This window comes from Eleutherodactylus coqui, chromosome 1, assembly GCF_035609145.1.
Source record: "Eleutherodactylus coqui strain aEleCoq1 chromosome 1, aEleCoq1.hap1, whole genome shotgun sequence".
Taxonomy (NCBI): domain Eukaryota; kingdom Metazoa; phylum Chordata; class Amphibia; order Anura; family Eleutherodactylidae; genus Eleutherodactylus; species Eleutherodactylus coqui.
This window is the reverse complement of record NC_089837.1, coordinates 146,436,489-146,508,577: the sequence shown is the minus strand read 5'-3', so window position 1 is coordinate 146,508,577 and position 72,089 is coordinate 146,436,489. Positions and strand designations below refer to the sequence as shown.

The following is a 72,089-nucleotide window of genomic DNA, read 5'->3' as shown; positions in this document are numbered from 1 at the left end:
GATCAGGCAAATTTCACCAGAATCATGGTGAATCAAGACTGCCGATTATAACTCTCTAAATCAATGGGAGTAAAAATCAGGTTTATTAATTTGTCCTCCACAAGGTCTCCTATGCAGCCAAAGACCCCCAAATTGCATGGGAACACAGCCACACATTTTGGGAAAATTGTGCTTCTTCCACAAATTGGTAAAAATAGTATACAGTGGTGTGGGGGTTACTTGCAGCAAAGGGGTATCACTGAAAACAAAAGAAGGCCCACATAGGGTCTCTTAAATCAAACATTGTGCCAAGGAAGAGAGCAGGTGTGATGCTTGTTCTAAAAGCAATGTCATAAATATTCAAAGGACGAATTCTACCAGGTGAACAAAACACTCAAGCACGAGCCTTCTTCAAGGAACAGCTGTAGAGCTACCAAAAACCTCACAACTATTAGCAGTCAATTTGAAAGACAAGAATTATTTCTTACCAATAATTCCTTTTCCATGAGTCCATCATGACAGCACACATGGAGGTTGCTCCGCCTGTGATCCTTGGGACAGGAAGAGGAGTTCTTTAAAAGGCCACCTCCCACCGCTTGACTCCAGTGACTTCCAAATCATCACAACATATACGTGGCCCAACAGTTTTTTTATTAGCACTGAAATACATCAATTAATGTACAAGCATTATAATCGTACAAGGGTGGGAAGGTATGTGCTGTCATGATGGACTCATGGAAAAGGAATTATCGGTAAGAAATAATTCTTGTCTTTCCATCTCGTCCATCCTGACAGCACACATGGAGGTATACCAAATCATCAAGCTTTTAGGGGGGGAAACTACTGCCTAGAGGACCTTCCGCCCAAAGGCCAGCGCCCTATCAGTATAGAGATCCAAGCGATAATGCTTAGACCATGTGCGCATGTTACATCATGTTGAAGCTTTGCAAATGTTCTGCAGAGTTTCACTACGTTCAGCCCATGAGAAAGCGAGAGCCCCTGTAGTGTGAGCTCTGAACCCCTCAAGGGAAAGCAGATCTTTGGCTTTAGATGCTCCCTGAAATGATGTTTTAACCCATCCAGCGATGATATCCTCAGACGCTGTTTTTCTCTTTCCTCCTGACATTTACAGAATAAGTTCTGTGTTTTTTTTTTGTTTTTTTTTGAGAACTGTGAATAGGTCAGGACTGCACGTCTGACGTCTAAACTGCACAAGCGCCATTCTTGGTCATCTTAAAACTTGACAGAAGGGAGGCAGAATTATTCCCCGTTTCATTGCGGAACGTCCATACTGCATTAGAACAGAGAAATAAGTCTAGTCTTATGACTATCCTGTCGTCAAGCACCTTTAGGTAGGACTTTACAGGATAATTCCTATATCTCACCAATCCACCCAGGGGTGGTAATAACTACCAGCAAAGCTACTTTGATGGATAGGTGTTTCCGTGATACTGAATGTACAGGCCTCAGAGAACTGTTCATAGAGGCTGTCTGACCCTAAACTAGGGTCTCAGATCTTGGAAGTGGATTTCTTTCAACCCTTAAGAGAGTGTGTATTATCTTGGACGATAATCATTGGTGTCTCTGTCTCTGCCGCTCAGGCTATCAGCTTCGTGCAGAGGGTCTCCTGAAAGAACACTGGACCTCAAGACAAAAAACAGGTCCTGCCTGAGACCAGCGGAATCAGTCGTCGTATCGCCTAGAAAGACGATGCTGTTCAATGCATACAACCTGGTCCAGCCATTCTGGCTTTTGCGCAAAGTCCATGAATTTAAGGGAAAACGGAAAAAAATATGGCAAATTTATGACCCATGCTTGTGAAGATGCATTTGGCGCCCAGGGATTGTTTGCTGGGCTTAAGAAAAAGGAAAATTTCTGTATTTCGAATTTGTCTTTGATGCAAGAGGTCTATCTGGGGTTAGCCAGATCAACAGATTGAATATGTATAGTTTTAGGGACCATTTCCCTGGATCTAACCTTCCCCGCAAAAACTGCAATAAGGTTTTGAGAGCCTTTTAGATGAATAGCCGATAAAGACCCTCTAGTTCTCTGCCCAGGAGAATATTTTTTTGATAGACATTCGAAAAGGGTTTCTGGTGCTGAATAAGACACCATTGGCCAACAATATTTTTAAGTGTTCCAATGACTAAAAACCCTCATATTTATTTGAGGAAAGTAGTAACCCTTTGAGGAGTCAAGGAATAGTCCGAGAACTTTTTGGGTGTCTGGGTTCAGGCTGAAAATAAATTATTTAAAACCCATTTTAATAGTCATCTAATATATTTTTAGCAATGTACTGAATTAAGGGACTCTGACTTAAGTATGGTTAAGTTAGCAGCCCAAGCAAAGATGAAAAAATAACCATTACAGGAAAAAGGGTAAAAATAGAGATTCTATTTTGGATCCCAAAGATATGGTCATTAAGGGGCAAAGAGAGGCTATTACGCAAGCAATCTTTTGATAGGTTCATCTATCTGTTTTCCCCTTGCTGTTTTTCCACAAAGAAAAAAGTTCCTTGAAAAGTATGGCTCTGCTGCGGCACCTGCCAGCTTCAGATAGTCTCCTAGCTATGAGGGCCACAGGCACACTAGGCGTGCCACCAGGTGGCTACTATAATGGTTTCCAGAAGCCTACATGCAGTCTTCATCCGATTTTTATGGAAGCTTGCCAGCCTTTTACAAAGCTGCTCCTTTCCACTTTAGCTGTTTCTTTGTATAATATTTTCCCTTTAGTGTAGAAAGTAAGGAACTGCCGCCCTCAGGGTGCTTATAAATACGGGCTCTTATTTGCTGGTCTAGAAGGACCCGGCTGGGGTTAGAGACTAGTTCTCTGACCATCTGGCGGAGATTACTTTAGCTCCGCCCTGATTAGCCTTCCCGCAGCCTTGAGTATGGATTTCCATCCTACAAAAAAACAAAAAAGGCGATTGCCATTATATCAATCATATACCATGAGTTTCTATTCCAGAGACCTATTCACCATGGCTTTGCTATGAAGTTTCATCCTGCAACAGCAGGCGATTGCCATTATATCAATCATATACCATGAGTTTCTATTCCGGAGAACTATTCACCATGGCTTTGCTATGGAGTTTCATCCTGCAACAAACAGGTGATTGTCATTATATCATATACCATGTGTTTCTGTTCCAGAGAACTACTTACCATGGTTTTGCTATGAAGTTTCATCCTTTAACAAACAGGTGATTGCCATTATATCAATCATATACCATGTGTTTCTGTTCCAGAGAACTACTCACCATGGCTTTGCTATGGAGTTTCATCCTGCAACAAACAGGTGATTGCCATTATATCAACCAGAGAACTATTTACCATGGCTTTACTATGGAGTTTCATCTTGCACTAGCAGGTGATTGCCATTATATCATATACCATGAGTTTCTGTTTCAGGGAACTACTCACTATGTCTTTACTATGGAGTTTCATCCTGCACTAGCAGGTGATTGCCATTATATCAATCATATACCATGTGTTTCTGTTCCAGAGAACTACTCACCATGGCTTTGCTATGGAGTTTCATCCTGCAGCAAACAGGAACATGCCATTATATGAATCATATACCATGACATTCTGTTCCAGAGAACTATTTACCATGGCTTTACTATGGAGTTTCATGTTGCAATAGCAGGTGATTGCCATTATATCATATACCATGAGTTTCTGTTTCAGGGAACTACTCACTATGGCTTTACTATGGAGTTTCATCCTGCAATAGCAGGTGATTGCCATTATATCATATACCATGAGTTTCGGTTTCAGAGAACTACTCACTATGGCTTTACTATGGAGTTTCATCCTGCAATAGCAGGTGATTGCCATTATATCATATACCATGTGTTTTCTGTTTCAGAGAACTACTCACTATGGCTTTACTATGGGGTTTCATCCTGCAATAGCAGGTGATTGCCATTATATCATATACCATGTGTTTGTAGATTTCCCCTGCTACCTCCATGCTGTCCATAGCGTTAGGAGGAGATGCAGAGCTTGAATCCCGTAGGAAACATTAAAATCCTCTACTTTGAATTTGGCGCGCTGATGCCACTAGAGTGCATCCATCATCACGCACAGTGCAGCGCTGCATCCCCTCGCAGCCAGCTGCTAGTCACCGGGACCTAGGCGCAGGATGCAGAAGCATTTGTCGCAGTTCCCATATCTTCATGGTGACGCTGCCGCAGCGTGCGTCTATTTGCATATGATGCGGCACCGTGTCATCACTGGGAGCCGGCCGCCGCTTTTCTTAGGTTTTGTTGCTTGTCTTTAACTATTTTTGTAGTGCAGTCCGAGCAAAAGGGTCTCTTAGCGTTATCGTCCACTTTTTTTGGCGCATAACGCACACCTTTTTATCCTCTTTTTTTTCCTGTTTAGTTTTAAATGCTTCCTCCTATAAGGAGAAGCCATTACAAATACCAGGTGTGAAAGCCATACTCACAAAAATGTTCCCATTTTTTTTGTCCAAGTGGACTACTTACGGTTGGCACAATCCCTTTTTCTCCCTCAGCGCTGTCCATGCAGAAAAAGGAGCCTGGGAACCATGAAGGAGGATTTTTCCGAATGGAATTTTAAATTTGGTGCCTTTATGCACCAGCGCTGACGTCTGGCGTCATCACGCAGAACGCGGCGCCGCTCCATGCCCGGAAGCCAGCCACCGCGCTGCCGCTAGACGCCGGGGAACAGGAGCGCAGAGCTTTAGCCGCACCTGCCGCTCCCTCCCCTCCGATGGTGCCGACGTCCGGATGGAGCCGTGGAACTGCCTCCCCCGGCCGGATACCCCGCGCCCCGGGGAGTAGCGCTATGCAGCCCGCAGCCTCCATCCACAGCACAGAGAATTCCCTCCTGTGTCCGTTTGGGACAGGAAGACACTGGAGTCGAGCGGTGGGAGGTGGCCTTTTAAAGAACTCCTCTTCCTGTCCCAAGGATCACAGGCGGAGCAACCTCCATGTGTGCTGTCAGGATGGACTCATGGAAAACTGTGTTTTTAAAACTGCTTGACAATGCAGTGTTAGGGCTCAGTTATAGGAGCATTTTTTTCACGTATGAATAGGTGCGTGAAAAAAAATGCAGAACGCATGTGTAAAAAACATGTGACCTAAGCTTCAGACACGTTTTAAATTCGCACTTGTGCAGTCACACGATTGTAAAATTCGCACATAAATAGTGCGTCCCTATTGAAAGCAATGGGAGAAGATCGCTATCCCCTGCTGTGGCTGTGACAGCTGCAGCAGGGGATTCCTTGGATGTGAAACCCCTTGATGCTGTCATATCCAGGGACTTCACCTTGTTGTCAATGAAGCCGGCAGCAGCTCCGGCCCCATTGAAAGTAATGGGAGAAGATCGTGTTTCTCTGCCACTACTGTGACAGGGGATTCCTTCATCCCCGCAGGGAGTTCCCTCATCACTGAACAGTGTGACAGCACTGTCACAGTGTCAGTGATGAGGGGACTCCCCACGGGGATGAAGGAATCCCCTCATCACTGAAGAGTGTGACAGCACTGTCACAGTGTCTGTGATGAGTGGACTCCCCACGGGGATGAAGGAATCCTCTGACACAGCTGGCACAGAGGAGCGCGATGCTATCCACTTGCTTTCAATGGGGTCAGTGCTGCTGCCCCATTGAATGCCATGGGATGAAGGCAACCCGACAGGAATTTTCAGGGGGGAGGGCCTTAAAATATATGCCCTACCCCGAAAATAAATCTTAGTTGCAGGAAAAAGGAAATTATACATTACCTAGCAGCGCTGCCTGGTCAGGTGCATCTTCTCCACATTCTTCTTCATTTCTTCTGGCCGGGGATTGAAAAATCCCCTCCTCCTTAAAGCACTGACTCTAATTGGCTAAGTGCTTTTACCAATCACAGAATGGCTGTGATTTGTCAAAGCGCTCAGCCAATCAGAGGCAGCGTTTCCAGGTGGCAGGGATTTTTCAATCCCCAGCCAGAAGAAAATGAAGAAGAATGCCGCAGACCCAGGGATAACATGTCGCTGACAGCGATTCTAGGTGATGTATTTTTTTCCCCTGAAGCTAGGGCTTAGACAGTAGGATTTCCCACTGGCAAAGTTTCAACACTTTGCACGAAAACTGCATTTTCGTGCGATTCAAAAAACACTGTCCTATCTTTTGTAGGTGCGAATTTTTCTCACTTGTAAAAAACGGACATGTGACCACTTTCATTGGAAAGCATTGGTTCTAAGAGAGCAGTTTTCTTAAACACAACTATACATGCATGAAAAAAACGCTGGTCTGACTGAGCCCTTAGGGTAGCTTAACACAGGAAAACTACCAGTCTAAAAAACTTTTCAAAAAATCACTTGAGCAATTTTCAGTGATAGGTGATGCTGAGCAAGAAATCGCTCATTAGTTACTAGTCGCTGCGTTTCAGCTCACTGAAATAAAGCAACTACTAAGCAAGTTCTCACTCTGTGTAAACGGGCATTCATCTTTGAATGACTGTCTGTTCACAGTGAATGGAGGTTGGTGGGCAGAAAAGATTACTGGCGCACTCTGCCTTCATTCACTGAACGACTAAGTCATTTCGATGCCTGTCGGGCTCTTATGCACCCAGCAGTTGTCCAGTGTAAAACCACCCTTTGACTGTGCTATACTTGCTATATCTAAACTAGCCAATCACAGGATATGCCATAAATGCCACCTCTGGGATCCTTACCTATTGTGAAAACAGGAGGTCTACTTCCTGACTACATTTTATATACACTTAGGTGGAGATGTGGCAGCAAACACATACAGCTAACTTGCTATTAAAGTATTTAGAGAATGTGACCGCAAATGGGGCTCAGGTAATATTTGTATGTAGCTGTGCAGTGGACCCCTAAAATCAATTTTACTGGTGGGCCTTAGGCACCCAGTCCAACACTGTCTACAGAAGTTACTCTAGCACAAATTGTTTACAAAGTTAATGCTGGCTATAAGAAAAAGGCAGAATCATAGTGTTAGAAGGGACCTCCAAAGTCATCGGGTCAAACCCCCTGCTCAGTGCAGGATTCACTAAATCATCCCAGACAATTGTCTGTTCAGCCTATGGTTGCAGACTTTAATTGAAGGAGAACTCAACAACACCCGTGGCAACTTCTTCTAATCATTGATCACCCTCATTGTCAAAAATGTTTTTCTAACATCTAATCTGTCTCCTCCGTTTCAGTTTTATCCCATTACTTCTAGTCTTTGCTTGTGCAAATGAAAATAGAGCTAATCCCTCTGCACAGTGACAGCCCTTCATATATTTGTAGACAGCTATTAAATCTCCTCAGCCTTCTTTTTTTGCAACCTTGGGGCTCTTCTACACTAAAGTCATTTTGACGCTAAGTAGTTAGGTTTCCTGTGGGTTCTTTCTGATGACCAAATTTTTGACGCACTGGAAAAAATGGTTTTTTTACACTGAGATTACTCTCCGTCAAAAGATAGGACATGTCCTATCTTTTGACGGCACAGCGCCAACGGCTCCCATAGACTCCTGTGGGAGCTGGCCAGGAAAGGGAGGAGGTGAGCAAAGAAAGAGGGAGTGGCATATTTGCTAATAACAGGCGCAGCGTGTTCACAGCTATTTGTTCACCCAATTTAACACTCAAATAGACACGCTATTTTGGCACACCTATCTGAACGTCAAAACAAAGCTCGTGTGAAAGAGCCCTTAACTGTTCCTCGTAGGATATGGCTTGCACACTGCTCACCATCTTGGCAGCTCTTCCCTGAACTTGATCCAGTTTGTCTATCTCTTTTTTAAAATTAAGACATTCTTCCAATTGGATGTGCAGCCATTTATGTCTATTTTGCACGATTAATCAACCAGTTGTAAATCCACCTTACAGTTGCCTTGTCAATCCCATATTTGTTTTTTCCAATAAGGATGGTGATATCTTGACTTTAGTAAAGCATTTGGTAAAGTATCATATATCTACTGCATTTCCCTTATCAACCTAGACCGTGATTCTGTCATAGAAGGAAATTAGTCTGGCATGACTTGTTACAAGCCTAAGCTGGTTCTGGTTAATTACTCCATTCTCACCCAGGTACATGCACACATGCTGTTCAACAATAAGATCTGCCCCCGGTATAGAAGTCAGACTCACAGGCCTGTAGTTTCCTGAATCCACTTTATTTCCTTTTTTTGAAGATTTACCTTTCTCAAATCTTCTGGGACTACTCCTGTCCATTAATTTTCAAAGATTACAGTAAGTAGTTCAGCAATTACCTCTGTTCCTTTCTTCAGTACCCTAGGATGTAATTCATCTGGACCTGGAGACTTTTATTCATTTGAATTAGCTAGTTTAGTGTTCCTTCATCATCTTTTTGTTTCTAGATAGCCTGCATTATTTTATTCCTTCAATAGCATTGGGAAGATCAGTTGATGTTGCTTTTACTTTCCAAAAGAAGAGATACAAAATAGGAATTTCAAAAAAGTTCGTCCTTCTCATCATTTTTAAGCAATTCACCATTTTCATCCTATACAATCTTTGACTTTGATTTTGACATAACCCCCAAATTCTTTATTTTTTAAAATTAATCTTGACCTCTCTTGCAAGCCTCAATTCATTAATAGCTTTAGCTATCCCGAAACATGACCTCCAGTTTTTGCAGACTGCTTTACATTCTTCTTTAGATATGCAAAAAAGGAAGAAAAACATGTTTAAAAAAATGTTTATCAAAATGGAAATAGGGGGGCATTTGTTTAAGTTGTATTCATCCATCCTGGTCTCTTTAGATGCTTCCCATTCTTCTGGCTTTTGGGGAATAATAATTGTGCTTTGAGAATCTTTTTTTTTTTAAATTTCCCATCCTTCTTGGACAAAATGTCCTTAAGAACATCCATCCATCGGATCCTTCCTGCTCTCTTTTTGAGTCCATTAAAATCTGCCTTTCTAAAATCCAACCTTGAAGTCAGAGTCTTCTAGGGTCTTCCTCCCCTTGTTATCCAAAATTCAATGATAGCATGATCACTGCCTCCTAAGGTCCCAGCCACCCTTACTTCAACCATTTTCTCCCTGTTGGTAACAATTAGGTCCAAGATAGCAGATCTCCTTGTTTCTCTTCTACCTTTTGGAAGATAAAATTGTCCGCAAGAGTGGATAAGAATTTGTTGGAACGATTACTTTTGCCTGAGATTTCAAACAAATGTCTGGATAGTTAAAATCTCACATCACCAGGTCATATTTTTTTGCGAACTTAGCAATACGATGTAGATTGCTCCAGATGGCCTATAGTAAATGCCTACAATGTGTGTCCTGTCTGTTGTTCTCTCCTTTTACTCTTACCCAAATGGTTTCTACAGAACTACCTTTCTCTGAAGCTTAAATATCTGTAGAAATTCCTGACATACAAACCAGAGTTCGAGGTATAGACTTGGCCTACAAATTTCCAAGATCCCAATCGAATTGAGTTACTGTGGAATATGCTGGAAAAAGATGTCTGAGCCATAGAGGCTCCATCTTGCAACTTGCAGAACGTAAAGAAACACCTGCTAACATTTTGATGCCAGATACCACAACATGCCTAGAGGTCTTGTGGTGTTCATGGCTTGAGAGGTCAGAGACGTTTTGGTAGCATAACAGGGGCCTACATACAGTTGCAAGAAAAAGTAAATAAACCTTTTGGAATTACCTGGATTTATGTATTAATTAGTAATAAATTGTAGTCTGATTGATATTCAAGTGCAAATTATAGACAAACACAATGCAACTAACCTAATAACACACATATGTACCATTTAGGTTTTTATTGAGCACGTTGAATAAACATCTAAAGGGCAGGAAGAAAAAGTGAACCATTAAATTTAATAAGCTCCAGCTCTCCCTTTAGCAGCAATTACAGCCACTATATGTTTCCTGTATCTGCAAACAAGATATTCACAACACTATAGAACAATTTTGGACTAATTGCTCCCTGCAAATCAGTTTCAGATGAGCAATATTTCTGGGATGCCTTGCATACACAGCCTGCTTCAAGTCATGCCACAGCATCTCCTAAGGGCTAAAGTCAGGACTCTGACTTGGCCACTCCATAGCACAAATGATCACTTTCAATTATTTAGTTGGTTTTCTTGTGTGATTTGGGTCAGTCTTATTTAAAGGGGTTGTCCCGCGGCAGCAAGTGGGGTTATACACTTCTGTATGGCCATATTAATGCACTTTGTAATGTACATCGTGCATTAAATATGAGCCATACAGAAGTTATTCACTTACCTGCTCCATTGCTAGCATCCCCGTCGCCATGGTGCCGTCTAATTTCGCTGTCTTCTGGCGTTTTTAGACGCGCTTGTGCAGTCCGGTCTTCTGGCTGGTGAATGGGGCCGCTCGTGCCGGAGAGCTGGTCACCTCGTCGTCATCGTAGCTCCGCCCCGTCATGTGTGCCGATTCCAGCCAATCAGGAGGCTGGAATCGGCAATGGAACGCAAGGAAGGAGAAGAAAATCCACGGTGCACCATGGGAGAAGACCCGCGGTGCACCGTGGGAGAAGACCAGCGGCACCATCTTTAAAAAAAGAAAAGAAGCTGCAGAACGCTGATGCAGGTAAGCGCAATGCCATTTTTAAAAACTAACCTATGCTTTCTTTTTAACAGGGCAGAATGCTGGGGTAAGTGAAAAAAATTTTTTTTCGCTTTCGCCGCAGGACAACCCCTTTAATCACTGAAGGTCTCTTCAGCTTGTAATCACGAACTGCTGCACTTATGTTCTCCTGCAAAATATTTTAATACACCGTACAATCCATTATTTCCCCAACGATCGCAATGCCCTGAGGCAGCAGCGCTGTCTCAAATCATGACATCCTTATTTACACCATGCTTGATAGTTGGGATGAGGTTTTCTGATGGCATTCTTATTCTTCCAAGCATAGAATTGTAGATTTTTGCTAAAAGTTCCACTTTTATCTTATCTGTCCATACTCCATGTCCCAGCAGCACTGTGAAACATCCAAGTCACCTTGAGCAAACTTGTGATAGGCTGCAGTTTAGTTTTTTCTGACCATCAACTTCTTTCTCAGTTCTTCCCATTCTTGTTCTACGTTTTTCAAATAGTGGATAAATGGAGGTTTGTACAGTTTGCAGTCTTTTGTTAATCTTGGTTTCTTTCTCACTTATTTCAAGACTGCCCCATGCATTTTTGGAGCCATCTTATTAGAACACATACTCTTAACCTGAGTAGCAACAGTCCTGACTTTTGTAGATAATTTGTCTAACTGCAGATTGAAGTACATCCAGCTCAGCAAAGCTTTTTGTAGCGTTTTTCAGTTTTATATCTCTGGAAGCCTTCTGAGGCATGGGTTACACTCACCAGTCTTTCTCAAGAAGTGTCAGTAACTAGGCTTGCACATTTTTATTTATTGAGCCAAGCACCCCTGAAACTAACACTTCCAATCTCATCTCCTTCATCGTAACCTTTTTGCACTATCATTAACACTGAGATTCACTTTTCTGCCTGCATGAACTATACAGCAGGTTATTAGTTTTGTTAGATTGTTATGTAATGGTCATTTTACATGGGCTGATAGTTGTTTAAATGACTGCACGGGGGCTTATGTCACAGCAAAGGTAGTCAGCGTTCGTACAGTGTTTAAGACTGACTTTTTTGCGGGTTCACGCTGGTATCTTGCTCAGTGCTTCACCTTCTATGTGAAGCGGGGAGGATTTACACATAGCAAGAAGCAAGAGATTGTTTATCGATGACTTTGTCAGCAAAATAACTAACGAATAGTGAGATTTTTTTGGCACATTTACACTTAAGATTTGTTCAAATGAATGAATTTGAGCAGAAACCATTGAGTGATAGTTACATGTAAATAGGCCATAAGTCATATTATAGACAAACAGTGAGACATTTTATTAGTAATGAATGCAGGAACCCTGGTACTTCCACAGGGTTCATTCTTTCTGGCAAGCGTTTTAGTTTTGCTATAGCTGCTCACTATGTAGTCTATTACAAGTGTGGGCTACAAATTCATAGCCAGTACTGAAAGCCTGAATATTGCATTGCTTTAGGTCTGCAATATACCTCTCTCAAAGATCAAGATTTGACTATATACAGAACCTGGATTCAGACAATACTTAAGGGCCAATTCAGAGGGGGTTTTTTTGTGGCACTTAAATGTCCACTGTAGTCATGCATCAGTTTAGCTGATCCTTACATCAACTATTACCTTGCAAAATAGTATCAGCATTCCCTCACCATATCTGTGTGGTCATATAGAAATGCTGCCATTATTACGTAACCATGCATTGGATAACAGTAACCATGTCATAATTTACTATAACTTCAAGTATACAGTGAAGACCAAGCTTGCATAAGGGGCACCAAACTCGGCACAACAGCACAAACTATCTGCAGGGAAAGATTAGGGCTTAAGGCATTCTAACATTAGGATATTCTGGCATATTTACAGTGAATGTCAGTAAGGTCCATTTTCAGTCTATATTAAAACTAGGTGTGCATAACCTTACACCAAAGCAGAAAATTTATACCCCTTAGACCAATTTCACAAAGCAGTATTCTGTATTTAGAAGACAAACCTATGAATGAAACCTACATAAAAACTGTAATCGTAAGATACACTACCGTTCAAAAGTTTGGGGTCACATTGAAATGTCCTTATTTTTGAAGGAAAAGCACTGTACCTTTCAATGAAGATAACTTTAAACTAGTCCTAACTTTAAACAAATGCACTCTATACATTGCTAATGTGGTAAATGACTATTCTAGCTGCAAATGCCTGTTTTTTTGTGCAAAATCTACAAAGGTGAATAGAGGCCCATTTCCAGCAACTATCACTCCAGTGTTCTAATGGTACAATGTGTTTGCTCATTGGCTCAGAAGGCTAATTGATGATTAGAAAACCCTTGTGCAATCATGTTCACACATCTGAAAACAGTCTAGCTCGTTACAGAAGCTACAAAACTGACCTTCCTGTGAGCAGATTGAGTTTCTGGAGCATCACATTTGTGGGGTCAATTAAACGCTCAAAATGGCCAGAAAAACGGGAATTTTTCTTACCAATAATTCCCTTTCTTGAAGGCATCATGACAGCATACGCTTGGAGGTTGCTCACCTGCTGACCTGATGGGACAGGAAAAGGCAGAGCATAAAAGAAACCTCCCCTCCACCAAACACCAGTGTGTTCCAAATAACCACAGTGACAGAATACTTAAGCGGAAGGTGTGTTTTTATTGACATCACACACCTCAGACAAAGAAACATAAGCATACACATTACCTCATGTGTTGGACAAAATAAGGGTAACCATGTCGGTAGGGGGGGAAAAAGCCCGTATGCTGTCATGATGCCTTCAAGAAAGGGAATTATCGGTAAGAAAAATTCCCGTTTTCCCTTCGTCATCATGACAGCATACGCTTGGAGGAATACCAAATAACTGGCATGGGCTTTTTTAGGGAGGGATTACCGCTTGGAGCACCTTCCTACCGAAGGTTGCGTCCTGACTACATTTAAAGTCCAGCCTGTAATGTTTAATAAAAGTATGGCGAGAAGTCCACGTTGCTGCGTTACAAATCTGCTCGATTGACGCGTGGGCTCTTTCTGCCCAAGAAGATGCCACCGCTCTCGTCGAGTGGGCCTTCAATCCTTCTGGAGGAGGGATGCCCTTGGCCTTGTAAGCTTCCTGGACCGCTCTCCTGAGCCACCGGGCGATCGCATCTTTAGAAGCGGCCCTTCCTTTGGCCTGCCCCTGAAATTGAACGAAAAGTTTATCGGTCTTTCTGAAACTTTCCGTTGCCTCAAGGTACGCTAGTACAGCTCTTTTGACATCTAGATTATGGAGCTTCTGCTCCTTTGCGTTTTTGAAATTTTGGCAGAAGGCTGGAATAACTATTGGCTGGCCTCTGTGGAAATCTGACAAGACTTTAGGCTGAAAGGACGGGTCTAAAGAAAATACTATTTTGTCTGGGTGAATAGTCATATATGGGGCCCTTCGTGAGAGGGCCTGGATTTCACCCACGCGTCTAGCCGACGTGACTGCCACAAGGAGGGCTACCTTATACGTCAGCAAGGCGATGGATAGATCTCTAATAGGTTCAAATGGGGGATCGCAGAAGGCCTGAAGGACTATGGTCAGATCCCAGGGGGGTGCCGTAAGCCTTGTAAATGGATGCAATCTACTTGCCCCTCTAAGAAATCTCCTAATCCACCTGTGCTCCGCAAGCGCGAGATCAAAAAATGCCCCCAAAGCCGCAACTTGGACTTTGAGGGTATTCGGACTCAACCCTTTATCCAGGCCCGCCTGGAGAAAATCTAGGATTTTACGGATGTCTGGCTGATCTAACTGCTGGATGTCCTGGCCTATCCACTCTAAGAATTTTTCCCAGACTTTGGAATAGATCTTTTTTGTCGAGGGTTTAAGGCTCTCACTAATAGTGGAAATTACATTAGGAGAAAGACCCTTCCCCAAGAATTTTACCCGTTCAAGATCCAGGCCGTAAGCCTGAACTTGTGAACCTCCGGGTAAAGAAGAGGGCCCTGCAGCAATAGGTCGGGTCTTGGTGGAAGGTGGAAAGGCTCTCCTACTGACAGAGATCTCAGGAGGGGAAACCAAGGTCTTTTGGGCCAATAGGGTGCTACCAGAATTACTGACATGCTTGACCGCAGTAATTTCCTTAGTAGGAGCGGAATTAATGGTAAAGGGGGAAAAGCGTACGCCAAGTCCCAAACCCAGGGGTGAGAGAGAGCGTCCGTGCCCAAGGCCTGTTTCTCCGCGCCTCGGGAAAAGAAAAGCCGGCACTTGGTATTTGCGCTTGACGCAAATAGGTCTATTTCCGGTACCCCCCATTTCGTCACGAGCAGGCTGAACACCTCGGGATGGAGTTCCCACTCTCCTGGGTCCACTTTCTTCTTGCTTAGAAAGTCCGCGGCTGAATTCTCGGCTCCTTTTATGTGAAAGGCCGACAGTGACGTAGTTGTGAGTTCCGCCCACTGAAGGATCCTTCCCGCCAACTGCTGCAGTAGAGGATTCCTGGTGGTACCCTGGTGGCGAATGAGTGACACTGTCGTCATATTATCTGAAAAGATCCTCACATGCTTCATCCCTAAGAGCGATTGCAGGCTACGTAGGGATTTCCACACCGCATTAAGTTCTCTAAAATTAGACGAACCAGATCTCTCATGAGCGTCCCAAGTACCCTGTATATAACCGCCTTCAAAGTGGGCCCCCCACCCTTTGGCGCTGGCATCTGTTGTGATTATTATTGCAGGGTCCAAGAACCATTCAGATGCCCGTGACAGGTTGTCTGATGACAACCACCAGCGGAGTGAAGATCTGGCTTTAGCAGAAATAGAGATTGTCTGGTCGAGTGAGGACTGTAACTTGTCCCAATTCTGAAGGATTAGTGACTGGAGACCGCGACTATGGAACTGAGCCCAGGGAACCACGCCAATACACGAAGTCATTAGCCCCAGGATCCGCATTGCGTCTCTTACTGTTACTCTAGATTTTTTATAGAGAGTGGAGCATTCCTCTAAAATATGCTGTTTCCTTAGAGGAGGAAGGGATGAATTTTGGAGACTGGAATCCAGAATGACTCCCAGGAATTTTTTCCTGGTTTCTGGTTCCATGTTGGATTTTAGATCATTAATAATCCAACCCAGGTCCTTAAACAGTTGAAGTGTGGAACCCAAGTGTGACCTCAGAATAGTCGGGGAATCTGCCACCAACAGGAAGTCGTCCAAGTAGGGGACGATAATAATCCCACGATTGCGCAAAAAGGCAACCATTTCTATCACCACCTTGGAAAAAATTCGCGGAGCGGAGGAAATTCCAAATGGGAGGCAAATAAACTGAAAGTGACAGATTTCCCCTTCCATTCTCAGCGCAAACCTCAGGAACTTTTGCGCGTTGGTGTAAATAGGGATGTGAAAGTAAGCATCCTTTAGGTCAATTGTAGCCATTACATTATCCCTGGCAATTAGGGGAGTTGCAGTTCTGATAGTCTCCATTTTAAAATTTCTATACTCAATGAATTTATTCAATTCTTTGAGGTTAATTATTGTGCGGTGGGAGCCATCTGGTTTGGGAACCAGAAAAAGGGGGGAATAAAATCCCTTCCCTTGTTCCTTTTTGGGGACGGGGATAACCGCGCCGAGATCCAGCAGGTTCTGTACACCTCTCAACAGAGCCTGCTCTAGGGCTGGAGACTGAATTGGGGTTACAATAAATCTGTCAGGGGGGCGAGATTCTAGTTCGATCTTGTACCCCTCCGCCACCAGGTGTAGCACCCACTCGTTAGTCGTTATATTACGCCAACTAGTGGCAAAACGAGCCAGTCTACCGCCCACCGGGCACGAAGATGCGGGCTGAGGGACGATAATAAGAGTCTTACCCCTTCCACCCTTCGGATAAGACCATCTTCCGGTCTTCCCTTTCCCAGCGTATGTAGACGAGGGACGTGGAGTGAAGGGTCTTTTGGGCGGTCTGATGGCTGGCAGTCCCTGGTTCTTGTCAGCTGCTTTTTCCAGCAGGCGATCCAGGTCCGGTCCAAAAATGCGTGCACCCCGAAAGGGTAGGGCACACAGCTTGTTTTTGGATGTTAAGTCCCCCGACCACTCCTTTACCCAGACTGCCCTTCTTGCGGTGTTGGATAGGGCTGCCGTGCGAGCTCCGAAGCGGACCGTTTCCATAGAGGCATCCGCCAGAAACCCCGTTGCCATCTGTAGCAGAGGGATGCCGCTCGCCAACTCTTCCCTGGAGGCTTTTTGGTCGATTAGGGACACAAGCTGATCCAGCCAGACCGCCATGGAGCGAGCCACAGAAGTGGCCGCGATATTGGATTTTATAATAAGGCTGGACGTGGACCAGGCCTTGCGCATGGTCATGTCCACTTTATTATCCAAGAAGTCCTTTAAGTGGGACATATCTTCAAATGGTAATCCCGACTTCCTGGACACCATAGCGATAGCCACATCTACTTTCGGCATTTCGTCCAGAAACGCCACCTCGTCTCCCGCAAATAAAAGGCGCTCCTTGAACTCCCTAGGGATTAGCGGAGTCTGATCCACACAAAGCCACTCGTTCAGGATTAGTTGTTTGAGCGTGGCATTTACAGGAAACGAAGATTTCCGTTGTGGAAGCAATCCCGCAAACATATCGTCTTGTGCTGTGCGGGGTTGCTGCACATCTTCCTCCACCTGCATGGTTCTACGTACAGCTTTTAAAAGTTGATCCATGTCAGCGGTGGAAAAAAGGTACTTTTTCTCCTCCTGCAACACTTCCCCAAGATTATCATACTCCAAATCTTCCGCCATGTCAGAGTCGGACTCTGACACAGCCGGAGCAGACCTTCGTGTAACCCCTGAGGGCCCAGGTTGGAGGTCCGAGAGGGAGGACTGAACTTCTTCCCGGACGACCGACCGAATTTCGGACATGAGGGAAGATTTTTCCTCCTGCAGAATTTTTGCAGAACGAACGGCACATAATGTTTTGGTATAGGAGTCGTCGAGTTTGGCCAAGCACACTGGACACTTTTTACTCCTCCTCCTAGCCTCCCTAGGTTTTTGAGTATCCCTGTCCTGGAATGACAAGGGAGAACTCTGTTAGTAAGGAAGTGTATGTAGTGCAGGTGTCTGTAGGTTGGCCCACTGGACCACTTACAGTTTGGAGATTCTCTGGGTCCTCTCTGGCCGACATCCTGCGCTTGCTTGTGGGATCAACTCCTGTACTTAGGATCGATTCCCGGCGTGAAGAAACACCAGCTGCTTCCCTGGTGTGGAGGAGCTTTAAAAATTTGAATCCGGCGCCAGCGGCGCTAAGCCACGCCCACTTTCACGCTAGGCCACGCCCCCTTGCGGAGCATCTGACGTCACTGCGTCACTCCCGGAGCTCCGCTGAGGCCACGCCCCCTTGAGGAACGCTGCTGCTCGGCCCTGGACCCAGAGATGGCGTCCGCCGCCGAAATGACAGCCGCAGTGGTGCCGGAAATCCCGTACTTGGACCCAGGCCCACGCAGTCCCCGGTAAGCTCCCAGATGAGGTACTTCCCACTGGGGCGCCGGGGCTGCCAGGAGAGATGCCGCCGCTCACCGGTAAGCCCTGGAACCTCCGGCATGGGACAGCATCGCTGGAGCTCTGCCGCTGCTGTCCTGAAGGGACAGGAAAAACACATGTGTTCGGTGGAGGGGAGGTTTCTTTTATGCTCTGCCTTTTCCTGTCCCATCAGGTCAGCAGGTGAGCAACCTCCAAGCGTATGCTGTCATGATGACGAAGGGAAAAGAGAACTTTCATCTGAAACTCAACAGTCTATTCTTGTTCTTAGAAATGAAGGCTATTCCATGCGAGAAATTGCTAAGAAATTGAAGATTTCCTACAACGGTGTGTACTACTCCCTTCAGAGGATAGCACAAACAGGCTCTAACCAGAGTAGAAAAAGAAGTGGGAGGCCGCATTGCACAACTAAGCAAGAAGATAAGCACATTAGAGTCTCTAGTTTGAGAAACAGACGCCTCACAGGTACCCAACTGGCATCTTCATTAAATAGTACCCGCAAAACACCAGTGTCAACATCTACAGTGAAGAGGCGGCTGCGGGATTTTGGGCTTCAGGGCAGAGTGGCAAAGAAAAAGCCATATCTGAGACTGGCCAATAAAAGAAAAAGATTAAGATGGGCAAAAGAACACAGACATTGGACAGAGGAAGACTGGAAAAAAGTGTTGTGGATGGATGAATCCAAGTTTGAGGTGTTTGGATCACAAAGAACGTTTGAGAGACGCAGAACAAATGAAAAGATGCTGGAAGAATGCCTGACGCCATCTGTTAAGCATGGTGGAGGTAATGTGATGGTCTGGGGTTGCTTTGGTGCTGGTAAGGTGGGAGATTTGTACAGGGTAAAAGGGATTCTGAATAAGGAAGGGTATCACTCCATTTTGCAACGCCATGCCATACCCAGTGGACAGCGCTTGATTGGAACCAATTTCATCCTACAACAGGACAATGACCCTAAACACACCTCCAAATTGTGCAAGAACTATTTAGAGCAGAAGCAGGCAGCTGGTATTCTATCGGTAATGGAGTGGCCAGCGCAGTCACCAGATCTGAACCCCATTGAGCTGTTGTGGGAGCAGCTTGACCGTATGGTACGCCAGAAGTGCCCATCCAACCAATCCAACTTGTGGGAGATGCTTCTAGAAGCGTGGGGTGCAATTTCACAAGCTTACCTCAACAAATTAACAGCTAGAATGTCAAAGGTGTGCAATGCTGTAATTGCTGCAAAAGGAGGATTCTTTGACGAAAGCAAAGTTTGATGTAAAAACAATGTTATTTCAAATACAAATCATTATTTCTAACCTTGTCAATGTCTTGACTCTATTTTCTATTCATTTCACAACGCATGGTGGTGAATAAGTGTGACTTTTCATGGAAAACACAAAATTGTTTGGGTGACCCCAAACTTTTGAACGGTAGTGTATGTACCTCTTTTCCGGACCCCTCCTACTTTCAGCTTGAAAATACTAATGAAATCTACAGTTGTGTGAAAACGGCATTAAGGCCTCATTAACATGGCAGTAAGCTGCATCAGTATTTGGGGAGGCACATTCATTTCTGGTTTTCGCTTCAAAATACTGATACAAAATAATGACTGAACCACTTGCACATGGCAATCCACAGTATTTGTAAACCAAAACTAGGTGTACCTCTTCCATGTTTTGGGTCCACTTCAAGTTTATGCTTACAAAATATAAGATACTGATAAATATACTGTGACGTGAAAGCAATTCACAGCCAGTGACCAATGTATTATGTTCATGACCATTTATACTAGGCAATGAGTAAGGTCTCATGCATATGGCGATTCAGCACAGACCTATATGGCACCTCCTTGTGGTACATTATTTTTCCTTTTGAACACAAGTGGAGAGTACCCCCATAGTACAACATGCCAGAAGGAGAGATCCTCTGTGAGAAATCAGAGGAACATAGGTGTACAAAGTCACAGCCATTGTGTTTGAGATATGATGCAGTTCTCAAAACACATATTAGTATGAGGCCTACCTCACTTTGTTTTACTGATACGATCTTGTGAAAACGTCCTTTTAAAATCTTATAGCGAAACACACTCTCTTAAAAAGGAAAAAAAATCCATATCTAGATGAAGGCTCTCAACAGTTTTCTCCAATGTACTAACAATATAGCATCACTTAATATAATATGCATACTAACTTTTGGGAACCATGAAATAACTTCTGATTACAAAAACACTGCATATACTCTTTATTCCCTTTATTGCTTTATACATCTACGACTACATTCATAGTTTACATGTATACCTTGGGTTAAGAAATACCCACAGAGCACTTTTAGATTTGAAAATGTTCTATTAAAGACGGGATAGCGAGAGGCTGGATGTGGTAGCAAGAATTCATTTTAAAGGAATAAGTAACAGGGAATTCAGAAATGAGAAAGATAAAAAGAAGACGACAAGATATGCTTTAAAAGTATGTGCTGGAAAGATGTTTATTTCACGGATTTCTGTCCAGTTGAAGAAAGTGTGGCCTCCAATGCCAGTGGCCAACATCAGGCTTTAAAGTTGCGACACTTGATGTAAATCAAGGATAAAATGTCCAGTACAAAAGGGAATCACACGGCTCCTGAATGCTTACTGTGAGTGTAATCGAGCACTTAAAACTGGTCAATTGGATTTACCATGTGGAATTACATGTCATGTTGATACACACATTAACCTCTCCCCTGCTGGGCATGCAGTGAAGGGGTTAAGAAGTCATTGCATTTCCCCATAGGAAACTAGGCTGATAATCAAAAATGGAAGATCAAAGTTTATTTTTTGTGTTTTTTTTGTTTTGTTTTTACTACCTGCATACAAAAACATATTGCACATCAAACAACCAAAAAACAAAAATAAAAATACCATACTAAGGACTAACATATGCAGTTTTTATACAGGAGAAACATTCTGGAAATTGATCTTTCAGTAGTTAGGATTATACCTTTGTGGACATGACTACGTTCGGTTTAGTGTTTATAGCAATGTTTGATTTTAAATACTGTACAGTTTAATAAATAAACCAAACAATGCTCCAATGAAGAACAGTCACTGCCAATAGCTGCAGATGAATATTTGTGTTCCAGTGGTCTGCAGATTTTCCTCCATACAGCTTTTTTTTTTTAATAAAACAAAAACAAAAAACAAAAACATGTATTAAAACGACCAGTTTCCAGACCTAACCAATGGAGAAGTTACAGTTCAGTGCAAAATACTTTTTAGACTGCATTTTCTAGTTTTCCTCAGGTGAAGAAGTGGTTGCATATTATTAAAAATGTAACAAAAAGCAGCTAATGCTTTCAGAACAAATATTATGCAGGATCCCCCCATTCAATGCCATATTTGAAAACAAAACATTTCCTATAGCCAGCACTTTTTTCTTTTTTTTTTCTTTAATGTTTCGTATACTATCTCAAGGCACATCTGATGATGTATTTAGAACACAGTAGGTATCAACTTATGTTTAACATGTTTATCAGGATCCCTCCCCTTTCTTTATTCCAAATGGAGGAACTGAAAGTGTGGTGTAAAGACTGGCGATCCTTAATCTATCTTTGGCAAGCTTGTACAAGCACTATTGTAAAATGTAATGTAAAGGAACTGTAAACTAGGACACTCCATTTAGGACACCCCATTCAGTATGGCTTCTTGTTTGCTCCCATCTTGACAGCTTGCAGCATTCCTTTCAGGGGCCGTTGTCAGCGACTTTGAAGTAGTGTCACCATTGGACCCTCGTGGTCCGTTTGTGACCTTTTCAGAAGGTGTGTGTTCTTCAATTACATCCTTTACCTGTAGGAAAGGAAATTTTTGCTAGAGGTGAGAATAATTGTACCATAAAAGCACTTAGAATAAATGTAATATTAGCCTCCCAAGACTCCACACAAGCTAGAAATTAGAAGGAATTCTAAGAATGACTGCAGTCATTAAAGTACAGTCTGTCTCAGGACTGAACTGTAAGTGTGCAGTTTACATGGTAATTTACCCTTTGTGAGATGGCTCAAATGAAAGTGTGAATAGCTTAGCATAATAATGGACACTACTTGAGTTTCAGCCAAATCACAGCTCACCTTTTCCTTTTTGCCTTTAGCAAGTGCTTCTTTAGGGAGGCTTCTCTGTCGGCTCTGAGACTCTGCTCTTGAGATATAGTCTGCCACTGTCACTGGAAGGGGAAAGCATTATGAGATAGGAAATTACACATTAGGTATTTTATTCCTTTTTTAAAGATCACTTGAGCACTTGTATAATGTTGCTGTACACAACTATAACTCTATAGTGTAATTTGCATTACAAACAGAAGTATATATTGGGTTACATTTAAAATACATCCAATAAATCACACTCCATAGGCTTCTTGTTTTACTTGTGCATCGTTAACATATATTAGTATTACATCAGAAACACAACAAAGCAGGGTGGTATACTAGGACAGACATTCAAACCATCCTGCTGGTCTAGATTTAGTTGGAGGGGAGCTAGCAAGATGGCATCATAACCCATACGTTAGAAAACTTCCATTGGCACAACATCGCACAAGTACCAGGAAATAAAAGCAGTGCACTTCCCATGCAGGTTAGTTATCAGTAACTCTACCCACATTGGTTACCTGGCTGTCTATCTTCTGCCTGACCCCTGAAGCGACGCCTGCGGCTACGATTGCGTCGCTGGGGTTTTTGTTCACTACCATCTGCAACAGTAAAGTGCATGAAAATCTTATCTACACTACAAGACGAAGGAAAGTTTTGTAATGTAGCACACCTATACTAAATAACTGATTCCATATGGTTAAAGTCCAATTTATCTAATACATGCAAAATGAGCGAGGCAGTACTTACAGGCTAAATGTGTGGCAGGTAAAAGCCATGTTTAATTCAAACAACTAGAACAAGAGATTGTATGAACCTGCTGCTATAAGATCTAAACCAGCTTTATCTAGGAAGCAGTACGTGAAATACGTTGTGCATATCCTAGAACTCTTAAAATGCAGCCTTGGTCTACAATGCATTTTATTTTACAAAATAGCTGAAGAGCCAGGGTCAATTGGCTGCGATAGAATTTGATTAAAATAGTCACACGTATAATTACACATTTTTTCCTAAGACAAAATTGTGACAGTTACCAAATTATTCTTTTAAAACGGTCCTAATGAGTCTCTCCTAACAGTTACACAAGTGGCTAATCAAAACGTAATTTGTAAGATTAGGACTATAAAAACATACCCAAGCCATTTTCACTAACGGATGCAGTATCAGATTCAGTCATTCCATCCATTAGAGAAGCATCTTCATCGGTCCTCCTCCTCCGTGATCGTCTTCGGCGGTTAGTGCTATGGTGAGACTCGCTTGCATCTGTATCGACTGTCTGGTCTGACTCTGTGTTATCAAGCAAGCTGTATGGGTTACTGTCCGGATCTTTCAGCACTGAGGACAAAAAGTCAAATATGACTAAAACTTGATTTGTGTGCCCATTTATATACAGAAGCAACTCTGACAGTCCAACATGCTTTTAGTGTTTTCTCGCTCTCCTTTTAAACATTCAATTGCAAGATTTTGATATATAGTAACAGATTTATGAAAACGCCTACTGCAACCAATCACAGCAGTTTTTGATTTTGCAAGAGCACTATGAGAAATGAAAGCAGACTTGTGAATGGTTGCTATGGGCAACAAAGTTTCTTTTAGACAGTTTCATAAATCTCCATAGAGTTTATAGGATTTGGAGCAGTATTTCTATGTATAAAGTAGATGAAATCCTGACGGGCCTCCTAGGAAAGACAGCCTGACAGGTTTTCCTGCATCAGTGTGTACACAGAAAGCAGTCAATCATCTTGTCAGAATTTACTCTTCTCACAAACCTATATAAATCACAGTCCAGCTTCTCTCGCTCAATCATATAGTGCTATCAAAAAAGGGCAGCATAAAATCACCTGACTAGCTTGCTATAGTTTCCAGAATTTCATTTTTTTTATGTGTGCCAACCTTAGGGTTCATTGACACAAGCGTAGCGATCTTACGCTGGCCGAAACCAGCAACAATGAAAATTGCCGCAATTGAATCCAGAGATTAAAGGGGTTTTCTGGTCAAAAATGCTATTGATCAGCCAGGGTCTGCCGCTTGGGACCCTGACCGAAAAGGCTGTTACTGCGGAGCCATCAGCGTCGCAGTAACAGAGGTTGAAGTGGAAGCCTCCACGCCGGCCTCCAATGTAGTGTCCGGCGCTGGTAACTGCAGGCACAGCTCTTACTGAAATGAATTGCAGTAACTGCAGTTACCAGCACCAGCCACTACATAGGAGGTTGGCGGATGGGCTTCCGCGCGAACCTCTGTGCATTTGGAGCAGAAGTCTCCGTGCCAACCTCCTATGTAGTGGCCGGTGCTTGTAACTGCAGGCAGGGCTCTCATTGATTTCAATGAGAGCCGTGCCTGCAGTAACCTGCGCCGGCCACTACATGGGAGGTTAGCGCAGAGGCTTCCACACCAACCTCTAATTGCAGCTTTGTTAGCTTGTGCGTACTCAACTGATCTGTCTCGGTCCCGAGCGGTGGAGCCTGGCTGATAAACTATTGATGACCTATCCTGACGATTGGTCATCAATAGTATTTTTGACTGGAAAACCCCTTTAGTTAGCGTTTTCTCTTACATTCATATGGGCGTATAGTGTGAAAAATATGCTGCAGCCTAAAATTCTGTCGGCTAGCAGAAATCCTTGGAATGACTTCAATGCTTAAATAGAGCCAGCTATCTTTGTTTCCAAGCGCAGGTAAACTACCTCCCCTGCCCTTTTTTTCTCAGCTCCTATAGGAATCTATAGGAGCCTCCAGCGATTCTCGTAAAAAAAAAAAAACCCACAAAATTTATCTTTAAGGCTAGGGTCACACAGGGCGGATATGTTGCGATTTTGCTGCGGTTTTGACGCAGAACTGCTTCTGCAGCAAAACCGCTTCAAAAGATTAATTTGGGCTTGCGGATTTTGCTGCGGATTTTCGTGCGGAAAAATCCGCAAGCGTTTTTTTCCGCAGCGCATTTTTACTTTTGTCGCGCATTTGGTGCGGTTTTGGCTGCGTCCATAGAGGTCTATGGACAAAAAAGCGCTGCGGAAACGACCAAAGAATGAACATGCTGCATCTTTTAAAACCACGACGCAGTTGCATTTCCACACTGCGGCTGTGCGGAAAAAATCCGTCCTGTGAGAACAGCTTTTTGGCAAATCTCATTTGTGCTGCATTGCACAGCAAACGCAGCGGTTTTGCTGCAGTGCGGATATGCAACGGCAATCCGCGGCAAATCCGCCCTGTGTGACCCCAGCCTTAAAAAAAAACCACAACATACAAAAATTGGACTGAAAATCGTCGGCAATGACATTTTTTAGGGTTTAATTTTTTCGTGTGCCCGAAAATCGCCCATGTGAATGAACGCATTATAATACAATGCTTGACAGTCGCGTTTTTCGTCTGACGTTTTAGTGCAGCTAAATAGGCACGTAAAAATGCCCATGTGAATAAGGCCTTACGATGTCAAATTACCCGCATGTTATATCCATGTGTTTAGTTTTCATACCAAATGTCCCAAGAGCAATTTTAGACTCCATTCCAGACCCATTTATTATGTCTACACATACACTAACCCAGTGTTTCCCAATTCCAGTCATCAAGGCACCCCAACAGGTCAGGTTTCCTGGATTTCCTCAGTATGACACAGGTGATCCTGTCAGCACCTTGGACATTGCTACAGATGTTCTTAACTATAGGAGATCCTGAATACAAAACCTGTTTGGGTGCCTTGAAGACTGGAGTTGGGAAACACTGTACTAAGTCAACGGATAGAAAAGTCCATGGAAACAAACATACCAGAGCTGATGGATGATTTGCCACCCCTAGATCCTCCACGTCCTCGTCCTGCAGATCCACTACGACCTCTTCCTCCAGGGCGCCTTCGGCTGTCTCTTTGTTGGCGATTTTCTCTATCATCTTCACCAGCTAGAGACCAGTCGCTCAATTCATCTTTTCTTTCCGATTCAGTCTCGGAGGGATTTGAGAGTTCAGAGTTTGTACCTACACAGAAAAATAAAGATGAAGAACTGCTTGGATTTAAAGGGAACGCTAACCTAGAAATGAAGGCTGCATGAAAAACAGGAGATACATTTGTCCACACTTTGCTGCAGGATTTCTACCAAACTGTTTCAGGAACATGAACATTAGTGTTTTCCACAAGAAAGAGAAAAATTAGCTGATTGGTGGGGGTCCAACTGCTGTGATTCCCTCTGATCACTAGAACGGAAGCCCAGTCTCTCCCCGAATGAAGGAAGTGCACCGCACTCTATTTCAATGAAAGCACCCAACCTGCACTTTAATCCATTAAGGACCAAGCACTGTAAATATACAGCGCTTGGTCCTGGGCTTAAAGCCCAGGCGTATGTAAAATTACAGAAGCAGGATGAGTTGAAAGATATTAGTCAAAGCTGATAACCTGGAGGAGGAGGGAGAAGTGGGTTTTGACCCCTTTTGCCTCCTCCTTTATTTAGTACACAGCACTCAATGAGCACGATGTACTAAAAAAGTGAAAGTTAAGTTCTTTTTCACTACGCGAGCCGGCAGTCCGTGATCGCCGGGATTCCAAGCAGACCCCGATTAGCTCTGCCAGTGACTGTCACTACAGGGGATGTTTTTCCCTGTAACTGCGGGTCCAACGTATGCCCCAGTGTGGAAAACCGTCCAATAAAAAATAAACCATGTGAATGTCTCCCAGAGGTCTTATGATGTCATGGGGGACATAGAAAAAAACATAATTGCATACATAAATAAAACAAAGTTACAGAATAAAATATATACATAATAACCTAAAGCAGACGCAAACCAAAACAGTCGCTATATGTGCCCTGTAATCCAAAACCACATTCTACATCAAAACGTCCGAAACAAAATGAGGAACCCTTTTCCATACTTTACTTTAGCAAAAATATACAAGTTAAAAAAAACTTTAAAAAAAAAAAACTATAAGTGTTAGAGAGTCAGTGAAAAGAAAAAAAAACAGCACTATATGTCACGGTAAAAGAAGCGCAGGCACAAAACAGTCTGGGTCTTTAAGGGATTAATACTTAATATCTCCCTATGGTGCAGCTGCAGAGAAATTGAGCACTTTACTCAAAGTTCCCTCACAAATTAAATCTAATCACTTGGGGTCCCAGCAGGAGGGCATTCTGAGATAAAAAGGTCCTACAACTATAAACCTAACAAGTAGGGATATTCTCAGAAAACTCTTCTGTCATGTCATCAGGTCAGTGGAGCTGGTTGCATATCTTCTCAGCTACATCCCTGCTAAGTAGCTCAGTTGTCCATTTTCCCCACTCTCCTGTACCAACCAACGCTATATTCAGCTTCCCAGCACTGTCAAGAGGGCGGTGTAGACACAAAAGACAAGCGGCACCAAAGTCAGCAAAACTGTGACTGCAAAGCAGGTCCATTTTAAGAAATCTTGCGTTCTTTATGCCACCATAGACACTTTCCTTGTAAAACTATATGGTATATCTGTACCAAAGACCATTCTCAAGTTAGCATTTTGCATGATTATCTGTAAGCCAAAACCAGAAAGGAGCCCAAAATGCAAAAGAGTCTCCTGTTAAATTGTACAGATAATTTTATTTGAAGATTTATGAGATTTGGTCATTTTAAATCATGTCTTGTGCAAATCAGTTAGGTTTATCCACACTATCACAATAGACCATTTTTCATGGACCTTTTATGAAAAAGAGAGGTGACGTCATATAGAAACAGGTAAAAAAATAAAAAATAGGTTTCCCTATATTGGTATAGGTCTAAAATCCGTTGAAGTAGAACTGCGCAGCCCAACGTTCCAAAAAAAAAAAACAAAGCCAACAAAAAACTAAAATCAGAAGGATTTCAAAGTAATCATCGCAAAATTATTCTTAATTTTGGATGCAAGAGTCACTTCAGCTCATGCAATGGGTGTAGGTGAAATGGGTCTACACACTTGATAGTTCTTGTAGGTTGGGGGGGGGGGGGGGGTGTTCTGTGTGCTTTCAACTACAATTAAAACGCAAACCTTATATAAGGATTAAAAAAAAAAAAAAAAAATAGGAATCTTCATACCATAACCAGATGTGTAATTGGGTCCTCTACGGCCTCGGCCCCTTCCGCTGTAGGACCTGCTTCCACGGACAGATGAGGCAGTACTTTCATCAGTTGCATAACCCTTTTCTTTCTCTGTGCCTCGGTTTGAAGATGGCCGAAAACCCATACCGATTTGACGAAGCTGTTCATCAATTTGAAGTCTTTCAAGTCTTAACTGCTCTACCTCCTAAAAGAAATGAGATAAAATTGTAAGATAAGGTTATCTTTCCTCAGAGGCTACCACAGTATATTAGAACAAGGGCAAATAGCTAAAACTTACTTTTAGGTACGCAATGTGATATTCTAGAAGAACCTGGACATTGCCAATGCTTTCCTTCGTTCCGACGAAGACAAACGGAACCATACCCTGTACCAATACGACATGACACTTCCATATAAAGACAAAAGAATACCAAGCGCACTGTTGCAAACAGCATTTAGAATGTGGGGAGGGGAAGAATTGAGGGGGAAAAAGCTTTTAATTATGTGACAAAATGGTGCAACTTACATCTTCACGGGGCAACTTTGTTTCATTATCTCCTTCAATTCTTACTCTTACAACTCCAGATTTATCCACAATCTCCTGAATTACTTTCCCATTTTTGCCAATAACTTTTCCTGCATAGAAAAATGTCAAAGGGTACTTTAAAATCAAATTTATCTCTACTTTTGCCAAGCGTCATCACATCCCAAACTTTCTTTTCTCACTAAAAATCATAAAGTAACAAAATCTTACCAACAAGATTTCTGGGAACCTGAATGAAATCCTCCACGAATTCCAAATAACTTCGTGCTTTCTTAACTGCTTCAGCGCTCTAAAAGTCAGAGCAGAATGTTAAATATTTATGTTGAAACATTTGTTACTAATGCTAAAGACAATAAAGTTGTAAATCTGCATATATAATAGACAAGGTTAATGTGAACGCTAACTGCAAGACATACAAGATGTAAATTTTCATGAGGACCAGTATATATTAAAAAAAAAAAAAAAGTATTTACATGGGAATATTTTGGGTACTTAAAGGTAATAAATATACCATCAGTAAGTGACCCATTATTTAAATCACTTTTTGTGTGTTAAAAATGTGAATTTCTGGTAATTTTGCTTTAAATTTTTATACACAATCTAAAAAAAAACAAAAAAAAAAAACAACAAATAACGAAAATCCTGCATTTTTCACACTGACCAGAGTCTAATAGGCAGATACTTCCTGCTCTGTAGAGGAAAAAAGCTTTGCAGTCATCTCACTAACATCACAGTCAGGATTACAATGAAATGTATGTAAATAACACAGGATCCAGCACTCACAACAGGAGATATTGCTATTATCTACTTCCCCTCCCTGCAAAATCACCTCTACACATGTCACAGAGCATGTCCATTGTGTGGCTGGCCCATGAGGCTGCCATAAAGCATATCTTCTAAATGTTAAATCTAGCTCAGGGAAAGATGGCCGCCCCCACAGTCACGTATAGACAACAGGAGAAAATAAATAAATCTACACTCTGAAAATAAACAGATTACAAAAATAGAAAATGTTTCACTAGCTGCTTTTAATACATACAAAAAAAATATCTTTGGTGATATAGTACCTTTTAAGTACCCCAGAGATTTTTGCTCTCAAAGTGGAGGTGAAGTGCAGTATTCATTATATAGAGGACAATAAATCCAGCCCCACCAGCACAAGGTTCTAATATGCCAGGGAGAAGAAAACAAAAAAAAACGAACACTCTTTTCCCCCCAATAGTCAGTGGCCTATTTGGAGGTACACATTAAGACCTCATGTCCACGGCATAATTCTAATTTAAAATCTGCAGTGTTTTTCCCGCAGCGTGATCCGCGCCCCATAGGGATGCATTGGACACCTGCAGGTGGTTAAATACCTGCGGATGTCATGATTCCCTTCAGCCGCGGATCCCCGTTTGGGGAAAAAAAATCGCGACATGCTCCATTTTAGTCCGGGTCTGCAGAACACCCATACCAGAATTAAAACTCACCTCTCCGGATGCTGCGGTTCTTCCTTCCTTCGCGGCCGGATCTTCTTTCTTCAGCCCGGCGGATGTGCCCGGCGCATGCGCTCAGCACGCTGCCGGCGTGACGAGCACATCCGTTGGGCTGAAGAAAAATGATCCGGCCGCGAAGGAAGGAAGAACAGCAGCGTCCAGAGAGGTGAGTTTATTCTTTTTTGGCCTCATGTCCGCGGGGCAGGAGGGACCCGCTACGGATTCTCCATGAAGAATCCGCGGCGGGCCTGATTTTCCCCGTGGACATGAGGCCTAAAGGATTGTGTTCTCCTGTCCAGATATTCAGTAGTTTGATTAAATGGGTTGCCTTATCTGGCTAGAGCAGTGTTCAACTCCAGTCCTCAGGGACCGCCAACAGGTCATGTTTTCAGGATTTTCTCAGTGATGTAATTATTGTCAGGGCCTCAGACATTGCCACAGGTGTTCTCACTATAAGATATCCTGAAAACATGACATGTTGGTGGTCCCTGAGGACTGGAGTTGGGGACCCCTGGGCTACAGTATATGGATGTCAGAAAAGGGCCTTCACTCAGAGATCCATCACATAGAGGGCGGTCCTAACAAGCATTCATTTCAATGGCCAGCCTTCTAAGCTCTAAGGTTGCTGTAATAGTAGCCAACAGCAACTTCCCAAGCAAATGTCAGCTGTTTACAGGTTTTGAAAAAATAAATAAAAAAAGTATACTCACCTGCTCCAGCAGCTTCCTGTCCAACACTGGACCCTCTGCTTGCAACCTGGAAGCAGCCAGCCAAGTGCCATAGATTATGCAGGGACCACTCAGCCAGAGGCTTCAGCAGCGATTTTTCCATGCCCAGTGAATACTGCAACTGGCTGAGCAGTCACATGCACAATAAACCGCTTCTTCTAGGTTCCAGTGCAGGGAGCCACTGGAGTGGATGCATATACATTTTTTTTTTTTTTTTTTTTATACCATTTTAACCCTGTACATTTTTTTTTTTTTTAAGTCCTGGACAGCTCTCTAAAAGGAGCTGCCTATAATTGGGGATAAATATTGTATTAAACAGTAAACCTACTAGAAACACTTTATATGCCTTAGGCTGCATGCATACGAGTCTGTTCCGGCATGTGGAATCCGGCCTTGGCAGCAGTGGCATCTATGCATACCTGCTTTCATGTTCTTTCTGTATTGTGGATGGTCCGCATGGCTTGCTGTCAGACACGCGCAGTCCAGTTTGTTTTTTTTAAACTCCTACTTTTTGCCACAGAATCTGCAGCCTGTTCACAATGTCAATGGAAGCCGGTCGTGTGGAATCTGCATGCTGCGATTTTTTATTCGCAAGTGAAAACTGCAATTGGTTTTGCACTCATGTGCATGAAGAATCACATTTGCATTGTATGCTATGGGCGGTATTTGCTGTGACCCACTCCAGATTCCACAATTCAAATCCACCCGTGTGCATTCACCCTTAGTAACATAACTTGAATGGATCTGCGTAGATCCCTTGCAATGTGAAACCAACATTACACTAACCTCTCCATAGATTCGAAATGTCCCACTGTCCTCTTCCAATTCGATAGCTGTAATACCTGGGACTTTCCTGGCTTGTTGGATGTTATTTCCATGTGTACCTATTGCGAGCCCCATTAAATCTTCCCTAACGACAAATTCTTCATGAAATGCTGCGGCAAGCTGCTTTGTACACTAGAAAACAAGAACACAATACCATTGCAATCATTTTCTAGAAGATCTTTCAGCTCTTGAAACATGTCTGTTTTAAGTAATATTCACATTTCAGTGAATGACAAAACTAACTCCATGACTATCTTTATCCAGCAAAATGACACCTTGGCAGAAGGGGGGAAAAAAAGCAGACACCGCTGCAAGCAAATTGAATCTGTTGTACAACAAATTCAGCAATGTATAGTGACTTCTGTAATGAATGGAAGTCACAACACAAGTGTGAACGGATTCCCATAGAATAAATCAGGAACATCCTTACTGAGGATCTGTTATGTATAATAACTCTGATGTTCCTTCTGGAAATGTATGAATGCATTGATATCCAAGTTTTACCATCCCTTACTGCCACTTTTATTTTTAATCTGCACCTTCAGAGAACTATAATACACTCTTAGGCCTCATATCCACGGGCCCGCACGGTTTTCCCATGCAGAATCCTGTAGCAGATTCCACCTGGCTCACAGACATGAGGCAAAAAAATATATTATAGTCACCGTTCCGGATGCTGCGGAGCTCTCCTCTTCTGCCCGGCGGATGCGCTTGGAATGCCGGCAGCATACCATCTTTTTCTTTTGTCTTTAAACTCCTGCTTTCCAGTGGTACAGACGTAGTGTCAGCTACGTTTGTCGCGGGGCGGATAGCTTCCATTGACTTCCACAGAAGTTGTGGAAGCCATCCGTGCAGGAAAACTGCACAAAATGGAGCATGCTGCCGGTGTTTTTCTGCACGTGCAATCCACGCACCGGAGAAAAATGATATCTGCAGGTATTTAATTACCCGTGGGTGCCCAGTGATTCCCTATGGGTGCGGATCACGTGTGTGGGAGACACACGTGGATTTAATAAATCCATTTTCCCTGTGGACATTGGGCCTTATAATGCCATGTTGACAAATCTTAGAAAGGGCTTATTTTCAGTGGAAGGACTTCTTTGCAATACATTGAAAAGGTTTTTTCTTCTGTGGGGGAACAATATGCGGTAATATAGTCATTAATAAATACACACACACAGTATATTTGTGCAGCCACAATTTAAATTTTCCTTCGCTGAACCTGTGAGGGCTTGTTTTTATGGAAAGAGCTGTAGTTTTAATTTGTAGTATTCAAGAGTACGTATTTTGACAGCTTTGAATTAATATTTCTGTGAGCTGGTATTTACCCTGTGGGTTAAAGAACGCAACAACTTTATAGATGTATGCCCTCATTTTTTCCCATAATGGAAAAAAAAAAAAAGTTTTCCCCTTTTAACCCTTTATCAAGCTTTTAAAATACCTAGGAATAATTCAGTACTTCGGTGAATTGTTGCCTGTCAACGTGAAGCTAATAGGTAACCTATTAGACATCTAGCAGGTATACTAGGATAGCAGATCTGGGGGGCATTGTTAGATCCAGACTGCCACATTAACGCACAGGCACCCAGCAATCGCCATACAACTACTTTCTGATCCCACTCATTGCAGCAGGAGCCGTGGCGTTCCTGTGCCGCACATGTACAGGGGACTGCAGGAACTACCTCCCAACATTACTGTGTAATACGATATACGGCTGTATGGAAGGTGTTAAACATTTAAACCATACGCAATCTGCATAACCAGATTAGTAGTTGCATTTGTTTTTTTGAATAGAAACTTCTAGTCCAGAACAAAAGACAGCCAATCTTCCAACACCACAGGTAAGTCTGGGAAGTGAGAAAATACTAAGGGATTGTGCAACCAGTTTTCATATTCTAACAAGTGAAAGCAAGCCTGCAAAAACAAACATGCAACTTATTTTAAGATACAGAAAGTCTAGATTTTTGTGAATGTAAAATTTAACATACTTCTAAATGTTTGGTGGCTTCTTCATTCCTGGACATAAGCATCAGCTTTGTGCGAATACTTCGTAAGTGCATGTCACTTAGTATATTTACCCTCTTCACTGTTGCTTCACTTGCAGACTTTAAATAGGGAGAAAAGGCAATATTAACATAAACTTCACTAAAACTATACACAAGTTTGTCAAACTGCACAACATAAAAAACTTTAATGACAGCCAGTCTTCGCCTAGACGTAATTGTACATGTTTGCCTCCCACATCATGACCGTTAATAAAAATATGACATTTTTAACTACTACTTTTAATCTCTATAGTGCCAATATATTCCGCAGCACTTTACAAGTCAACAGGAACATGGACATTTCATACAGTATTAAACTAATAAAAATTGGAAGAGGGTTAAGGGCCTTGCCTACAAGAGCTTAGTCTATGAGGAAAAAGGGGTGATACAAGAGGTAGATGTAGTGTTAAGTACAGTGCTCCAGCTACCTATAAAATAGATTACTATACATAAAGCCGCATCAGCCGGTCACCAGCCAGTATGTACAAATATGTAGTCCATTATGGGGAATGCAGAGAGATGAGGGAGGGGGTGAGGATCAGGTTCTGAGGGAAAATGTAAGAGGCGTAGAGAAAAGTCAAGTTAGTGAATATGGTAGGTCTCCCTAAAAGGAAATAGTATTCAGGCACGCTTAAAACTGTGGAAATTGAAGATTAAAGGGGTTGTCCCGAGGCAGCAAGTGGGTCTATACACTTCTGTATGGCCATAATAATGCACTTTGTAATGTACATTGTGCATTAATTATGAGCCATACAGAAGTTATCAAAAGTTTTATACTTACCTGCTCCGTTGCTGGCGTCCTCGTCTCCATGGTGCCGACTAATTTTCGCCCTCCGATGGCCAAATTAGCCGCGCTTGCGCAGTCCGGGTCTTCTCCTCTTCTCTATGGGGCTCCGTGTAGCTCCGCCCCGTCACGTGCCGATTCCAGCCAATCAGGAGGCTGGAATCGGCAATGGACCGCACAGAAGCCCTGCGGTCCATGGAGACAGGGGATCCCGGCGGCCATCTTCAGCAGGTGAGTATGAAGACGCCGGACCGCCGGGATTCAGGTAAGCGCTGTGGGGGTTGTTTTTTTAACCCCTGCATCGGGGTTGTCTCGCGCCGAACGGGGGAGGGGGGTTTAAAAAAAAAAAAACCCGTTTCGGCGCGGGACAACCCCTTTAAACTTATTTTCTGGGGTATTTGCAGCCTGGGCAAAAAAAAAAAAAAAAGACCTTGGGAGACAGGAGTGAGTTTCGGATTAAGGATGAACTTTGTGTAAGGTCACCAGCAGAGAGGAGAGCATGTGTATGACGTTAGAGGAGGGAGAAGACATAGCGCTGTGTGGCACTGCGGAGAGATTTATGGATGAGGGATAGTAACATACTATTTTAGGCTGGAAACAGACATGTGTTCACCCAGTTCAGCCCATTACCCCCTCAATGTTGATCTAGTTGAGGCGTTTGAATTGCATTCTACAGTAGAAGGGCAGCCAATACAGTGACTGGCACAGGCTACAGGCCTCAGAGTAGCGGCAAGGTCTTCTGCACCGAGATCTGTCATAGGAGGCAGCTGTACTTTTAGACTGAGAATGGAGTGAAAAGTATCAGTCGTTTTGGATTACCGGAAAGTGAGAAGAGAACGGTTAAATAGGATTGCTTGGCAGGGTGAAGAAAGAGTTATAAGTTCGAGTGTGAACTTGTAATGGAGGAAATCTGCTATAGTTTGATTTTCCCCAGACTTCAGCACACCTAGAGCACCGCTGATAGAAATGTGTTTGAGGCTTGTATCAAGGTTGTATCTCTTTATATATTTTTTTTTTACATTCATAAACTGCAGTCTTTGGGCTCATTTACAAGGGAGTTTTTAAGCACCCACTCACCTCCTAGGTGTCTCCACACACCTTCTGCGTGCTCTCAAGGAGAGACGACACCCCTCTCGATCTATGCACACCACATTTACTACACTAGTATATTAACTGTCTTCTCTGTCTAGCAGTAACCAACAGACTAACATTAGATTCTATCTTTTCACAGAGAGGACTGCCCTGACTCCTCTCCTCTGACTGCACCCCCTGACTAGAGCGACTCACTGGAGTAATTGCCTGGACCAACTGTCAGGACCAGCTGTCACCTCACAGCGTACGCATGTGGTTAACTCTTATAACAAGTCTCCATTCAGAAAAGTCACAATTTAAAGAACTTTTAGTCATCTTTAAGTTCAATGAACTATCCAGCGATTAAATCCAACGTATCCAAGAGTTTTAATAATGGGACTATCAAAAGCTTTGCTGAAATCAATTACAAAAAAAAAAACGTTTTCCACACTTAGTGTACACCAACCTGCTTTTAAATGTTTTCGTCTAGTAGGTCTCCTTTACAGAAACAAGTCAAACTGATTGCCGCTTTAAGCTGGTAATTTGGGTTCAGAATAACAAACTCATCTTATGCCATTGGTTAATTGTAAGCACATACTTACCAGTATAATTAATTGATTAGTCTCGGAGTTAAAATATACTCTACATGCTCCTACGGCTTTCTTGAATTCTTTATGCACATTTTCACTGGCACACCTGCATAAAAAAACAAAACACTACAGCTGCACTATTACTGACACTTCATAACTTTCTGCAATTACAATCTTGTGGACGTGAAGCGATTTATAAGACTAACCGTATAAGGGTACGTTTGCATTTAGCAGAATTGATGCCAATCCACCGCAGAAGGGATGAAATCTGCTGCGGATTTACTGCAAAAACCACTTCAAATAGTGTGGATTTTGACGAGAATCTGCATTAAAATCCGCAATGCCGTTTAGGTTGTGAATTTTGGTGCAGATCCACAGCAAAATCTGCTATATGTGAATATACCCCAAAGCGTGGTTTCACACTTTTTTTTTTTTTTTTTTTTTTAAGTCGTATTTTCCATGTGGTCGAAGTTATACTCCATCACCCAATGGTCCAGAAATCTTGATAATCCAGCAAAGTTCCTTACATAAAAAGGTTGACAGAGCATACAGATCAACACCAATAGAACTCCTGCTTATCCGGAATTACAGAGGGGAAAGATGGCTGTTGGACCGCAAAATAGCTAATCAGAATACCGCTCTTCAAGTTAAAACGTTCATACCGATAGTCATTCGTATCCAATCACACTAAAGGGGAGGATTCTGGTTAAGGCTCACATTTTCACACAGGCAGGAAATCTGCCCATCCTAATGAGCGTTGACTGACAATAAGCATGTTGGTCAACACTCGCTTTTTGCATAAATAGGCAAATTATAAGCAGGGAGTACAGGGATGAGATTGTAATAATCATTTGTCTCCATACAGCCACTACTGGTCAGCTGGACATCTCCTGTTCTAACACAGGGAGATATGCAGTTGACTAATGAACTTTTCTATGCTGACATTAAAGGAGCCGATTAGCTGATGAATGCTTATTTGCTGTCTGATCACGGGTGTATTTAGATGGCTCAATGATCAGGCTAATGTTCTTGTTCATGTAGATGTACGTTAGCTCTTTTTGTCCATGAAAAGACTATAAATTGGAGTTTATAAATTTAACCCCTTAAGGGCCAAGTGCACTAAATATAAGGCACTTGGCCCTGGGCTTTAATCTTAGCCGATGGCAAAACTATGATGCGGGATTACAGCCTGTACTCCTGCAATCAAGCTCATTCACACGGCCGTATGAATAAGGCGATATGTGTAAAAGCAGTGTTCTACCGGTGCGTGAGCTGGCTATCGCTGCGCAGGGCAACTGTGCACTGAGCATAACAGCGTATCTCACGCACTGTCATATGCAGTGCGACTTTTCTTTTTCTATATAAAAATGCTCTGCTCTGTCTTATTGGTGTTGCGTATTAAATTCCACATATGCGCAATGTACTGCCTGTGCACAGCGTTTAATATGCAACCCATACAGACCAGGGCTGTACCTGCATATTATATGCAATCAAAAAAGACACAAAAAAAAAAAAAAAGGTTAGTTTGAGTTTGCCAATGAAAAAATAAAAATAAAAAAATAAAAATAAAAAGATCAATGCACTTTCGTTGACTCCATTCACCACGTAATACGCGGTGAAGTTACATTCATGAATGAATTCGGGACTTTTGTTGTGTACATGAGGAAAAACCACTTTCTAGCCATTATATCATTGGCATATGGCAGTTTTCATCAGTTTTCTCCTTTGCAGGCTGAATCTCTACTCTCTAACTCTCAATTTTCCCTGAGTTGATGGATGGAGAGAGGGTTATGATTCTCCATACAATTACTATTCCCCACAAATAATCTCAAAGTGCAACGACCATTTAAGGTAACTTACGCTTCTCTCAGGTCTTCCGGAACATCCACCATGCATTTAAAGAAAGAATTCTTTGTCACGGGCTTGTTCTGATTGACAGGTCGAAGCCGCTCAAATGTCACAATTTCATTGTAGGTAGCGTCACAAGCAGCATATTCAATAACATAGAACTAAAAAAAATATATATATATATATTTGAAAGACAAATCAAAGCTTGCCTAAATGCTTGTCAATAAGTCTGGAATGATTTAAAGCAGTTGGGATTTACAGAAAGAAATGAGTTGGTTATCAAGTTTGATTAGTGGCATCTGACCAATGTGTCCTCTTCATTATTTACATGGTTACAGTAGCTCATCTGTACAGGATGAACTGCAGTACCATGCACAGCCACCAGTATAGATTAGCCACTGTAACCACATAAGTAAGGCCGGTGGCACATGTCCACGGTCATTCGCAATACAGAAAATGACATGTACGCAGGGTCACTGGCCAGGGTTAGAGCCAGGTTCCGCTGCAGGCTCCTGCATGTGGAATCTGGATCGCTCGTGTGCCACCAGCCTAAGGAAGAGGACACAGTGGTTGCAGACGCGAACAAACATAACTGGCCTATCCTGAGGAAAGTCTTTTTAGAGAAGTAAAAAAAAAAAAAAATTTTTTTTTTAAATGAATAGGTAAATTAAAAAAAATTGTAGCTGGGTATCATAGCATAGTGAATTACCCTCAGGCAGCAACCTGGGTAAACACATTGCAGTCTCCACACACCACTGCTTGATCCTGCAAGGAAGCATCTCTTGCCTAATGTACAGTCTCCCAGGATATGCTCTCCTGCACCATCTCCAATACAACCCCCGTGGTTGACGGAATGGAAGCAGATGCATTTCTATCACTTTTGTGTTCTGGTAGAAATGTCAAGCAAAATCCTAGTAACGTAATCTCTCATTTCTGACCAACTAACTAAGGATATTTGCTAGGGTTACCACCAAATTAACACCAGCTAGACTTAGGTAGTGGAATGTACATTCAATAATACCAATGTCATTACTTCCTATAAAATTCAAAGTTATAAATATGTAAAAGGAGGTAGAAACTTACCTCTCCTTTCATCATTCGGACTTTAGCAAGCCACCATCCACAAGGCTCTTGGTCATTAGCTCTGGAGTACACCTATAAAATAAAGCGAGAGATACGGATAAAGGTACTGTACATCATAGTAACATCTAATCATGCTCACTGGGTGGGCTTATAAATACATGAAATCCTAAGTGTACAAAAATCCTTTAGGGCATGCTCACACTTAGCAAAAATCGTGAACGTACCCTTAAATTAATTGTCTGCTCTTCTCTTTTGTGTCTGCAGCTTTCAGCATTATGTGCCAACATGCTTATAACTCACACAATTTTCTTGCAGGTGGCATGTATAAAGGTCACCCATGTTACATCAACCAGTAGCAGAACAACTTGAAGCATCAGTTTTTCTCCCCTGTAATTCTAACTCCTTGACGCTTTTGGCAGTATATGTGCACCCTGCAGCGTAGGAGTTTGTATGGAGTAGAATCAGGAGCTAATCCTGCTACATACAGGGCAGGTCCTGGCTGTTTCCGATAGTTGACACCCACCAGCAACAGTTGCGATCAGCGCTCATGTTGATCGAGGCAATCAACCATCTATATGCCACTGTCAATTCTGAGAAACATTTAAATGCCCTGATCGGAGTTTGGGGATCGTGTGATGCCGTTCAGTTGTCGTGGCAGCCTGGCCCATCTGAAGGCCCTCAAAGCTGAAATTTGGTCTGTCCTAATTTGGGCAGCAGAATAGTCATATTACAATACAGAAGTATAAAATTATGGCAAGTTCAAAAAAAAAAAAACACAAACATATTTGGTACCAATGTGCCCGTTGAAATCAGTTCTTTCAGAATAACTCATTTATCGTGCTCTGAACGTTACCAGGAAAAAAGAAAAATGCCAAAATTACAATTCTTAGTGTAACTCATCACCAAGAAAAGAAAAATGAAGTAAAAAGTAGTTAAAAAGTCACATGTACACCAAAATGGTACCCATAGAAGATACAGGTCATCCTGCAAAAACAAGCTGCTGGCAACCCCATCAACTGCCAGATTAAAGAGTTATGGTGATAAGAAGATGGCGCCAGAAAATATATCATTTATTAAAATATTTTTCTGTAGTACTTGATACCCCATTTTTTTTGTCGTAATCGTAGTAACTCACAGAATAAAGTTCTGTTGTTGCTGCAGTGTGTACACTGTAAAAACAATACCCTGTAAAGATAGCAAAACTGCATTTTTTTTCTTCATTTTACTCAATTTAGAAAAGTATTAGGTTTTCAGTACTTTATATCATACATTAGATAGTATTATTGAAAAATATAACTAGCCTCAGGCAGCTACTTCGTTGGAAAACTAGTTAAAGTTTTTTGAAAGTGGGGAGGAGAATCCGAAGAATGAAGGCTACATATTTAAGGGGTTAAATTAGATAATTTACAAGAAATGCACATTAGTACATAAAGATGTGAGGAAAACATCTATATGTGAGTACCTTGATTTTTCCTTGCCTGCCCTGATGAATTAGTAAGGCTAAGTTTACACATTCAGGATTTCAGAGCGGATTTTGCACTAAACCCTGATGGAATGCGCTGCCGTTTTATACAATTGCTTTAGGAAAATATTGGAAGTAATATGAATGTGCTGCGGATCATTAAAGGGGTTGTCCCGCGCCGAAACTGGTTTTTGTTTTTTTTTCCAATAGGCCCCCCGTTCGGAGCGAGACAAACCCGATGCAGGGGTAAAAAAAAACCAAAAAAAAACGGGTAGTACTTACCCGAATCCCCGCGCTGCGGCGACTTCTTACTTACCTTGCTAAGATGGCCGCCGGGATCTTCACCCACGGTGGACCGCAGGTCTTCTCCCATGGTGCACCGTGGGCTCTGTGCGTTCCATTGCCGATTCCAGCCTCCTGATTGGCTGGAATCGGCACACGTGACGGGGCGGAGCTACGAGGAGCAGCTCTCCGGCATGAGCGGCCCCATTCAGAAGGGAGAAGACCGGACTGCGCAAGCGCGTCTAATTGGGAGATTAGAGGCTGAAATTAGACGGCACCATGGCGACGGGGACGCTAGCAACGGAACAGGTAAGTGAATAACTTCTGTATGGCTCATAATTAATGCACGATGTATATTACAAAGTGCATTAATATGGCCATACAGAAGTGTATACCCCCACTTGCTTTCGCGGGACAACCCCTTTAAGGTTTACAGCATGTTAATTATTGCCGGATTCCACACAGAAAAACCATGTGGATTAGACATTGATTTACACAGGGGCTATTCCAGTGCTGGAGCGGAGTATGCTTGACCAGAGAAGTGGAACTCCAGATTTGTAATCCTACGAACAAGCCATAATCAGCATATTTTGGATCATAAAGTGGCAAGTGATCATATGGCAAACTACTGAAAAGATTTTTTTCCCTATATGCATTTACATTGAATGCCTCTAACTTACTTCAACCTCATCCCCTTCAGTTATTTCCTTCTTGATGTCAGGTAAGGGGGGCATCCGAACTTCATGGAATGGAACCTGACGTTCCGGCTGCCAGCTAGAGATTAGAAAACAATGCATTAAAATACAAGACGCGTGCACACGAGACGGGATGTCACTTGCAAGACATAAAGAGGGCATAGTTACTTGTTCTCGAAAACAACTGTGAGCGAATCTTCATGGACATCTTTGATGAATCCCTGAAAGCAATAAAAAAAGTGGATTTAAAATACATACAAGATTCCTTGAAGTTTAATAACTTCGTATGGCTTCGTTAACAAAAAAATAAATGAAAGTGCCTGTAAAAATGTACATTACTTGAATGTTTTCCTTACAAGAAAGATGGTTATTCTAAGAATACCATGTTGAAATTCTTGCAGATTTTATGCAACCTTCCACCTCACAATGACTTGTGATAAATACACCACAGAGCCTACACAGTTTCTCAGACCTATATAGTTGATAAAATGACAGAATCCAGTGATGGCCATCTACTCCATGGGAAAAAAATTTTTAATGAAGCTAAAGTTTCACAAGTTTGTGCGTTACGTTTTTAAACATTAGAAAGTCCCATTGACAAATCGCATAAAAAAAAAAAAAAAAATGCAGCGATATCGCATGAAAAAAAACATGCAAGAAAAACGCAAGTGGGTAGGAGCCCTAAGGCTAGGTTCACACAGGGCGGATTTGCCGCAGAAGAACTGCTTCTGCGGCAAAACCGCTTCAAAAGGTTAATTTGGGCTTGCAGATTTTTCTCACCGCATTCCCGTGCGGAAAAATCCGCAAGCGTTTTTTCCCGCAGCGCTTTACTTTTTGCCGCAGATTTGGCTGCGTCAATAGAGGTCTATGGACAAAAAAGTGCTGCGGAAAAGACCGTAGAATGAACATTCTGCATCTTTGAAAACCACGCCGCAGTTGCATTTCCGCACTGCAGCTGTGCGGAAAGAATCCACACTGTGAGAACAGCTTTTTGGCAAATCTCATTTGTGCTGCATTGCACTGCAAACGCAGCGGATTTGCCGCAGTGCGGATATGCAACGGCAATAAGCCCAGTGTGAACCCAGCCCAAGTCAGATTCTAGAGATTCCAACTGTGTACCAAGTACTTGAGTTATTCTTCAAAGGTATATCTCCGGAAGAGTTGATACAGAACCCTTACATATACAACATATACAAAACAGACTCCATTTGTATGGAAATTCCGACGGCAATCTTAAGCCCAAGACTAACCAGCAAAGTGGACAGGATTTGCAAAAATCTCCCCACACGCTGCGGACAATCCATTGCAGCCAAGCCGCGCTGAAACTGACATGCCGCGCAAAACTTAACTGGCATGCTGTGGCTTTATCGCCATTTCTAGCTCTCTCCTCTCTATGGGGAGAGATGGCCGCAGCGGAATAAGCCACTTTTGAAACCAGAGCCAAAATCTGTGGAAATCTCACGGGATTTCCATGCGGTTCCGCTGCGGATATGCCACGAGATTTCCGCCCAGTGTGAACCACCTAATTTAGCTGCCTTTGGTATGTTTGAATCACTTGCAGACTGGCCTCAATTGTACAACCACACCATACAAAATGAGACTTATTCACTAGATCCCAAGTTAGCCCGGACTCACACAATCACGTGTCGGTGTGCCACATGGGCATGTACCAAGCATGCAATGATGCGTACTTGCTGAGCGTCGCCAACCCCGATGCGCCATCTTGGGGTGTATGTGCGTGCAATACGCACCACGATACAACATGCTGAGCATTTGTGTGCGAGTAATACGCGCTTTAAAAGAAAAAAAACGCCCCGCGGACATCAAGCCACAAAATAAGAATAAAATCACCTCTCTGGACGCTGCGGTTCTTTCTTCCTTCCCGGCTGGATCTTCCTTCTTCGGCCCAGCAGATGTACTCGGCACGCCGGGCACATCCGCCGGGCCGAAGAAAGAAGATCCAGCCGGAAGGGAAGGAAGAACCGCAGCATCTGGAGAGGTGAGTCAATTCTGGTACGGGTGTTCCGCGGATCCGGACGGCTTCCATGGGCTTCAATAGAAGCCTGCGGTAGCCGTCCCCGCGGGACACCCAAACGAAAATGGAGTATGTCACTTTTTTTTCCTGCACGCGGATCCGCGCCTGACGGGAAAAATGACATCTGCAGGTATTTAACTACCTGCGGGTGTCCAATGCATCCCTATGGGGCGCGGATCCGCGTGCGGTAAAAACGCTGCGGATTTTAAATCTTAATTTACCCGTGGACATGAGGCCTTAGTGCTGTGAGTTTTGTTACATAAATAGTATTACGGCTAGCAGCTCATTACAGGAAGTTCTGCAGTCAAACACTTCCGAATGCAAACCTCTTTAAAAATCAATACATTGTTTTGAATAAAATATGCAACTATAAAGAAAAAGTACCGTTTCTTCTAGGAGTCACGTAAAATAAGTATAATACAAGGTGCAAATTATGAGAGCTGCCAAATATGGCTGCAGAGCCCTGTTCATACTAAAGTCAAGGCTTCTCGAGTATCGCAAGAAAAAGCTAAACATTTTTCTATCTGAGAACCAATGTTTTTGTTCCTCTGATGGCAGAAAACCTTTTACAAATTACGGTAGCAATAAATTGTGATACCCCTATTCATCACATCACATTTACTGAGTGCAATGCTTCGTATGTATGGGCTGTATAAAAAACAAATTAAATTGCAGAATAGCAGATCAAATATCTCCAGCAGAGATATATAGTTTTAATTCATTATGTAATTAGCCCCCAATATATATGAATCTGCTTGCATTTTTAGATCTTCCTTTCTATCTGAAGCTTCCTTCCCCTCAGGCGGTCATGTGATCTCATTCTGATCAGCTAAGAATTAGCGCGCTTTCACACGGCCGACAAAATCGTGCCAGATTTTGGCATTGTGAGACGCACAAATATGAACCCCATTCTTTTGGAAGGGGTCACATACATGAGGGGTGTTTTCCCTTCAGAATGCCTTGCCCATTGTTTTCAATGGGGCCAGGATAAAAATCACAGTGCGTGTGAGGCGCACGCCATGCAAGGCTTCCAACTGCTTTCAGCGGCGCCAGATCGCCACTTCCTCGCAGTGATGCAAGGAGTTTTTTTTTTACACAAACACCTTGCATCAGGTGAATGGTGCAAGGATGGAATACAGTGTTTTCGCCCTTAAGGGCTAATGCCCACGGTCGGATTTCTGCCACGTTCCTACGGTGGAATAACGGAGCCATTAGGTTCTATTGAACCTAATACCTATTGCCTGTCAGTGCTCACATGCTTGATTCTGTCATATTTCTGCTGTGGGGAAAATAAAAAAAAATAAAAAAATAAAAATCAGGCATTTTCTATTTCACTGTGTTTTTCCATAGCGGAGGTCTCCATTAATATAGTATTTTGGCACTTTTTCCACGATCACCAGCCTGGACAAACAAGGTACTCCCGCAGCGTAAGTCCGCGGGTGTATCCCACTCCGTCCATGGGCATGAGCCCTTAAGCTGCTAATATTTGAGACCTTGTATAACATCACATTGTTGCATGTTGGATTGTCTATAGCTTGCATTATGGCATAACGCTTTGTTTTTAAATGCTCGTTACGTTCAGTCCATAAGCATACTGTGATCAAGGCCTCATTCACACAGCCAGCGTTTGCCAGCGATTGTGCACTGTGCATGACAGCGTATGGGTTCATTCACAGGACCGTGATTTTGGTACATAATGTTGTGGTGCACGGCCACGTCACACGCGGTGAATGGAGTCAATGAAAGTAAGTGGACTTCATTGATCTGTTCACATTAGGTACGTGGGAGAACAAGATCGCAGCAGGCGCCATTTCTCTGCGTATTATGCAGCGTGAGCCTTATATATTCGTATGGGTACGTATGCAACGTTTTCCACACGCAAGACATTGTGTAGGATCGGAGATTCATACATAATCCCGCTATGAAACAGAACAGGAAGTTAAAAAAAAAAAAATTAAACAGTCTGCATGGGTGATACACGCAGTGCTCTCCCTGCCATACACGGCCTCTGCCGGCTCTCACACACTAGTAAAACGCTGCGGGACTCCTGTTGCGTTTTACAGATACAGTCATGTGAATGAGCCCTAACGCAGGCAGTCACGCACAGTGACTTTTACTCCTCGCTCTGTCTCCTAGCAGCGTTGCATATGCTACCCTTAGAGAATAGGGCTCATGCGTGACACATGGTGATAGAGCACGCTGCAAACTTTTTCACGCACACATCAATGCGCAACGAATACACGCTAATGTGAATGAATCACTGTACTTTCACTAACTCCATTCACCGCGACATCACGGTTATGTGATTGAGCGGCCAGCCAATCTAGGCAGATTTTTATATGAAGTATTTTATGAATTATAAGGATCAATAACAGAAAAACACAACCTTTTTAATCCTGGTGGTGGATCTGCACTTGTATTTTAAACACACAATACTATGCATGACTTTTCAACTGCCAAAGGAGGAAATAAAGAGAGCTATAAAAGCAATCCCAGGAACCATAAGGCTTAATGTCCATGAGTGGGTTTGATTTGTGGAATCTGCAGATCAAGCCGTCCATATGAAGCATGGGCATCCGCAAATGAATTACAGCACGCAGATTTGTTTTGCAGACCCTTTGGTCCAAAAAACAAATCTCAGCAGGCTCCGTTTGTGTGGTTCCTGGACAAGCCACGGATACCACGGGAAAGCAGGAGTTGGAAAGAAATGTCCGATGGTGAGCCATGAAGACCATGCAAAGTGCACAAACCTAAAAGTGGAGAGGTTGGTGTGGACGCCATTGCTGGGAAAATCCAGGAACGTAGGGCTCACTGGCAGCAGGCAGGACTGGATTCCCCACATGGAATCCAACCCACCTGTGGACATGAGGCCTAACGGAGCGTTTTGTTTTATCCCGTGAATAGGTGATTTAAAGGCATTTTTAGGAATAAGAGTTTTGAGGCCTTGTCCTCAGGATCCTGCCAGTCAGATAATCTAAGAGCTTTTGAGCGAGTGCTGCGGCCTCCTGACTGCATATCAGGCACAGCACCATTCATCTCATAGCGGCTATGCCTGGTGTAGAAGCCCAGTCCCATTCACTTCAACAGCATTGAGCTACAGAGGCCATGTGACGAATGAACATTAGGTCACTTACCTACAACCTCTTCATACATCTGATCAGTGGGGGCATCAAGCAGCAGGACCCCACAGATCAAATCCTGAGGACATGTTAATACTTTACTCACAGAGGGGGCATGGCTTACATTACAGAAGCCATGACATCTCGGATACCACACTGAACTATAATGTACCCGGCAGCTTTGGGTTTTTTTCCCCTTACAGAAACGGAGCGACAGCCTGCGCTATTTTATCATCAAAGATAAAACTGATCCCTGTTTTCTGATGCGTCGTGAAAAATAAAAAGCAGGAGTAGTTGAGCAAGAGGCCTGGATGGAACGTATATGTTATCAGCGGCATAAATTATCTAGACATTCCTGTAAGCGGCTGTTTAACCAGCTGTAGCTAAATATCTGGTCAAGTGTGCCTGCACCTGTGTCCGCTCATCCAGAGAACATCCCAGGCCATATTTATACCACTTGTAGTCACTTCCTACTGAGATACAAGATCTGTGGCATCCAAATTCACTAACCTAAGACGAGCAGGGGCAGTGGGAAAAGAAATTCTTAAAGTGATTTGCAAGTCTTGATGAATTTCTTCCTTTAAATAAAAATTATATATTAAACTAAAAGCCAAAAGACTAAGGCCGCCTGCATACGGCCGGGTCGGATCCCACTGCGAGAATTCTTGCAGGAGGATCCGACCGCGCCCTTGCAGGGACCAGCGCGGCTCCAGCTCTGTGATATACCAGACGCCTGTACATGCGCAGAGTGGAGCCGGGGCACAGGGAGTGACATTTCTGTGCAGGCCTCTGCGAGACCCGCAGAGAAATAGAACACGCCGCGGCTTGAAAATATGCGCGGACAAATCACAGCCATCTGCCTAGGATTGCGTTTTGTAATGCAATCCTATGCAGGCGAGCACGGGCGGGAAATCCCGCCGTAGAATCTCTGCCCGTGTGCAGGGGGCCTACTTGTAGCTTTTTAAAGTTGGTTTTCCCAGTACCCCTAGTTGGTTTGACAGAATCTATCACCTACTTTTACACCTATAAGCGAAGCTTATGGGCTACAACTAGGTGACCTGTGGAGTCCGAGGATGCACGTTTTATGCCGGGCGGGCCAGATTCTGCTTGCAGATATCCACAGTGGAAGTCCTGCAAGTGATCGTGGCAACGATCTGCTCGTGTGAGACCATCCTTATACTTAAATTCCCTACTGTTCCCCCGGTGTGAGCGCTAACATGTAGTTCTCCCATTAACGAATTAGAATGGGCCGACTACTAAACAGCCTGGCTTATAGGACTAAAAGCAGGCGACAGATTCACATGTGGATGACAATGTACAGAAACTACTAATAAAGCACCAGCTTAAGGCCTCTTTCACACGGGCAACAGCGATATTGTATCAGTGTCCTGTGTGATATTGCTGCATTTTCTCACAACGATATCGCAATTGTGTCACTACATAAGGCATGCGACTGTAGGGCTCTTTTGTCGGGATTTTTTTGGGGGAAAGGGAGGTTTGCTTGAAATTTAAGCCCTACCCAAAAATAAGCCCTAGCTGAATCACAAAAAACACATCTTAAAGCCGCTGTACAGCTCCGCTGCACGTCTGTCTTCTCTGCAGGCAAGGCTTCCTGGTCAGGAGTTTTTCTAACCCCTGATCAGGACGTCTTGCCTGAAGATAAGTGCCAGCAAAGACGTGCATTGCACAACACAAAAAACGCCTTTTCATGTGATAAAAGGAAGGCTCTACAGAAAAACATGAGCTACAAAACAAAACAAAAAAAAAACGCAGCAGTATATAGCAACCCGCAATTTTTTCTCACAATGAAGCAGGCTAAAAAAAAAATCATCACTAATGTGAAGGAACCCATTGGAAAGCACGGGCTTCACATACATGTGATTTGCAGCGCCATCCAATCACGAGAAAGTTGCGCTGATTTGTTGCCCGTGTGAAACCAGTAACTTACATTTTGGTACTTTGTATCGGACCATACACTCTTCCCCTGAAGTGAGGATAGGGTGTGCAGCTGCTCTCCTACAACCCCTTGACCCCATCCTCTATGCCATTCAGCTACATTATTTATTGGTACATATCAATTTTATTTAGGTGTTGGGGGAGGGGGAGAATACTGCCATTTTTTGGATTTCATTTTTACAGCATTCAGTGTGCAAAATAATGTGATAGCATTATCCTCCGGGTCAGCGCGATTCTCTTTATGTTTTGCCATTTTTGTACACAAACTTTTTTTAAGGTTTTGTTTTTGTGTCGAGGTAGCCAATGTTTTTATTTTTCTAGAAGGGCTTTGCAGGATGAACTTTAGTCTTCATGTATCCAATTTTTTGAGAACATAACATTCCGATTGCCTTTTATTCTATTTTTTTCTAGATGAAAGTTTAATAACTGCAATTCTGCCATTTTTTATTTCAACTTTTTTTGCAATGCCATTAATTCTGCAGGCCGTTACAAATTATGTCACTACCAAATAGAGAGGTTTATTTTTCCTTTTTTAAAAACATGTACTTTTTCCTTATCACAGTATTCAAAGACCCCTAACTTTATCAATAGTGCTGTAAAAAAGGTTTTATTTTTGCAGGATGAATTGTACTTTTTTTTTAATGGTACCACCATTTGTTGATCTATGTGATGGGATGATCACTGAGGCGGAACCTTATAGGCCACCATAGCTGGCAGACCCAGTGGCTATATTCAAGCCTCTGGGTGCTATAGCAACCCTCGGGACACTGCAATCACATTGTGGGTTCTGATGGATGACAGAGCCCCGTCCATCAGCCTTTCACATCCTGCGGTGTGTAAAGGGTTAAACAGCGTGGATTGAAGGCTTCCTCGGTCCTTGCTGTTACAGCAAGTGCCATGGGAGAACCTTTCCAGGCTTCTTCTCCAATTTAAATTCGGCAGCAGGCCCGAGAATAGGTTGATCAGCATGGTAGATCCTGAGAGGTGGATCCCTGTCAATCAACTGCTGACGACCGAATAGGCCATGAATAGTAAATGCCCGAAATAGCCCTTTAAGGCCGATGTACGTGATGAATTTTGAATTCGTGGTTGTTTACATTCACACAGCATTTCGTTGTGTACTTTGTTGCTTTTTAGATATTTGCGGGGATAACTAGTGCAGACAAGTCTAAGGCCCACGGGCGGGTTTGATTTGCGGGACACCCATGCGGCCGATCCGCAAATAAAGCCGCCTATAGGGATGCATGGGCGTCCGCTAATGCATTAAAGCATTTGGATTTATCTTGCAGACCTTTTGGTCCAGAAAACAAAATCACAGCATGGTCCATTTTCCTGCGGTTCCCGCACAGACAGCTTTCATTGAAGTCAATGGAAGCAGTCCGATCCACGGCCTGACTGCTTATTCTTGTGAAGAGCCCAGAAGAATAAGGGCTCATGCCCACGACCAGATTGGTACCGCGGTTTCCACGGCGTAAATCCATGGCAGAATTCCGCAGCCATTATAGGTTCTGTTGAACCTAATAGCTTTTCTGCCAGCCAATGCTGAGATGCAGAATTTTACCGTGGATTTACACGAGTGGTAAAAAAACAACACGGTATGTTCTATTTTCTGTGGATTTACGCACTTTTCCCAAACTCACCAGCGGGCGCATTTTGTTTACCACCGCTGTACTCCTGCAGCATAAATCTGCGGGCGTATCCTGCGACGGTCATACACATGAGCCCTAAGGCTGGCTGGACAAGACTGAATTTCCGTTGAGGAACCCAGAGCAAGCATCTGCCTCCAAGTTTCGCAGCAAAGACAGTCCATAACATGTTATGGAAACACGCTTTTTCCTGCACACAAGTGGAAATCAAGCTGTCCGGCCCATGACCCTTCTACAATCTGTACTGCGTATTCCCAGCAGCGAGCTGTGCGGACCATCCGCAGAACAGAATGCCTCCTGCAGACAAAAAGAAATGCCAGGTATGCGTGGTCACCGGCCAGGCACGGGGTCGGATTCCGGTTTGGGATCTTGCATCTGACCCGATGGTGAGCAGCCGTCCTAAGCGGACGTTGCAGACAGTCTGGATGGCGTGTTGCTCCCCAGACTCTGTCCCGCATTGTCGGCCCACAAATTCCTGCTTTCTTTATTCCATTTATTTGGTCTCCTAGCAACGTGCGTACAAATCTGCATCCATACGCAATGCAGTTGCATATGCATTGCGAATCGAACGCATCCGTAGAGATCAATGGAGCCCATATACACGGAATCTGTGGTAAAAATAGGGCAGACTGATTTTTCTGCTGCTTGTGGAATCCGCTATTCCTACCCACAAGTGTGAGCAAACCAGCAAAAGTCAATTCATTTCATTGTCCATGTATCATATGCACAGACAGACGTGTTTTTTGCGGGACAAATTGTACTTTTTAATGGCACCAACTTTGGGATACATATAATGTATTGTCCAAGTCTTATTAAATTTCTTTTGGGGGATGAAAAACAAAAAAAAAAAAAAAAGGAAATTCTATTTTTAACGGAGTTCACGATACAATATAAGGCCTCATGTCCACGGCATAAATTGATTTACAAAGTCTGCTTGGGTCTCCCATGCATGCGATCCACTCACAGGGAATCATTGGGCACCTACAGGTAATTAAATACCTGCAGATGTCATTTTCCCCCGGCATGCAGATTGCACGCGCAGGAAAACAACCACAGCATGCTCCATTTTTAGGTGTTTTTCCCCGCACGAATGGCTCCCATGGTTTCCATTGAAGCCAATGGAAGTCGTCTGTATCAGCAGCACGTCTGGAGCTGATACTGCGTCAGTGCCACAGACCGCAGGAGTCTAAAAAAAATAGATGGAATGCGCCTTCTAATACCCATAAGATATTCACTCATCCACCAACAGCTGTGTGAGGTCTAGTTTTTTCGTGGGATGAGTTGTAGTTTTAATTGGTACCATTTTGTGTCATGTGTGATTTTTTGATCACTTTTTATTGTGCTTTTTTGGAAGGCAAATGACTAAAATTGCAATATTATTTTTTTTGCCATTCACTGTGTGGTATAGGACGACATCAATTTTATTACAAAATTGGTGATACCCAATGCTTATGCTTCCCATACAAATGGCGCTTTGAAGTGAAAAGATTTTTATTGAAGAAAAAAAAACAATATAAACAGCAGGGTCTCAAGACTTCTATGGGACAGAGGGAGATCAATACGCTCTGCAATCCTCCTCCATACCACAGAAGTGAATAGAACAATAGTCACATGACCACCATGGCTTTTCTCCACACAATTGGTGCGAATTTTGACTCGAAGTCAGCTACATATATGTAGTAGATTTCAGAAGATATGGCGCTCCCCTCACTTACAAAGCATTCACTCTGTCAGCACTCCCCGGCACCCAGCGGCCTATAGTCAGCACAGCCCCGCTGGTCAAGTGATGCTACTTTGCATCACCTGACAAAGAGCGCTTACCATGGTCCGGATTAGAACTGTTTTGAATGCGGAAATACTGCAAAGTTTGCTGTAGAAATTCTGCTATGTATAAACATGCCCGTATGGAGGATTCGGGGCACACACAACTCAGGATCACTGGGGGGCCCAAATGTCGGATCCAAAGCGATCCAGTGGATGAGATAAGTCATAGTAGGAAAGCCTCTTTAAAAAGGTTCTGCTTTAAAGGGGTTGTCTCGCGGCAGCAAGTGGGGTTCAGCACTTCTGTATGGCCATATTAATGCACTTTGTAATATACATCGTGCATTAAATATGAGCCATACAGAAGTTATTCACTTACCTGCTCCGTTGCTGGCGTCCCCGTCTCCATGGCTCCGTCTAATTTCGCTGTCTTCTTGCTTTTTTAGACGCGCTTGCGCTGTGCGGTCTTCTCCCCTTCTGCTCGGTCCGGGCACGAGCAGCGTTCTGGCTCCGCCCCCTTCTACGCATCATCAGCTCCGCCCCGTCACGTGTGCCGATTCCAGCCAATCAGGAGGCTGGAATCGGCAATGGACCGCACAGAGCCCACGGTGCACCATGGGAGAAGACCCGCGGTGCATCGTGGGTGAAGATCCCGGCGGCCATCTTGGAGAGGGAATAAGTAGGAAGAAGAAAGAAGTCGCAGAGCGGGGATTCGGGTAAGTAATATATATATATATTTTTTAACACATCCCTTGGGTTTGTCCTGCGCCGAACGGGGGGGCCTATGCAACAAAAAAAAAAAAACATTTCGGCGCAAGACAACCCCTTTAATTATCTGGCATGTCAGAAATTCTCATTGGTGGGGATCTATGCCTTGTGCCCCTCACCGATCAAGAGAAGGAAAAGCCCCTGATGCTTGGCAAGTCATATCTTCATGTCAGAAGAGGTTTTTCTGGAATGTTACCAGCGACCCCCACCCCCGGGGTGATGTGCTGGTTGCTGGGGATCTCAGCAGTAGGACATTGCACAGAGCTGTAGAAAGCTACTTACTAGCCATTTCCCCAGAAGTAACACTGGGTTCTGTTAATATGTGCACAGAGTTAAATAATACACCTCCCCCAATAGATAGAACTGCAATATTCCTACACTCCTTCCTGACCTGATTCCCTATGTTTTTCCCTCCACTTTGATCCCAGTTTTTGGTTCATACCCCTTTAACACTGTGCCATGGAGACCACCCAGTTCTAGATTTAGGCCACGCTCACATAAGCGGGTCGGATTCTACATTCCATTACCTTGCTTACCTCCTATAACTATTGTTTATGACCGTGGCCGCTTGCAGGCTTAGCGATGCCGTGGGTACACGCAGCCCATATGCAATTACGTATGGGCTGTGGGTCGGATGGCCTCCACTGACTTAAAGGGGTTGTCTCGCGAAAGCAAGTGGGGTTAAGCACTTCTGTATGGCCATATTAATGCACTTTGTAATATACATCGTGCATTAAATATGAGCCATACAGAAGTTATTCACTTACCTTCCCTGCGCTGGCGTCCCCGTCTCCATGGCTCCGTCTAACTTCAGCGTCTAATCGCCCGATTAGACGCGCTTGCGCAGAAGGGTCTTCTGCCTTCGGGTCTGTCCGGCAGCAGCGGCGTCTTGGCTCCGCCCCCTTCTACGCGTCATGGTGTAGCTCCGCCCCGTCATGTGTGCCGATTCCAGCCTTCTGATTGGCTGGAATCGGCACACATGACTGGGCAGAGCTACGCGATGACGCGTAGAAGGGGGCAGAGCCAAGACGCCGCTGCTGCCAAACCGCGCCGAAGGGAGAAGACCCTTCTGCGCAAGTGCGTCTAATCGGGCGATTAGACGCTGAAGTTAGACGGAGCCATGGAGACGGGGACGCCAGCGCAGGGAAGGTAAGTGAATAACTTCTGTATGGCTCATATTTAATGCACGATGTACATTACAAAGTGCATTAATATGGCCATACAGAAGTGCTGAACCCCACTTGCTTTTGCGAGACAACCCCTTTAAACAAGGCCATCCAAGTGGCTTTTGAGGCAAAATAGAGCATGCTGTGATTTTTTTCTTACACTCGCGGAATATGCAATTCATATCAGCGAGTGTGAATGAAAAACTGAAAATGCATGCCTTTCAATGCCGGCATTATACCACGGATTGTCCGCACAGACAGCGATTGCAGAATTTGCTATACGAATCCGCCCGTCTGTGGCCGGCCTTATACATTAAATAGGATTTCTGCTCTTATGAAGTGCTAGCATATCCTATGGATCTAAATACCCCACAGATCTGGAGAACGAAGATACAGTGTTATCCCTTTCTCCTGGCGAAATTGTAAAGAGGACACAGTACAAAACCAGTGTGGCTTCCCTTTCCTTCTACAGTTCAGTGGGGGTCCCAGAGTTTGGATCACTACCAATCATAATGCTATGGCATATGCTAACAAAATACCATCGCTATATCAGATGGAAAAACCCCTTTAATGTATAAGTTTACATCTGGGTTGTCTGCATAGCCTGGTGTCAAATGGACATACATGTGAGCCGCTCTGGCACTGAGGCTGAACAGCTCCCGCACATCAACTGCTCCCTATGATCCTGAATGTGTGCGCGCCCTTATATGCTCCAGCAGGGCAGATTTAAAGTAGTCGTTCACTCCAGGCAACCTTATTAATGGAAGAAAATACATTTCTTAAGTCAACAGAAACCTAGAAACACATGTAATACTGTAAAAGCTGACACTGGGGGGAAGCCTGCTTATAAATAGAAAGGCTCACACATTGCTACTAGCTGAGCCTGTGCCTCCGGATGGAGAGTGACGGGAACAGCTGAAATACTTTGTACTAAACTCTCACCTCCCTGGAAACATACTTTAGGTAGCTGTCTTGTTACATACAAGCAGTGACGCCGACCAGCTTTATATCTGGGCAGAACTAAAGGGGGGTTGTATTAAAGCAATAATCAAGTAAAAATATAAGTCTCCCATAGGCACACATGCTCCTAGTAATCTACATATCACATATGCTTTCCTGTAAAATAAGTACTGAAGTCTTTGGGTCAAGACTAGAGATGAGCAAGCATACTCACTAAAGGCAATTACTCGAGCGAGTATTGTCCTGAGCGAGTACCTCCCCGCTCAGAAGAAAAGATTCGGGTGCCGGCGGGGAAACGGCGGGGAGATCTCTCTCTCCCCCCCCCCGCTCACTCCCATAACTCACCGCTCACCCGCGCCGGCACCCGAATCTTTTCTTCTGAGCGGGCAGGTACTCGCTAAGGACAATGCTCGCTCCAGCAATTGCCCTTAGCAAGTATGCTCGCTCATCTCTAAGCAAGATGGAAAATTCCTAAAAGAAAAACAAACAAAAAAAAAACAGAGGCTATGGCGGTTCAACATCGGTGCACAATTAAACCTATCTGTGCAGACACCAGAACTGCTGGTTATTACTGGAGAGGACCGACAGGCTTATTGTCAGACACCCATCACAGTTTAGAAGAACTCCCAGAATGCAGTACGGGACTTTTAAATAGAACGATAATCGTTCAAGGAATTGCTGAATCTTGTGAAAATTAATAATAATCTCTAAGTGTAAACAGGGCCGCTGACTGAACGGCGATTCCATCATTTTATGTAGATATATTAAAAAAAAAACAACAAAAAAAACACGTTTGTCATTTGCCAGTCATTTTGCGTAAAAGGCGATCATTCAGTTGTTCGCAAACCATTCTCAGGCATTTCCAGATTTCCATCAGACTATCAAAGAACTGATCGTACTATTGACAAAAATGATTAACGGAAAAAAATTGAAGTCATCGTTCGCTCGTTCCAATGATTACTTACTCTGCGCAAAGACACCCGCAGACGACACGTTTTATCATGCATTATAGGACAATAGTGTAATGTTATATGGCACCAAGTCACTATACCGGCAGCAAACCATGTGCAGACATTGCAATGGCAAAGAATGCTGGGAGATTTCAACACTGAAGCCTGCAGAAGTGTAAGTGTAGCTCTACGTTACACTACAAGTTGGGGAGAACATCTAGATGCAAACTTATCTGGGGAAAAAGGGAATAAAAAGCACCTTGAAGGGGTCGTCTCATCAGACAAGGCCTTCCAGAATGCAGGACCCAGGGTGGCCAGCCGACTTCCACAAATCCCACTCCCAGCACCCCAGCCAGCCAGACATTTCCCCTGCAGTGGTGGTGGCATGGGAAGTGTACTATTACAGCACAGCCACTCAGATGAAGTCCGCCAGAACAGCAGGCGCTCTTAAGGGCCATTTACACAGGGGATTATCGCTCAAACTTCATTCAAATTAACAAATTTGAGAAATAATAGTCGTGTAGACGCAAAAAAAAATGTTTACTACTCCTCAGTATTCATTACCCGTGACTTTCCTAAACAAAAAAAAAAAAAACACCGCTGGATCGCAGATTGTCATTGCGTGTAAACGCTTCCTGCTCAGTGCTTCATGAGCGAGAAGCCCGCAATCCAGCGGTAAACTCAGTCTGTCTAAACGCTCCGCACAAGTGCCAACGTGGCGGCAGCGTTCATGCAGTAGGTTTACACGACTGTCGTCCCCACTTAATGACACATTAGAGCAGCTCTCCACTCCAGGTCATACAGGCAGATGCTGTGCCGCTCTCACATCTGCGTTGGCTGGAGATTCCGTCAGATGCAGCTGAATACCGAAAGTAGTGCTGCATGCAGCGCCTTTTCTTCCATCCAAAAGCTGGAGCAGTTCTGTCCAGAGACGGAACCATTTGGCAGCGGGGATTCTCCTTTCCTGCTCCAGGACTGAACCAGAATGCAGAATCCCCGATGCAGATCTGAAGCCATCCTAACTGCGCTCTAAGTTCAGGGTATTTGAATCAGGGGTGTGAAATGAATAATCATCAATCTATCGACGTTGGCTTGTAGACTTCAGCGCCTTTTCTGCGCAACTGTCTGAACGATACTTGTAACCTTTACTCCCAGAAATACTACTGTAATACTAGGACAAGGTAGTGCAAGAGGAAGGGGGTAAAGGAGTTACAGGGAGTGCTAGGGAACTACATAATAATAATAATCTTTATTTGTATAGCGCCAACATATTCCGCAGCGCTTAACTACAGGTAATGACCCATGTTCAGGATAGCTCATCAATAGCTGATTGGCTGCGATCCGCTGCTGGCGCCCCCGGCTGATTCCACAAGTCATTACCGCAAGACACTGGTGTATAGAGCGGACGTTACTGCTCCGCCCCTATATAGTGGCTGGCACCTGTAACTACAGTTGCCCCTACTTTGATTTTAACAAGCCCCCAGCCTGCAGTTACCAACACTAGCCACTACACAGGGGTCGGAGCAGCAACATCCGCTCAGTATCCCGTTGTGAAGCTGCACTGATAGCAGGCAACCAATCAGCTGGGTCCTGAATGGCAAACCCCAGCCAATCAACTATTGATGGCAGATCCCAAGTATATCCCTCAATAGTGTGGTTTCCTGGTAAAGCCCTTTTAAAAACCGCCCAAACAATGGTTTTGTTGTAAAACTGCCTCATGTAAAAAGGAAAGCAGATAAGCCAGAAATTGGGAGGCGTAATACAACCTCTTGGATGTTATTACTAGGTGTGTAATAGCTGAACAGTACAAGCAGATACTACATATCAAGCAATGACACCATATTACATACATCAGCATGCTTTATTATTGCTGCTTCCACCTCTCACACCAATGGGCAGCAGATATTCCCCTTTATATAGATGATGGGCTGCAGATACAGATGTAGCAGGGCTGAGAGTATCCCGTGAGAGCCCAGCAGATAACCCCGGTCCCTGCAGGCCATGTCTGGGCGCTGCAGGCTGTGGTACCCATGATGCTTTATGTGCTGAGCGGATACCCGTTATCCGCACTCACCAGGCCCCATCCCAGCCTGTATCATCCGGCCTGGCCGGTATCTTCCCCGTCGCCCCACCAGCAGCCCCCCGGCCTGTAGACTACAATGCCGCCGCCGCTCCATCGCAGAGCAGTCCCCGCGGCCTCCTCCTCCAGCCGCCATCCCTGCACCGAGATGCCGCCGTCCCCGCGTTTGCCGGCCGGTCCCTGTCCTGCGGTGTGGGCGGCAGATCCAGCCCTCCGCTCCCGGCTCCCCGGCAGGCGGCCTGCCTAGCAGGGTTACCTTGTAGAAAGCTCCGTTAGAGCCGCGCACTTCCACCGTCAGGTCCTCCATGTTGGAAACGCAAAGGGCGATGGGAAGGATTTCTAGAAAGTTTCTGCGTCACCCGAGGAGGGAGGGAGAGCGGCTGTGGGAGGAGAGAGGAAGGGGAGTGGAGGGGATGAGGAGAGGGCGGGCGGCTGAGGTGCGGGAATGGCGGGAACTAGTGAGGCAGCAGCGCGGCCATGAAGGAGGTCCTGTGTGCTGCCCAACATGGCCTGGGAAGGCGGGAAGCGGGCGCAGTGCGTGTGTTACTGGCTAAATATACCCTGCCCGAAATAGCAGGCGAGTCACCGAGCTGCTGCTGCTGGTGGGACACAGATGGCTGAGGGAAGAGCCATTCTGTTACTCATGGCTTCCTAATAGAAGAGCCGTGGGGGCTTCTAGCAGCAGGTAGCCATCTTATCCCTCACCGGGCCGGAGGACCGCGTACGGGCGGCCGTCTGAGACAAGGACGTTTCCCCGTTGCAGGGAGTAGTGTGTGTTTAGACAGGACCGCACGCTTTTCAATGATTGTCCGAACGCTTAGGTCGTCCGCAATCGTGCAGGGTGTTTACACGGAAAGCCTTGCCGTCGGCTTCTTAGCGCTTCACCACCTATGGGAAGCGTTTACACCGGACGAGAAACCGGGGAGCCAACAGGGGTTTTTAAGTGGACCGAAAAGTCAGCCTAAAGAACCGCAAATGACAAGTGCGCGTTATTTAGCATTTGCACCGAGCGACCATCGCTCAAATAGGTCGTTTGAACGAATTTAGAGCAATAATTGTTACCTATAAATGGCCTTTTACACAGAACGATTATTGATGACATGTAGAGATGAGCGAGCGCCCAAATGCTCGGGTCCGCGTTATTTGAGTCAAGCTTTTTGTAAAATTCAAGAGCTTTATTCGAGTAACGAACCCCATTGACTTTAATCGGAGACTCGAGCATTTTTGTATGGGACCTGCCGGTTGCCAAGCTTTTTTTTCTCTCTGCCCTCCGCCAAGCCAGCCACAAACTACCGTTGACGTGCGCAGCGGGGACGGGCCAAAACTGGGGCAGGGGTCGAACACGGCGTGATGCTCGCTCGAGTAACGAGCACCATCGAGTACGCTAATAGTCGAACGAGCATCAAGCTCGGAAGAGTACGTTCGCTCAACTCTAATCAAATGAGCAAATGTGAATGATAACCGTTCAGTCTAAACACGTCCAAGACTGAAAGAGTAATCGTTCATTTTATGCAGGAATAACTCATCGTCAGCTCGTTCACTAACCATCCGGATTAAATATTGATTGTTCAGTCGTTGTCAGTCACTTATACAGTGACTGTGAACGATTCCTGATGGAATACACCAATGATGTATTTGCCTGTATAAACAGCGAACTCTGTTGTCATGCAAATGTTAATAGTTTGGTGTGGATGGACCCTAGGTCTTTGGCTTCAATCACAAAAGATTGATATAAAACAGTGAAATGTAACAGTTATTCTACATGGTCCTCTCCGTATCAGGAAAGACTAGAAGCAATGGGATGAAACTGAAAGGCAGGAGACACAAATTAGATATTAGAAAAAACTTTCTGACAGTGAGGGTGATCAATGAGTTGAACAGGTTACCACGGGAGGTGGCGAGTTCTCCTTCAGTGGAAGTCTTCAAACAAAGGATGGGCAGGCATGTCTGGGATGATTTAGTGATCCTGCACTGAGCAGAGGGGATGGACCCGATGACCCTAGAAGTCCCTTCCAACTCCACCTTTCTATAATTCTATGCTCTTCTGACTGCAGTGTTGCCACTTTTTCAACCCATTCAGAAAGAATTTCTGTTGGTTGAGCTGCAAACTCGGTGTAACCATTGCAGTTGCATCAGAAATGGAGGCAAATTTAGTTCCCTTGAGGTGTTCCTTCAAATTAGAAAATATCAAAGGGTGCCAGATCAGGCAATTAAGAAGGATGATGCAGCACCTCAAAGCCCAGGTCAAGCAGTTTGGTCCGGGGGATGCCTGCTGTGTAAGATAGGGCATTGGTCGTGCAAGAACACAACACTCTAGGTCAACAGTCCATCCCTTTTAGGCTATAATGCCTCCTTCAATTTATCCAGAAGTGTTGTGTAAATGTGTCGCTGGCGCTATCTCCTCTCCACTTCATCTCGCTGTCGGGTTCTCCCAGGGCTCGGTCATTGGTTCTCTCCTCTATCTACACAGCCCCAATTGGACAAACCATCGCCAATTTCCACAGGGTTCAGTATTAGGCCCCATTCTGTTCAATATATTTATCAATGACCTGATAGAGGGACTGCACAGTAAAATATTAATGTTTGCAGATGACACAAAATTATACAATATAATCAATGCAACGGAGGACAAGGTACGGCTACAAACAGACCTAGATAAGCTGGGGGCTTGGGCAGAAAAATAACAAATGAAGTTCAATGTTGATAAATGTAAGGTTATGCACATGGGCAGGAGAAACAGATAATACCAATATACACTAAATGGGGTACTGTTAGGGAAAAATGAGATGGAAAAAGACCTGGGGGTACTAGTGGATTGTAGATTAATCTGGAGTAAGCAATGCCAGTCAGCTTCAAAAGCTAATAAAATCTTGGGGTGCATTAAAAGAGGTATAGGGGCGAGGGCCGAGAACATTATCCTTCCACTATATAAGGCAGTTGTCAGGCCTCATATGGAATATTGCGCACAGTTCTGGTCACCGGTGCTCATTAAAGATGTTGCAGTGCTTGAGGAGGGGGTTCAAAGAAGGGCAACTAAACTAATACACGGAATGAAGGGACTGGAATACCCAGAGAGGCTATCAAAATTGGGATTATTTACCATGGAAAAAAGACGGCTAAGGGGTGATCAAATAACTATGTATAAATACATGAGGGGATGATACAAGGATCTCTCCCATGATCTGTTTATACCCAGAACTGCGACAGTAACAAGAGGACATCCGCTTTGTCTAGAAGAAAGCAGGTTTCATCGCCAACACAGAAAAGGGTTCTTTACTGTAAGAGCAGTGAGACTGGAACTTTCTGCCTGAGGATGTGGTGATTGCTAAATCCATAGTGGAGTTTAAAAGGGGACTTGATGTCTTTCTAGAGCGGAAGGATATTACAGGATATAAATCTTAAGTTAATTGTTAATCCAGGTTTACAGGCAGGTAGAAACTATTAGGGGTTGATCCAGGGATTAGTCTGATTGCCACTAGGGAGTCGGGAAGAAATTTTCCCCCAAATAGGCTAATTGGCTCCTGCCTCTTGGGGTTTTTTGCCTTCCTCTGGATCAACAACCAAGGAGGATAAACAGGCTGAACTAGATGGACATTGTCTTCATTCGGCCATACATACTATGTTACTATGTTAATTTCGGCCTCCAGTACCATCTCTATGCTGTTGACACCAAGTTGTTCACCTCTTTCCCTAACATCTCAGCATCGTTCCTCAAAAAACTTACCAACTGTCTCTAACACCATGTCCTCCCTCTTTCTCAAACTTAACCTTTGAAAAATTGACCTCATCTTTCCACCCTCAACCAGCCGACCTCCCCCCAGCATCTCCATATCAATATCTGGCACCACTATAACCTCCAGACAGCATGCCTGCTGCCTTTGAGGTCACACTGGACTCTGACCTCTCCTTTACCCCCCCACATCCAATCTGTAGCCCAAACATGCCACTGCTCCTCAGAAATATAGCTAAAATCAGCCTGTTCCTCACCACAGACACGCTAAAGATACCCGTTGCCCTCATCCACTCCCGACTCGACTACTGCAACTTACTGTTTCTTGGCCTTCCCCACACCAGACTCTCCCCTCTCCAATCCATATTAAATGCGGCAGCCAGGGTCATTTTTCTCTGTTCAGCCGTTTCTCAGATGCCTCTGCACTATGCCAGTCATTGCATTGGCTGCCAATGCACTTCAGAAATAAATTTAAACTCTTCACCCACAAACTCTCTGTGGTGCCACACCACCGTACATCGCTTCCCTCCTGTCCATACACCACCCAGCCCGCACACTACAATCCGCTAACACACTCAGACTAAACACCCCTCTAATATGAACATTACACGCTCACCTCCAAGACTTCACCAGAGTGGCACCGATACTCTGGAACGCTCTACCTCAAGGCATCCGGACAATCCATGATGCACAAAATTTATGACATCCCTTAAAAATGCACCTCTTCAGGGAGGCATATCAAATCTCCTGAACTAGGACACAACCTCTACCCCTTCACCTCCTTACCAACCCCGTTTGCCTCCTAATAACTGACTTGCACATGTAATTCCCATACTGCCTGTGTTTCCCCATGCCTCATCCCCCCCCCCCCCACCGCATTGTACTTTCTGTATCACCCCCACCCGTTTCATACTGATTGTATTTTGTAATTGTTTTGTTGTCTGTGTTCTCCCATGCTTGAAATCGCTGCGGAATAAGTTGGCGCTATACAAATAAATATTATTATTATTATGATAGTAGACCCCTTTGAATGCTAGTCCACAAGCAGTATCCCAACTTTATTACCAGAAGGCAGACACAGTCATCTTGGATGAGAATTTTCGCTCTGAACTGGATGCGGGGAACCACTATGTCCACATTCTTTTGACTGGTCTTCTGAATCATACATAAAAATCCATCATTGCTAGTCAAGACAGGAAAGCATCACATCCTGCCAAAAACACTGCAGAATTCTTCAGGAGGCTTACACTTGGCACAATTTTCATCTGCTGACAAACATTTCAGGACCCACTTGGCAGACACCCTCATATCCAGATGATTGTGAATTATGGACCTAACTCGTACTTCGGCTATCGTAATAGCATAAATTCGCCGGTCTTCTATAGTTTCTGGAACATCACAAAAGCGGCCATATACTTACCAATACATTAACCCATTAAGGACCAAGCACTCTAAATATACGGCGCTTGGTCCCAGGCTTAAAGCCCAGCCATATGTAAAATTAGGGTGGGGATTAAAGCCTCCTGCTTCTGCAGTCATTAAGAGTCAGGACGGGTTTTCAGCTGTTAGTCACAGCTGATAACTCGGGAGGAGGAGGGAGAAGTGGGTTTTACCCCTTTCTGCCTCCTCCTTTATTTAGTACACATTGCTCAATGAGCGTGATGTTCTAAAAAAGTGAAAGTGGAAAACTTTCTTTTACTAAGCAAGCCGGCAGTCAGTGACTGCCAGGGGACCTCTGTCACAGCAGAGCTACAGGGTCCCAGGAAACCCTGATCAGCTCTGCCAGTGACTAATGTCACTACAGGGGATGTTTCTCCTTGTAACTGAGGCTTCTATGGATGCCCCAGCTGCAGTGGAAAAATGTAAAAAAAAACGTGAATGTTCCCCAGAGGTCTGACATAGTAAAAAGAATAATTTCATAAATAAGAAAAAAAACGGAATAAAAACAATATATACATGAAGCCCCTTTACATAGCCTTAGGCGTTTTACGTGCACCAGCCAGCGCAGTAAAAACGCGTGAATGGGCGAACAAATCTAATGTTTGTGCTCCCGTTCAGACGGCACGGGCCCCAGAGCATATACGTTGAGGCGGTATTATTGTATCTTGATGCTACCAGGAAGAACTGGGGGAGTCAAGAGGGACATGGGGGTGACGCCCCCTGTAGCTGATTAGCTGCCAACATGCCTCCCTGGCAGGTCAGTATAATGCTCACATGGCCCCCTCCGCTATTGAAGATGTGTTTGCTATGCTCCTCTGGTCCCAGCAGCGTGCTTAGTGATGTTTCACACTCACCCCCTGCGCTCCTCCGGTCCCAGCAGCGTGCTCAGTGATGTTTCACACTCACCCCCCTGCGCTGCTCCGGTCCCAGAGCGTGCTCATGCCCACCTCACTATCCACACTCAACCCTCCCTGGTGTCGCCGATCAGTTGCAGCGCTGGCCTTCGCTGTGCTGTCCACACTCACCACCCACCCCACCCCCTTCGGCTGTTGCCGATCAGTTGCTGCACTCCTCCAGTCCTAGGAGCGCTGCCCTCCGCTGCTGACACTAACCTCTAGTGCTCCTCTAGTCTTTGGGTACCTTGTGGCCCCGCTGTGACTCTCCATGCCGTCCCTTTCTCGCCCTCACAGCTACTGCTGGTGTCCCTGCTGCTCACAGCTTCTGCTCAAGCTGTTACTGTACCGGAGCCTGTGTAATAGTGCTCTCCATCTTTCCCTACCACACCTCTGTCACAGTCCCCGCCACACCCACATTGTGCTGCATTAAGGCTGGGCATCAGCTGATACCCCCAGCCCTCTGTGGCTGCAGCTGAGAGGCCCAGGAGGGCAGCCAGAAGTAATCACGCAGTGATTACTGACAACCAGGACTTGTGAGGCAGACGGCAGGGAGCACGCCGTGCAGCCAAAGATAAACTGGGGGCGTCACCTGGCTGTCAAACAGCCTTCCCCTTGCGCACACCTACCAGTTTCGGTGGCGTCAAGGTACAATAATACCCATTGAGGCTGCAATGCCATTACCACCCATTCCCTCACCAGCTCACCTTTCTCTCCTTTCCTCCGGCTGTTTGCAATGGAAGTGGATGGGGCGGAGCTAAGCACCCACCCCTTGCCCGCAGCCAGCAATGGGAGGGAGGCGGGGCTTAGCTTAGCTCCGCCCCTCCCATTGCCAGAGGGGTGGTAGAAGAGGGAGGGAGTTTAGCAGTCATGTTAAACCCATGCTACAGCCGACGTATTCTGGCCGGAAACATAGTTCCAGGACTATCTTTTCAGTCCGGCGTTATATTGGCCCGCTGGGCGCTTTTACGCCGTGGGAATACGGCCATGTGATCTGATGCATTGGAATCCAATGCATCAGATCATAGCGTATATCGGCCGGCCATGAAAACGGCGGCCGATATACGCTCGTGTGAAAGAGCCCTCAGAAAGATAATAACCCAAAGCCAACACGAACCAAAACCATTGCTATATGCGCCCTGTAATCCAAAACCATACATATTATATATCAAAACATTCAAAACAAAACTAGGAACCCATTCCCATACTTATTTTAGCGTAAATATACTCATTTAAAAAAAAATAATTATAAATGTTAAAAAAATCATTTTTTTTAGCTTTTTACACCCAATAAACTAAAAAAAACTGAAACAAATATAGGCTTATATGTCATAGGAAAAAAAATACTGCAAAAATAATTTTGGGAGCAAAAGAAAAAAAATAGGGCAGTAAAACCGCCACATGGGTTAAATCCTTAAAAAGTGTCTGGTCCTTAAGGGTTTAAAGAGGTTTAAAAAAAACATCAATACTTACCTATTCCTCCCCAGGCAGTATTCTTACCACATCTTTTCGCCGATCTTCTCCAGTTCCCTGGTCACCTCACCTCCAGCCATCCGGATCCTTTTTATGGAGCATCCATTCTCTGCATTCTTCTTCTGGCAGGTCAGCAAAGGTAACATCACTAGTAACGTAACATTCACTGCCTAGGAAGGGATGCCGATCTATTGCTGAGACTGCGCGTGCACGCTGTCCCATCTTGAGAGTGCATATACTATTGCAGAGACACAGTCTCTGCAATAGCTCGGCACTCCCTGCTAGGCTATGAACACTACATCACTAGTAACGTAACCTACAAACCTACACTGACCTGCCACAAGGAGACTGCAGATGCTTGCACATAAGATAAAGCATAAAAAGTGTGCCAGGCCAAATGATACATATAGTGCACCATACAAGTTCACAACCTATTAATGATGCCACATATAATTCACGTGGTGGGTTGCCCTACACCTTAATGATGAACCAGACTTGCATGGACACCCTGGGCTCCCCTAGTATTTAAGGCCACACTGCTTGCTGCAAACATACTGATATATACGAGATATTGTTTAATATTTTAGCCAAAATACACAAGCCCATGTAAAGGGTTCTCTTTTTCTTGTAAGTATCAACACAATCATTAACTCCTTAAGGACAATGGTGTTTTGGTCCTAAAGGACCAGACATCTTTAACCCCTTAACGACCAGCCCATAGTGTTTTTACGTCCTGCCCAAGTGGGCTTTATTCTCTGAGGATGTAAAAACATGTGTCCTGCAGAGAATAAAGCCCCTCGGGCTGTGGATGTGACAGCTTCATGCTGTCGGTGTCCGCAGGTAGCTGACAGCATGGAGCTGTCATCCCGGGCTGTACGGACATCCCCCCCCCCCCCCCCCCGGCATTGCGATCGGTGCTATCCGATGGATAGCGCCGATCGCAAAAAAGTAAATAAAGCAGTGAAAAAAGATTGATATTCAGTTGCTCTGATGGATCGGATCCATCAGGGCAGCTGAAAATACTCTCCGGGGTTCGCCGCACTGCTCCCCGCTCTCCTGCCGCTCTGGGCCCCGAAGCCGGTCTTCTGCGCATGCGCGCCAGGAGGCATTACGTTAGCCGCATGCGCAGAAGGCCCGGCGGCGCGGGAGATTTAAAATCTCCTGGCTCCCGGCTCCTGTAGGATAACGGCGATTGCGGAAAAGTGCAAAAAAGTTTTTAAAAAGTAAAGTTTCACCTCCCCTCATGGATCGGATCCATGAGGGAAGGTGAAAATACTCACCTCAGGTCCGCCGATGTCCCCGGTGTTCCGGGACCCGAAGTCCCCCTCTGCGCATGCGGCCTGATGATTGACATCAGGCGCGTGCACAGAGGGGCTCAAGCCCCAGGATATACAAAATCCCTCTGCTCCTGGCTGCCATGTGTAGCCAAGAGCAGAGGGATGTCACCAGGGACATGATCACTGTCATCCGATGGATGACAGTGATCATGTAAAGTTAAAAAAAAAGTGTGAAAAGTTAAAAAAAAAAAAGTTAAAACAGCGTACGTATTATCTCCCCTCACGGATCATATCCGTGAGGAAGGATGAAAGTACGTACATAAGGCTCCCGGATTTATCCGCGGACCTTACCTCAGCTTCTGCGCATGCGCCCGTCGGCAAAATGGCGGACGCATGCGCAAAAGCTGTGGATTGCCAGGATAATTTAAATTCTCCCTGCTCCTGGCTACAAAATGTAGCCAAGAGCATGGAGATTTCACGGGGGGCCGCGGTGAGCGGTGAGCGGTTATACAACGGATAATGGCGATCACGATGCGATCGGTGAGAGGAGATGAAACTTTTTACCGGAGGCGTGCGTATTTGAATCCCGACGCGATCCTCCTCCGTGAACATTCCCGAATTCTGCACATGCGATTGCCGGCAAAATGCTGGACACATGCGCAGGAGTCGGGGAGCCCAGGAAATTTAAAATCTCCTTGCTCCCAGCGACCAACGGTCACAGAGAGCCTGGAGCAGTGACAGGTGGCCTCGTTGAGCGGTCGCCGATCACGTAATAAAAAAGTAGTGCTCTAACATAGGTCGGTCTCACATGACCGGATAGGAATTACGGATTCTGCATGCATCTGATCCGCAGTAATACGCAGATCAATCGCATTGGATTACACAATTCCGCTCACATTAGTGGGTTGGAATTGTGTAATCCACTCGCAGAAAAGAGAGCGCAGCAGGTTCTATTTTACCGCGGCTATCCGCAGCATAGAGCCTATTGTGCTCCATGGTCGCAGATATACCCGCTGCCCATACGCAACTACGTTGTATACGGGCTGCGGGTACCCGCGTCATCGCTAAGCGAGGGTTCACGAAATGCAAACAAAAAAAAGGTGTACTGCGCATGACTGCCTGTGTGAGTATGCAGTTATGCGCAGTACATTACGCGGCCATACGCAGGGTCACAGCCGGGCTCACAGATGAGATCCGCTGCGGGCCTCCGCAAGCGGATTCCACTTATGGCTGTGTGAGCCCGGCGTTATTCAGACCGCTACCTGTAATACGTAATTTACAAGAAGCCCCGGGAACGCTTGCCTTCATGCAGTTCTAGGAGCAGCTTGTTGAGCGCCTTCTGTGTGAGACCGCCGCACCTCCGCAAGCTTGCGGAGACTCACTGTGCGCCACTTTTTACACCCCATACCCCCCACTGAGGTCAAGAAATGACCCCCAAAAAACATGAGAGGAGGGGGGATACACGGTTTTATTGCCCCATGGGCCCATTTCAACCAGCCTCCGTAATTACCCCTGTCTTCGGAAATACCACACAGTTCACATTATTACTTTTATCTAAGATTTGCGAACGCCGAAAAGGGAGCGGAGTGTGTGTGTGGGGGGTGGGGTGGGATTTTTAGGGAGTCAATTTTTATTCCGTACAAATAAGCAATGGGGCCTGGAATTTATTCAGTTGTGCCCTGCAATCAAACGGGTGTTCCCTCCTTTATAGGCCTTGCCATGCGTCCTGTAAGTAGATGAGGGCCACACTGGGTATGTTTCTGAACACGGGACAAACGGGGGTATCCATTTTGGGGTGAACGTCTTCATTCCTATGTACACTGTACAAAAAAACTGTTTTTAAATTTAAAAAATTGCCCAAAAAATTGAAAATCGTTACTTTTTCCTTCTGCTTTGCTTAGATTCATTCAAATACTGTGGGGTCAAAATACGCAGTACACCCCTAGATAAATTTGTTAAGGGGTCTAGTTTTCAAAATGGGGTCATTTGTGGGGGTTCTTTATAGTTTTGGCCGCTCAATGGCTCTATAAGTGGGCAATGGGGCCTGGAATTTATTCAGTTGTACCCTGAAATCCAACGGGTATTCCTTTCATTGTAGGCCTAGCCATGGGTCCTGTAAGTCTATTAGGGCCACAATGGGTATGTTTCTGAACACGGGACAAACAGGGGTATCCATTTTGGGGTGAAAGTCTTCATTTATATGTGTGCTATACAAAAGAAAACTTTTTAAATTGACGCAATAGCCCAAAAAATGAAAATCGTAATTTTTTCCTACTGCTTTGCTTAGATCTATTCAAAAAATGTAGGGTTAAAATACACAGTACACCCCTAGATAAATTCATTAAGGGGTCTAGTTTTCAAAATGGGGTAATTTGTGGGGGTTCTCTATGGTTTTAGCCGCTCAAGAGCTCTACAAGTATGCTATGGGGCCTAAAAGGACTTCAAGCAAAATCCATGTTCTGAAAGCCACCGATTACTCCTTTCATTTTGGGCCCCGTTGTGCATCCAGACATAAGATTAGGGCCACAATGGGTATGTCTCTGAACACGGGACAAACATGGGTATCCATTTTTCGGTGCAAGTCTTCATTTATATGTGTGCTGTACAAAAAAAGCTGTTTTTAAAATGACAGAATTGCCAAAAAAACGAAAATCACAATGTTTTCCTTTTGCTTGGCTTGAATTCATTAAAAAACTGTGGGGTCAAAATATGCAGTACACCCCTAAATAAATTCCTTAAGGGGTCTAGTTTTCAAAATGGGGTCATTTGTGGGGGTTTTCTATGGTTTTGGGCGCTCAAGAACTCTACATGTGTGCTATGGGGCTTAAAAGGACTTCAAGCTAAATTTCTGTTTTGAAAGACACTGACTACTCCTTTCATTTTGGGCCCCTTTGTGGACTCAGATATAACATTAGGGCCACAATTGGTATATTTCTGAACACGGGAGAAATAGGGGTATCCATTTTGGGGTGTAAATCCTCATTTTCATGTAAACTATAGGAAAAAAATATGTCTTTAAAATGACAGATTTGCAAAAATATGAAATTTTACCTTTTCTCCTCTAAATTGAATTAATTCCTGAAAAAAAACTGTGGGGTCAAAATACTCATGACACCCCTCAGTGAATACACCAAGGGGTGTAGTTTTTAAAATGGGGTCATTTGTGGGGGTATCTATTATTCTGACACTCATGAGCCTTTCCAATCTTGGCTTGGTGTAGGAAAACAAAGTGTTCCTCAAAATGCTAAAAAGTAATGTTACATTTGTACGTCTCCTAAATGGTTAAAAAAAAACTAAAGTTTTTCCAATGTGCGCCCAAAATAAAGTAAACAGGTGGAAATATAAATCTTAGCAAAAATTTCTATATTATGTTTGCACATATTTAAGATATTGCAGTTGGAAATGTGAAAAAATTAAGATTTTTTCAAAATTTTCCCAATTTTGGTGCTTTTAATAAATAAACACAAATTCTATCGGTCTATTTTTTCCACCTAAATGAAGTACAACATGTGGTGAAAAAGCAGTGTCAGAATCGCTTGGAAATGCAAAACCTTTCTGGTGTTTTTCCATGTTAAAGTGACACATGTCAGATTTGCAAAATTTGGCCTGGTCATTAAGGTGCAAACAGGCTTGGTCACTAAGGAGTTAAGGGATTTCACCTTTTTCTTGGTATTATTGACCTATTTTTTTAGCTGTGAAAATATTTTTGCTGCCTTTTTTTCTGCAACATATGAAGCTATTTTTTAATATCTTTTTTTCACTGACTTTTTTTTCAATTTTTAGTTTCATTGGAGGTAAAAGGCAAAAAAAACTTTTTTATTATAATAGTTTTTTAAATTTTTATTAAAAGTTAGTATATTTGCGCTAAACTAAAGTACATGAATTTCTCATTTTCTTTTGGATTTTTCGATATATAATTTATATAGTTTTGGATTACAGGGTGCATATAGCGACGGTTTCATTTGTTGTTGGCGGTCGGACATTTTCTTTTTTATGTATACATTTTTATTTATTCTGTAATTTTAAAAAAATGATTTTGTCATTTTTTCCACATCTATGTCCCTCATGACATCATATAAGACCTCTGGGGGACATTTACATTGTCTTTTTTTATTTTTTTTATTTCACACTTTTCCTCCGTAGTTGGGGCATCAATAGGAGCCCCAGTTACAGGAAAAACAATTCCCTTATAGTGACAGCAGGGACTGGCAGAGCTGATCAGAGCCTGCTAGGACTCTGCAGCTCTGGTGTGACAGGGACCACTCGGTGGTCATGTGATTACCAGGTCGAATAGTGGAAGTAATTCTTCCACTTTTTCTCTTTGGTAGCTATGTAGCCTGAAAAGGAGAAGTCAGAAGCTGTTAAAAACTGCTCTTTTCTCCTCTTGGTCCTCAGTTGTGTATGACAGCCAAAGACCCAATCTGCTGCTGCTAGATTGCAGAAGCTGTAAACCCGCACCATACTTTTGCTATTCACTGGGATTAAAGTCCAGAACCAAGCGCCATAAATGACCTCGCTTGATCCTTAAGGGGTTAATTACAAGTCACTAAAAAAAGGGGGACATGCAGAAAAATCCCCCAAATGAGCCATCTACTCATTATTACACTAATGTAAAAGTAGAAGGGAAGGTAGAAGCACCAGATGTCTCAGCAGTTTAGCTGTCTGCAAGCGGAAGGATCTGGTGCTTCTACTTTGCCTTCTATTTTTGCATTAGCATATTGGTGAGTATATGTCTGTTGTTTGTGATTTTTCTGTTTGTCCCCCATTTTTTGTGATTTACAGTTGGATGGAACAGTCACTACAGGAGGTCTCCTGGAACTGTCTTCATCATTGGTGTGGAAGTGGCCAGTGTTAAATGTGGCTGTCGCGGCCTGTCAGTCCAACAACGTCGTGGCATGGTGGCCTCACCACAGGCCAAAGACCTGTTGTCTTGTTAAGCAGGTTATGGCTTATGCACCATGTGCAGAGTTCTGTTGGTGCTGTCTGCCTTTGCTGCATGGAAGCATACTGGATTAGCCATGCCTGGGGGTAGGCTGGAGGTGTGACTTGCTATTCATTCTGCCAGTATTCAGGTGCAGAGTGGCTATATATTCTCACCCCTCCTGGTGACCAGTGCTGCTTATTCTGTTCCACAGTGGAGAACTTGGAGTTTGGAGCTCTGCTGTGCTGGGTTTTCAAGTCCTGCAGATAAGTAGCTGCTGGTTCCTTTTCAGTTTGTCTTGTTGCTTTTCATTTCTGTTTTGCTTTTTGTGTCCATGCTTCTCTCCTGGTATTCCTATAGGGACAATCAGGGCCCAG

The 72,089-nt window shown here is 44.0% G+C and overlaps 1 protein-coding gene across 3 annotated transcripts; it reads right to left on the bottom strand.

Annotated features, from left to right (window-relative positions):
- Positions 1 to 21,027: 21,027 nt before the first annotated feature.
- FXR1 (FMR1 autosomal homolog 1) lies at positions 21,028 to 58,372 on the bottom strand. Of its 3 annotated transcripts, none has more exons than XM_066601560.1 (17): positions 58,235 to 58,372; positions 41,706 to 41,758; positions 41,523 to 41,616; positions 39,099 to 39,170; positions 38,028 to 38,176; positions 36,180 to 36,273; positions 33,666 to 33,782; positions 31,639 to 31,809; positions 28,857 to 28,935; positions 28,629 to 28,738; positions 28,401 to 28,508; positions 28,100 to 28,307; positions 25,841 to 26,044; positions 23,214 to 23,414; positions 22,601 to 22,681; positions 22,065 to 22,156; positions 21,028 to 21,786 (listed from the first exon to the last, which is right to left on the bottom strand). In XM_066601560.1, the coding sequence occupies exons 1-17, from the start codon at positions 58,283 to 58,285 to the stop codon at positions 21,619 to 21,621; spliced, it is 2,052 nt and encodes a 683-aa protein (XP_066457657.1). In that variant the 5' UTR covers positions 58,286 to 58,372; the 3' UTR covers positions 21,028 to 21,618. The 3 variants fall into 3 exon arrangements, with proteins under 3 accessions (XP_066457657.1, XP_066457663.1, XP_066457667.1); XM_066601566.1 differs by having other exon boundaries at positions 28,401 to 28,487; XM_066601570.1 differs by lacking the exon at positions 22,601 to 22,681 and having other exon boundaries at positions 28,401 to 28,487.
- Positions 58,373 to 72,089: the final 13,717 nt, after the last annotated feature.

What these genes read in the sequence shown, in the direction of transcription:
- FXR1 (XM_066601560.1), bottom strand. Translation starts at nt 58,285, where the DNA reads ATGGAGGACCTGACGGTGGAAGTGCGCGGCTCTAACGGAGCTTTCTAC. An exon ending in CCGGAAGACCTGAGAGAAGC is followed by an intron (nt 36,274 to 38,027) that starts GTAAGTTACCTT and finishes TTTTTTATGCAG; the next exon opens with GTGTGCCAGTGAAAATGTGC. An exon ending in CAATTACACATCTGGTTATG is followed by an intron (nt 26,045 to 28,099) that starts GTATGAAGATTC and finishes TTTTCTGTGTAG; the next exon opens with GTACAAACTCTGAACTCTCA.